This window comes from Canis lupus, chromosome 9 (genome assembly GCF_011100685.1).
Source record: "Canis lupus familiaris isolate Mischka breed German Shepherd chromosome 9, alternate assembly UU_Cfam_GSD_1.0, whole genome shotgun sequence".
NCBI lineage: Eukaryota > Metazoa > Chordata > Mammalia > Carnivora > Canidae > Canis > Canis lupus.
In genome coordinates this window covers 50664884-50725695 of record NC_049230.1, presented here as the reverse complement: position 1 = coordinate 50725695, position 60812 = coordinate 50664884, and the positions used below count along the sequence as shown (strand labels likewise).

General features: G+C 54.2%; 1 protein-coding gene and 1 long non-coding RNA gene across 2 annotated transcripts; both read right to left on the bottom strand.

Moving 5' to 3' along the window:
* Positions 1-17639: 17639 nt before the first annotated feature.
* On the bottom strand, positions 17640-57995 carry LOC119876595. Its single transcript, XM_038546056.1, has 10 exons — positions 57940-57995; positions 57049-57284; positions 55655-55759; positions 55154-55293; positions 42646-42860; positions 37751-38436; positions 36893-36983; positions 18592-18672; positions 18122-18173; positions 17640-17707 (listed from the first exon to the last, which is right to left on the bottom strand). The coding sequence occupies exons 4-10, from the start codon at positions 55200-55202 to the stop codon at positions 17640-17642; spliced, it is 1242 nt and encodes a 413-aa protein (XP_038401984.1). The 5' UTR covers positions 55203-55293; positions 55655-55759; positions 57049-57284; positions 57940-57995.
* Positions 57996-58493: 498 nt separating this feature from the next.
* LOC119876664 lies at positions 58494-59688 on the bottom strand. The gene is made up of 3 exons (XR_005364833.1): positions 59236-59688; positions 58850-58941; positions 58494-58602 (listed from the first exon to the last, which is right to left on the bottom strand). It is a non-coding gene; the product is annotated as an uncharacterized LOC119876664 (long non-coding RNA).
* Positions 59689-60812: the final 1124 nt, after the last annotated feature.

The following is a 60812-nucleotide window of genomic DNA, read 5'->3' as shown; positions in this document are numbered from 1 at the left end:
TCGACCTGAGAGATGCACCTCCTCCCAGGCTCAGAACCCAAATGAAGCGAGGCTTGAGGACTCTGATACTTAATGAGCTGCCACTGTTCGAGAGGAAAGAGGAATCATAGCAACACCACCAGCCACGACAGCCACCACACAGAGCGCCTAAGGACAGAATGACCCCCACAGCCCCCCGCAGCCCCTGGCTGCTCCTGCTCACAGCCAAGTCCCCCAAGGAAATCTAGTGGGCGTGGTCCTGACCCCAAAGCCATCACTTTTAACCCTGACTCTTTGCTACAGCTCTAATCCCCTAGAGCTTTATTACTTAAGATCAAACACCACAAAAACTGCAAATGCTCACGAATTCTGATTTTGCAAAGCTGGAGCCTTTCTGAACAAAGCTTTTCCTCACAGAGAATTCACATCCCCAGCACCGCCGCCAAGCAAGCCTTCAGAAAGTCTGAGAAAACACTGACATGCTCTCAAAACCTCTCCTGACTATTTATACAGAGGCAAAGAACAGATCCACCCTAGTTATTTGCCTGCTCCTTTCAAGTTCTCCAGGGGACAACTTCCAATGACTGGCACACACCCTCCCCAGGCAGACAGCAGACACTCCAAGCTATAAAACTGTGCTACGGTAGTTTTTTTCAGCCTTCTCCAAAATTCAGATTGGCCAGTCTCCTCGTTAATTCAAGTCGGAGATGGCTCATCCTTCTGCACCCGTCCACCTCTCTAGGCAGCCTCTCCGTGTACTGACCACAGTCCTAGGTGCCACGGGGGCCGAGGCCACAGCTCCGCGTCCACAGCAGTGAGAGCAGCCAAGGGGAACCTGGCCCACGATGGTGCTGCCCTGGCTCCTCTTGGGGGCAGCCTGCACCTGCTCACTGTGCTGATGGCACCAGATGAACAGATGAGACCACCCGAGAGCTGACATCGACCTGCCCGGAACTCATGCCCCCAGCTCAGAATGAGGAGTCAGGGAAAAGCTGGGGAGGCACAGGGACACTGCCGCCATGTGGCTCTGAGCTCAGTATCCACCTGTCCTTGGCTGACTCCCTGACCCTTCTCCCTGCCTCTCTGTGCTCACCTATGCACCCAGATGGGAGCCAATTAGCTTAGGGGTTGCTGGGTTCAGGAACCCTATCATTCAGTGAGATTTTTTTTTTTTCAAATCAGAAGGCACCTAAGGGTTGCCAGCTTTAGAACACATCAGATATCACTCCTATCTCATGACAGTGCCAAGGACATGAGCTCAGAATGAAGGACACTGCATGTGGCACATCCACAGTGCCATAGAATTAATGGAGCTTTCTGAGAACCTCGGCATGTGGTCCATCTGGTTAATGCCGTTGTGGATTCGTGGGAACGTCGTCCCGCATTTGGGACACATGGGCTGGTGGTTCTGAGGGCTAGACCGCTCCTGACTCTGGTCTCCAGAGATCCATGGCAGAACTGCTCTCGTGTCTGCCTCCCTGACCCACAGAAGCGCTCGGAGGAAGGAAACACCGCGGCCCGCGCTCTGAGCGCCTGTCCTCACTGCTGACATGGCTTGCTGCACGGATGTGCACAGGGGCAGCCCCTTGGGCAGCGCGGAGTGCCACCCGCCCCAACCCCAGGCCCCGCTGGCTGCAGGGTTTCCACAGGCGCTCACCTGTGGCTCCTCTTTTACAGCTTTTTCTCTTTTGCCAAATGCAGCTATGATGTCCAGCCAGAGAAGATGGGTATTTCACTTCGGGCAAGCGTGCTTCCCTTGGTCACCCACCTTTGAATCTAAAAACGCGAGGTCTCGGTCACTTGTGGTTTGTATTCCATGTGTGCCATTTATCCAAGTGATGACTTTATTCCTCAATCACCTTTGTTTTTCCTCATATATTGTCTCTTGAGTTAATAGTACCCTTTGGATGGTTTTTTATTTGGTATTGATTTTTGCCAAAATACCCTGAATTTCCCATATACTCATGTTTCAAAAGTAAACATTGTTTTAAGAGCCTACAATTCCTTGCTAAGCCTTCGAGCAGCCTGTGACATGTGTGTGCGTGTGAGAATCGGGCCTGGGCCCCACAGTGTCTCACAGTGAACTTGGTCTGGGGTCCTCACACAGGTCGGTGACAGCACTCGGGGACAGGATAGGAGCCGTGGGCACAGAGCGCCACGCCCGATTCTAGCACAAGCACATTTGCCTGCTTCCAAGTTCATTGCTGCTTCACACGCCCCCCGTGACTTCACAGTGAATGTTTAAAATATCAACAGAGTCAGCTTTGGTTTCTAAATTGGATCTTTATCAAATATTGGGATCACTGATTACAAATGACAATTTTGAAGTGTGTGTAGGTGTTTATATTTATTTACATTTCTATCAAACAGCCTAATCCCACATCTCGGTCTTAGGGTTGGCTGGGGTAACATCCTCAGGGCCACAGAGGCTCTAGGGCTCTAACAATGTTTATTAGAATATAATAAAATGCCTTGTTTTGGACATAGGCTTGCCAGGGCTACCAGGAACCTTCATACTTGTCCCACCCTCTTTCACTCCCTGACACAAAGTGGAGCTGGGCCAGTGCCCACTCACACTGACCCTGGGACAAGGGTCGTATGACCCAGTCGCCCCCCAAAATCTGGGGGTGGATAGAGGAGGAGCATATCTCAGGTACCAGGAAAGACAGCCTAGGACCACAGCCATGGCCCATGGGAACAGTGGGGGGCTGGTCCTGCAGGCCTCTGGCCAGGACCTCAGTGAACACGTGAGGAAGTGCCCAGGAGAAGGCACTTCTTAGGTCATATAGCAGTCCCTAGCAATCCCCTGACTGCCAGTCCAGAGCTCCCTCCTCTGCTCCACAGACGTCTGGCTCGGGGACAGTGGAAAACACTTGGGATGCTATGCATTCAGGGGCTCCCCTGCCAGGAAGGTGGGGGCATGGGCTAGAAATGGCAATAGAACTGCCACCGAGCCATCTGAACAGTGAGAAGAAAGTGTGCAGAGGGAAGGGCATGTCAGTGCAAACGCTGCTTGTGGACAGAAAAGGCAGGTACGAGACATACTGGAACCTTCTCAAATTCACACAAGTGGGGACCCAGCCAGGCGAGCCCGAAGCTGGCTGCAACACAGGGACTCCCACAAACACCATGGTTCCAACGTTTAGATCCAAATTGTCAGCTGTCTCGCCCACCTGGTGACTACTGCAAATCCTTGATCTTGAAGTCATACTAGTGTTTCCTCTGACAGTTTCTAGAACAGGGCAGCAGTAGGTTCTGGAAACCTGCTCCTTTAATGTGCTCAATTGTGGGAATGGAGGCCAGGAGTGTGACAGGGAATGGCATAGCTCCCCAGAAGCATCAGCAGAAGAAGGGACAGAGAGCCAGTCCATAATCCGTCTCGTGGGCCAGGGCCCTGGAGGTTCTGTGTGTCCAACAGGATGAGCAGATGGCCTCATCGAGGACGCCTACAAGAACACCTCCTTCCCCACAGACCCTCTCAAGTGTGAACTTGCCACCTACATCCCTCCCAGTGAATCTGGGTGCTCTCGAGACAGCTGCAGCCAACTGAGCGTAGAGAGGGTGACCCATGTGGCACCCAAGGCTGGAACCTCCCAGAGCCTCGAGCCCCCAGGTGACAAGGCTGACTCTCTGGAGGTGGCATCGTTGGGAGAGCTGCACGGAGAGGCCACGTGAAGGCGCCCTAGTCAAGTCCCAGCTGATGTTGTCTGCCAGCACTGACCACCAGTTTGGGAGTCAAGATGCCTCTAAATTACCCCAGACCCACTGTCGAGTCACCCAGCGAGGCCCCACGTGAGAAGCAGCAGGGACAGCCATGCCCACCGTGTCCCATCCGCTGACTCCACCGCAGGATTGGTTTGCTGCGCCAAGTTTTGGTTGGTGAGTTACATGCAGTAATCACGGAACACCTGGGATTAAGGTCTTTCTTTCTAAAGTCATCCAGAGTTTAAAAATTCAGAAGAAGGATTATTTCCACCAAGCAAATACACTCATCCCCATTCTACTAGCTGGGATCTCTCGGCGTCTGATCAGCCCTGATCAGATACCTTCATAATCCCATACAGCTTCCAAGTGAGAAGCTGCCAGAAATGCGCATGCTGTGTGGTGCAAAGCCTCACACAGGTGGTTTTGGGAGGAGTTGGACCTGGCCACGAGGTGGCCCCAGCCATGCCGTGTCCCTGTCTCCTCCACGCAGGCCAGGGGGGACACTCCCCACAAACCAGACCTGGGGCAGCCAACCATGGTCAGCTCCACGTGCCCACCTGTGTGTTGTCTGCAACTTGAAAGCTCAGTGCTGTGTTACTCATCCATGTGGCCCACTGAAAGGGCCACCACCTAAGAGCATTCCTCTGAGTGGGTATTTACTTATGCCATTTGCGGGTGATACACCTGGGGGCTGTTTAAAAAACAAAACCAAACAGGGACACTTGGTTGGCTCAGTGGTTAAATGTCTGCCTTTGGTTCAGGGAGAGATCCCGAGGTCCTAGGATTGAATCCTGCATCAGGGCTCCTGGCAGGGTGCCTGCTTCTCCCTCTGCCTATGTCTCTGTCTCTGTCTCTCTCTCTCTGTCTCTCTCTCGAATAAATAAATATTTAAAAAACAAATACAAACAAAATGAGATGTAACTCACACACCATACGAGTCGTTTGTTTAAAGCATCCAGTCCAGTGGGTTTAAGTGTATTCACAGACATGTGACTACCACCAGTGCTGGTTTGGGAATATTCTCATGATCTCAGAAAGAAGCTCCCCCAGTCCTTAGCTGTGACTGCCCCCTGCTCCCCACCCCTCAGCAACCACTAACCTGCCCTCTGCCTGTCTAGATTTCCCATCCTGGACTTCTGTAATAGTGGGATCACCCAGTACACGGCCTCCTGAGACTTAGCCCTCCAGGCTCATTCAAGTTACAGCACCCACTGGTGCTCCATTCCTTTTTACAGCTCAGGAATGTTGCATCATGTGGATGTGACACAAGCCCCTCCTCCATCAATCGGCTAATAGATATGTGGGTTGTGTCCAGCTCCCGGCTCCTATGGGCAATGCCGCCATGAGCACTCACAGACACGTGTGTGCAGGAAGGAACGTCCTCCTTTCAGGAGTGAAATGCAGCATCACATGGGGACTCCGTGCATGATCATCTGAGGAGCTACACGGCTGCTTCCCACATTCCACCTTCTCCCAGAAGGATCTGCGGTGGGTGTGAACTAGACACCCACCATCCTCACAGTGTGTGGCACGCAGCCCCCATGACAAGGCAGAGCATCAACACTTCTGCCGTGCCCCATTCTCAGCAGGTGGCAGCGTCTCGGGCTGTGCATCACGACTGCTGACCTGGACCTGACGCCTGCCTGGTTCCTGTGACAGGACCAAGGGGAGTGGCAACATTTGGTCCTGGAGACTAACTGGATTTGGCAATTTCACAGGGTTCAGACTCATATGAAGGTCGCACTTCTTTTCATGGATTTTTTTTAATTTCCTCTGCCACGACTTTCCTGTTCATACATGTTGCCCATTTCCTGCTTATTGGATGGAGGGTCATGTTGTTACTGACACATGGAAAGTACATGTGCATCCTGGGCACAAACCCACTATCATGTGCATGGGGAAGTACCTTCTGCTGCTCTGTGACCAGCCTTTTCATCCTGCCCCCAGGATTCCTTTACCAGAGGTTTCAAACTGTACATATCAGCTGATTTATGAACATTTTCCTGGCCTGTGCATCCTTTTCATATCTTGGGTAAGAAATCTTTTCCTACCCTTAGATCATAACGAATACTTCCTTTTTGTCTCTCCTGGAGATGCTAAGGTTGTGCTCATTGGGTCGGGTGTTCAACTGGTGGGGGCTCATCTCCGGCAAGTAAAGTGATGTCAGAAGCCAGTTTATCTCGTTTCCATGCCAACACCCAGATGCTTTAGCCAGGCTCTGTCCTCACCGTGTGCCTAGTCTCCTCGCGCAGCCAGCCACTCACCTGCTCCTCTGTCCTTGTTTCTGTCATAGCTTGTACCAAGCCAAAAAGATCCCTATATTGTTCTTCAAACATGCTTTGGTGACAGTCCTGCCCTGACCCTCGCTCAGCAAAACACATGGTAGAAGCAGCCTAGCATGTATCCCCACCCACGGCAAGACACAGCCTACCAGAAACAAATGCAGACCTTGAGGAGATTGTATTGGCATCCTATTGAATCAAAACATTAGGTAAGTCTCATGGTGTCTTTAGGATACTGAGTCTCCCCATTCATGAGCCTGGGGCACTGCCTCATTCTTTCTTCCCAGCTGTTCAGGATTTCGTTCTGGGGAGGCACCAGAAATTACTGATGCAGCTCCCTACTGATGGGCATGCAGCTGGAGTTGGGGGCTTTCAGTCATAAACGACACTGAAGTGAACACTTCCATGCATGGATCTTGGGTGGTGAGTGACAAGACATCCATAGCATGAGTACAATCCAGCACTCTGAGTTTGGGAAAATGTGTCAAATTTCCTTCGAAAAGGGTATGGTGTGCATGGTGCACTGTGCATGGTGAGGCAGCCAGCATTCGTGCATGAACGGTGGGCTCAAGGCTACGGGTGTTCATTCATCCTGACCCCACTTGAGGCTGGCAGAGGTGGAGGCATCGTGCTGTGAGTTCATACCCCATTGGTCTCTCTGCCCTTCACACTGACGGGGCTCCCAGGACAGTGGCTGGTCATGTGGCTCCTCACTGCCCTGGAAGGAGGCCCATCGCCCACCTGTGCCTACGGAGCTTATCTGAGCTCTTCCGCAAGGTGTAACCTGCAAGTGCAGGGACCGAGCCCCAGCCTGCATGCCGCACCCCCAGGGCGGCAGCAGCCCGCTGCAGAGCCTCTGCTCAGGAAACCTTTAGTGAACTAATTAGGTTAAGAACATGCCCGGCGGCTGTGGCATCTCTCAGGCTTCACACTTGGCAGAGATGTTCCTATTTCTATCAATACCTTCCCTGGGCTCCCAATGCACCCGAGGCGCAAGGCACCGTGTGAGCCGGGGAGCCACTTCCCGCGACCAGCCTCTGCAGCAGCCCCAGGGAGCCTCCAGCCTCACCCTCAGCAGGAACTCAGGAGTTCCTAGATATCACTTCTGCCAGGCGTTACTGGCCCACGTACTCACAGGCCATCCAGACTCGAGGGAAGCAGAATATACTCTTGACGGGGAGGTGACATCGATGTACAGGAAGGAAGGAACCGGTGGCGGCCATCCGTGGATCTAGGCCCCTCAGACAGTTGTCAAAATAGCAACATCAACGCTAATCCATGCCACTGTTAGGGTTTAGTCTGTGCCAGACACTGGGCAAGGTACAGTCCTTTTGATTATTTTTCTGGTACATATATTCGTTCCCATTTAAGAGGTCGGCAAACCGAGATCCAGAGAGGTTCAGGGTCTTGCCGGAGGCCCTAGTGATACAAAGCAGCAGCGCCAGCATTCAGACCCTCTTCCGTCTGCTCCGGAGACCTCACCCCTTCTACCCCTCGGGACGCATTCTGAAGAGAGGCACCAGGGTCTCTAATTATGTTCTAGGGCATTTGTTCAAGGGAACGCAAGCGGCCTCAGCCCTCCCATATCTTAACTTCTTAAATTACTTTAATTGTGAGACACAAGCTGCAAAAGAGCATCCATGTATCCCCACCCATGTCAAGACACAGACAAGCAGCAACGCCACAGACGCCTCCCCCACGCCCGCCGAGCAGCCGCGGCACCCTCGGCGGGTAACCACCGCCCTGACTCCTGTGGTTACTGCTTCCGTGTTTTCCTCTTAGGTTTACTATCTAATTATGTGGCCCTAACAATACAGTTTAGTTCTGTCTATGTTTTAATGTTATATAAATGGAATCACACAGTAAGTGTTCTTTTATGTCTGGGCCTTTTCCCCTCAAAATTAGGTTTTTAGGTTTATCTGTGCTGTTTCACGGAGTTCAGTTTATTCGCGTGCGCCTGCGTGTGGGTTTTGTGGGTCTTGTTTTGCTGTATGGCATTTCACTGCGTGAACCCACCACACTCTCCTGGTGGGAGCCTGGGCTCCAGCGAAGCTCAGGCACCAATCTCCCGGCATACGTGAGCATGAGTTCCCAGGACACGCTTCCGGGCGGGCTGTGCAGCGCATGGGGCAGGCACACCATCAGCTTCTCCGGATCGCAGCCCCCACCTTCCCATGTCTGCCCCCACCCAGGGAGGTTAAATGTTCCTGAAGCCTTGTGTTCTTGCCAACACTGCTTACTGACAGGCATTCTCATTTCCGGCCATCTAGTGGCTCCATCCGGATCCCTCAAGATCCCAATGCCCTACAGCACGGTAAGGCCAACTCTAAGGGCACCATTAATGAGAAAGCCGCACCAAGGACGATCCTCTCTGGCATCTAGAAGCCTGGTGGAGCTCCCGTACCCCTTCTCCTTATCGTTCTATTTTTATTCCCATTACTCTTAAGGATCACCAAAAAGCTCAGCAAGAGATGAAAACACCTGTCTTTCTTCTCTGATGAGGTGACAGAACTGGGGGAGCGTGTTTGACCACAACCCTCTGCCCCTGCCTCAAAGAGGTTCATACCCGAGGCAGGGTGACTGTGGCCACAGCACCACCGATCTGGGCAAGGACGAGAGCCGCCATCCACGTGCACCTGGCTGGCCCGCTCCCTAGAACTCTCCGCTTGATGGCCAGATCCTGTGGCAAGTGGTTCTGAGGAAGCAGAAATCCTATGCTGTCTGGTTACTCCTCCAACACACCTGTATCTTGTGCCAACCTCAAAATAAGGGCTGGCGCATCCTGGTGCCCTTGCCATACATGCCAGGTGCCATCCTCAGCATTTCTATCGTGTTAGCTCTTTTAACCTTTAGGTAGCACCTTGAGAGAGGTGCCATACTTGTCCCATTTGACAGACAGAAACACCAGGGCACAGAGAGGCCGAGTAACTTGCCCAAGGTCACAAAGCTAACCAGCAGGGCAGCTGGGAGTCAGACCCAGGTAATGTGTGTGCAGAGCCTGCACACAGAAGCGCAGGGCTGTGGCAGGCAGAGCATCATGTGCTCAGGGGACCCAGAGGCCATTCCAGGCCCTGCCCTCCTGAGACTCATCTGCTTGATTTCAGGATTCAGTACAGAGCCAGAGATCATGTGACGGCAAAAGGGGTAGACTTGAAGAATAATGGAGCGAGAGAGAAAGAGCGCCACACTGGTATGCCTGAGTACTTTACAAAGATGCACTTTAAGTTTTAAAATAGTCTTGAACTTCCAGAAAAGTTGCAGACAGTACAGAGTGTTTTGGTAGGCTCGGCTTCCAGGGTCCCCATTTGGGAACATCTTACACTCATTACCCCATCCATTGGTCAAAACTGCAACATGGGGTGCTATTAACGACACCCCACACTCTGTGCTCCGTTCAGCAGTGATTCTCTAATGTCCTTCTTCTGCCCCAGATCCCGCCCAGGTCACCGTATTACAGGTAGTGGTCATGCCTCCTTAACATCCTCCAGCTGGGGCGGCTTCTCAGCCTTCCCTTGCTTTTGATGAATGTGGCAGCTTCAGGGAGGACTGGTCAGGGATCTGAGAAAATCCCCTTCCACTGAGATTTGTCTTGGGTTTCTCTCACAGCTGGGTGAGTGGTGGGATCTGGGAGGGAGACACAGGCCAGGCACTGTCCTCATCACATCATTTCAGGGGTGCATGCCACCGCCATGGCTGTCACCGGTGCTGGTGGCCCTGCTCCTTCCACCGCTTCCCTTTCCAGACTATCCTCCCTCGATGCAGCCCACATTTCAGGCTGCAGCGGGTGGGGGTAGATAGAAGTTCTACTGAAATAATCTGCAATTCTCTGATGCAGGAGATGCGTCTCTCCTCCTCATTTATTTATTCAGCCATTTACATATATCAGTATGGAATCATTAATGTTTATTTCATAATTCAGGTTAGACTGCAATTCTACATTTTTTATTTCATGGCTCAAACTGTTCCAGGTTTGGCCATTGCCAGCTGTCTCAGGTTGGCTCCTGTGTCCCTTTGACACATACCCTCTCCCCACTTTTGCTTTGTGAGCATGTCTTTACCTTCTGTCCCTGCATGATGCTCCCAGCTCATCTCATGTCTCCTTGCCCCAGCCTGAGCCCTGGCTCCTCTCACTGCAGGCGGTGTGAGAGACCAGAGCTGGGCACTATCTTCTCAGCTGACAGTGCCAGGGAATGCACGCTTGCACACTCATGCGGGCACACATACACACATCCATCATTAGGTCTATGTCTGTCTGTGCCCGTGTACATTATGCTAACATAAATTTGTATCAATGGCCCCAACTTCAATCTAGCACCATGCACTTTACCCTGGCTTCTTCCCCTTGCTTGTCTGCAATTTCCTCCCTCAGGAGAAGCCCAGGCCCCATGCCCACTGTAGTCCCTGATTTGCTCACTCCCACTGTGTATATACAGCTCTCCAGGACCGTGTGCCCACACCCCATAACACACAGCCTCACCAGCTAGGGCAGTGTCTGCGCATGGCTCCTTGGTCCCTATAGTTTCTGATTTTCTAGTTACTTAGGTCAGAGCCTTTCCCCCCTTCCCTTCAGAGAGGCTCTATCATGCATCTGTAATATGGTTAGGATCCCCTCCATCCAGGGATCCCCTCACTTTTTGGTTGATTTTTTTTAAAACTTCACACATTAAGGTTCCCTCCTAGTGTGGTGAAGCTGTATGAGTTTTGACAGAAGCGGAGTGTGGCATCCACTACTCGGGGGCCATACGAGTTCACACCATCACCCCAATACACGCCATGCCTCTCCCGTGCAGTTGAGTGGCTCCCCCACTCCAGCCCCTGACAACCACCAATCTGTTTTCTATCTCTGTAGCTTGGCCTTTTCCAGAATGTCATGTAAGTGGAATCTGACAAAATGTAGCCTTTCTGGTCTGGCTTCTTTCACTTAGCAAAATGCACTTAGACTCATCTGTGATGTTGCATGAATTAATAGCACATTCCTTCTTGCTCGATGACATTCTGCTGTCGGGTTGCATTGTGGTTGGTGTAGCCCCCTACTGATGGACATCACAGTTGCTTCTGGGTTTGGGTGCTGATGAAGAAGGCCGCTGTGAACATTCACAGGCTGGTTTCTTGGTGAACATGAGCCTTCAACCCACTTTGCAACCAAATCAGAGTGTGAGTACTGGACCACGTGGGAAGAGCATAGTTTGTGTCTTCTACAGCAGCTGCACCACTGCTGTTCCCACCAGCAGCTGAGGGATGGCTCCTGCTGTTCCACATCCTCACCGGCACTTGTCAGCGTTTTGGATTTTAGCCTTTCAAATAGGTGTGTCATGGTGTCCCGTCATAGCCTGAACCAAGTCTCTGCTGACCAAGAATGTGCACAGCTCTCCATGAGTGAATTTGCTGGGCACCTCCTCCAGTGAAGTGTTTTTCCAGATCTCTCACCCAGTTTTTCTTTGGGTTGTTTCCTTGTTGTTGAGTTGTAGGAGTTTCTCAACATATTTTAGAGATGTCCCTTATCAGCTATAAGATTCACAAATACGGGATCCCTGGGTGGCGCAGCGGTTTGGCGCCTGCCTTTGGCCCAGGGCGCGATCCTGGAGACCCGGGATCGAATCCCACGTCGGGCTCCCGGTGCATGGAGCCTGCTTCTCCCTCTGCCTGTGTCTCTGCCTCTCTCTCTCTCTCTCTCTGTGACTATCATAAATAAATAAAAATTAAAAAAAAAGATTCACAAATACTTTTCTCAGTCTGTGGCTTCTTTCTTTCATCTCCCTATGGCGAGATCTTTGACACCTTTCACCTGTTTTGCACCTTTCCACATACAGATCCTGCACATATTTTGTTTGATTTATACTCAAGTAGTTCATTGCTCTCTAGTGCTACTCATCTGATTTTTGACCATGATGTACAGGCGATTCAGAGAAGTGTAGAACCTTTTCAGTAATTGGTGCTCTGAGAATCGGTCATTTATATGCAAAAGCAGATGAGCTTCAACTCATACTTCTAACAAAGCAAAACAGAAGTATCTGAAATCCCATATGAATCAGACCCCCCTGGCCTCCCCAGCCAGGGACACGGGAGCCAGATGGCCCAGGTTTGAACCCTGGCAGATGTGCAACTGGGCCAAGTGGCTTCCACAGCTCTGCATCTCAGCAACTCCAATGCAAAGTGAGGACAACACCACCACTTGCTGGTGGATTGGCACGAGGAGCATGTGAGAGGACACAAAATGCACTAGAACGGGGTCTGCCCCGGCTGCTTCTGAACAAAACTTTGCTATTATCAAGGTCACGGTGCTAACCCTCTTTTGCCAGCTCCTGCGCCCCTCAGCCCCCACAGGAGCCCCCCACCAGAATCCTGGGACTGCTATCTCCAAGGGTTCCATCATGTCCCCAGGTGGGATCCAACCCTGGATCGCACGGTCTGCCACCACCACTGAGGTCCCCCGTGGAAGAGCATAGAGTGTAACCCAAGGCTGCAGCCTTGGTTTCAGTCCCAACTGAGCCACGTCAGGCTCTGGACTTGGACGAGCATTACGCCACAACCATATGGGCGTGGGAGCCAAAGTCCAGAGGGCTTCTGGTTGCCCAGGGCCATGACCCTCTGAACAGTAGAGGTACACACCCAGGCCACCCACACCATCACTGGGACCTCACCCACTGTGCTGTCGCCCCACCCCCCCACCCCAGCATGGGCTTCATTCACTTGCCAACACCCAGGGGCCAGCTCTGTGTGGGAGGATCCCAGCCAGGAGGCCACACTAACCAGGGCAGAGAAGCCACCTTATGGTTGTAAAAGCTCTCTGACTTTTAGCCTTTCCTAACATGTTCTTTCAGGTCACACAAAGCCTCTGAAATCGCTGTCCTCACCCAGGAATGTGGCATAGAGAAGAAATCATCTCAGAAACATGCAAGGGGCCAGACTGCATATGGCGGCTAAAGACCAGCTTGCACTGTGTCAGCTCACGAGCGGTTTGCTTAGGGGACTAGAAGAGAAGAAGAATCTAGCCTTTGACAAACCCGCTGCCCCCAGCACAGGCCTCGTTCTGTCTTCTGCTCACATCTGCAAGCCAAGTGGCTGCGCAGAAGGCTGGCTGGGCTGGAGACCTCTTCATCACGGTGCGTGAGGAGCACAGCCCAGCTCCAGCTCACTTCCTGCCCATGAGAACATTGTACCCCCGGGGGGATTCCTGAGCCCCCAGCATTCGGGAGTAAATCTGTTTCATTGCAGGCCACAGCTCTCAGGCAGACACATAACATATAGAAACTGCCAGGCCATCTGGGCCAGAGTCTCTGCAAGCACAGGGCTGACATAGTTCCGTGCTAGAAGCAACGTTAGCCCCACACCCAACCGTAGGCCGTGCTCTCCCTCCATCTCACCATCCAGCCGCCATCGGTGAGAGACCCCCTCCCCACTTCCAGCCCTCCAGGGACCCCCAAATATTTGGCCCACTGGTAAAGCACCAGGGCATGCTGGGCTTACACAAACCTGGATTCAGAGGTGCTCTGCCCCTCACCAGCCGTGCAACTTTGGGTAAGTAGTCATGCCCCCAACATGGGCCTAGGTTTCCTTGCCTATAAAGTGGGGTGACAAAAGTCACCTAACCTATTGGGAGGACTCAGTGAGGCTGTGAGGGTGGTGAATGCACAGTAGCTGCCACTGGGCAGTGTTTCCTGGCCCCATGCCCTTTACCTCCTGCCATCCTAGACATCGGGGAAACTCCACCCGAACCCTACCCCTGCCCCTGCCCAGACAGTGTGAGGTCACTGACCCATTCAGGTGGGTGGGCAGGACCCCCAGAGAGTGTGGGCTCTGCTAGGCTTATTCCCAAGCTCCTGATAGGGGCCCAGCACACAGCAAGTCCTCCAAGAGAGACTCCCAAATGACCACCATTCTGCTTGCACAGGCTTCTGGTTTACCTTGTGAGACTGGAAGCTCATTAAGGGAAGAACCAAGGCACATGGCAGATTCATAATGGGGAGCGATGGCCCAGAGAGAGCAAGTGACCTGGCCAAGGCCACATAGCACAGTTGTGGTGAGTGGGATGGACACAGTGACTTTTCCCTCTGCCCACAACACACCTGAGAAGCCTTCCTGAGGTCCCAGAGTTCTTGTACTCAGAGCACCTAAGAAGGCAAGCACCGTGTGGGAGCCTCTGCAGCCACTGAATGCTCTCCCCATAGTTGGACTCACTGCCCGAGGGCCACTGGCCCTCTGGGCTCCTCTGGGTAATTCTAGCCCCACCCGTTCCCGTGGCCTCGTGGGGAGCTGCTGGCCCAGCGTGGGAATGAGCTCAACCTCTCGTCTGCTCTCCAGATGCCCGGATCCCAGACCTCCGCTCCCTGCTCAGGCGATGCTCTGATCCTGCCCCAGAGCACACATTCCACAGCTTGTCCTCGGAGACCAAGGTCACACATCATGCGTGCTGTGCTCACCAAGTAGCTGTACCAGCCGGGACTGTGGTGGATCCACGGCCTGGACAGCCAGTGGATGTCACCTCACTGGCCATCAGGGTGGCTCCACGGGCTGGCAGGAGAGGGAGCGTGGGCAGGGATGAGCCAGCATGGATTGGTGATGTCTGCCCTGGCCACAAAAGGAGGCCGCCCGGACTCCTGGGGCATCAGTCACCTCCAGTTTGTCTGCTGGCTCCGGGTGGGGCGGGGACTTGCTATGCCCCGCCTGGGTGATGCTCCTCCCCAAGGCAGACTCCGGTGGCCATCCTGATGGAAGCTGCTTCCAGTCTACACAGGCTGGACCCTGGAGCAGCTAAACGGTAGGCAGCCAAGGGGCAGAGCTGGAGGTGGCTGCCGTCGCAGATGAGAGCTAACCCCGGGAGCTGGGCTGCAGTCAAGGCTGGCTGGGACTCCAATCTCTGTCAGGACCCCACCTGCCTCCTTGGGGCTGGGCCTAGGCCACCTGTGGTTCTCACTGTGGCCATCATCCTCAGACCCTATCCAACCCTCTCCACCCTCACCTGAATCCCCTCACTCCCCCCTTCTCCACCTGTTCCCTGGGTCACCTGACGTGCACATCCCATCACCTGCACCTGGCCCTCTCCACCAGGCCTGCGAGCCTCCAGGCCTCCACTCCTGCCCCCCTGTCCCGAGTCCGGAGGAATACCCTTCCTTGCCAGGGCACTCTGCATTTTTGGGGAAGAAAAGGCCCTTCCTGACTCTTCTCTGCCCCCATGTGCCCCTCTCCCTGGAATGGCTTTCAGCAAGAACGCATATGGAAGACAGAGATTTCCACAGCAAATGAACGCATTGGAGTGAAGCTAGGAGAGCGTCTGTCACAACAAAACACCACTATCATCACCAAGTGCATTTGCCGTGTGCATGTTTTCCTATAAGGACGAGGGGTCTAGAACCTTCCAGAACTGCATCAGCCCAGAAAGTTCTGATCTGTCCCTGGATGAGCTGGGGGAGGGGGAGGTCCCACAGGAATGGGCTGCAGAAACCCGGCATCTTACAAAGAAGGACACACAGACTGTGCTGTGTGTCTGTCCAACAAGTCCCAGAGTCCCACCATCTTCATCATCATGGCCTGGCTACAAGGGGGCTCCCTAAATGTCTTAGAACATGCCAGGAGGGGTGCCAAGGAGGCAGGAGTCCAGGAGGAGCTGAGCAAAGTGCAGAAGGGAATCCACGGCTCTCCCTGCCCTGGCTCCATGTGGACACTGGGTCCACACTCTGCAGAGTGGCCGTCGGTAGGCACCCAAGAAGTATCTGTTGCACTCAGGGCTAGGATGAGAATCAGGGCCATGGCAACACTCTGCCCAAAGGTCAGTGGGGTGGTGCCAGGGGCAGGACCCCACATCTCCTTCTGCCCCAAATCAAAGGCAGGTACCTGTCTGCTCTGAAAGCAGGGAAGCCACTCTAGAACAGGATGAGGCTCTGGAAGGCTGTATGCCTCTGACCTCACAGCCATCCAGTCTGCATATGCCAGGGGGGCCCGCAGAGGTTGCTAGGCCCAGGGCTGAGCTGGGAGCCCAGGATGGCCATGGAGCCAGGCCATTGACTGCAGGCAAGGCGTGTCATCCTCTCTGCCAACTGCACCTACCACGCACTCCCAGTCCCTAGCCAGTCACTTCCACTGGCCCAAGAGGAAAATGGACAGAAGGACTCATCAAAATCAGAACCTAAAAGGCAGAGCTTACAAAGATCAGAGTCCGTCCCTCCGAATAGTCACTGAGCTCTCGAGGCATGGCCAGTAGGCCCTGACCAGCAGTACGGACCTGGTGAAGGCTCCAGCCCTGGCTTCCGGGAAGCCACAGTAGGGGCAGGGCATGTGCATGTGGGCAGGGTGGGGGCCCCCCTGTTTTCGCCTCTGCTAATGGGGCAGACAAAGCCAAGGCCCTTGGGAGGAGGTGGTGCTGGCCAAGCCAGGAGAGGCAGCCAGCAGCCCACCGACATGGAGGAGCACCCTAGTCACATTCACTTTGCCCTCCCCCTCCGGCTCTTGAAGGACCCTCCCCATCTCCAGGGTTCCCGTCCATGCCTGCCCAGCCCACTGATCCCAGGAGGCAGAAGACATGGGACTCCCCCCAGCCAAGCTCCGACCTTCAGGCCCCCAGGGTCAGCAGAGCAGGGCATGTGTGGCCGGGGCAGGAGGACCCAGAGCCCGGCTGGGCATGGGTCCCAGCTCCTCCCCCATGCCTCTTCTATTGAACTTGGCCGTCCAGGTTCCCCTTCTGCTTGTCATTTGAATCACTCAGGGCAATTTCCTTTCTCGTCTGAGCACTGATTCCTCTCCAGATGGCTTCCTCCCTCTGTCCCCCTCTACCCAGGGTCTCGGGCCAAACCCCACAGCTAACAGGCGGGGCAGAAACAGAAGAGGGTGGCGAGTGGGCAGGAAGGCACTGGGGCCCAGAGTGCTGGGAAAAGGCTGTCCTCTGCACAGAGTCGGGGCTCAGCAGGCTGGGGCCGGGCCCACCAAACCAGGCTCAGTGGCCACAACTATGCCATGAGCACATTTTTAGACTGTGAGTCAAACTGGTAATAGAGCGATCTGTTTAATCACCCCAGAAGGAAGGCTGACTTAGAGCTCTTCTCCGCAGCGTCAGGAGTGGGGCGGTCTGAAGGAGGCTTGGGGAGGGCAGGCGGCAGGGGCACCCAGAGCAGCCATTGGCTCCTGGGGGAACGGGTCCAAGGAAGAGCCACAGGCCTCCAGGTGCATCTCCATGAGGAGCCTGGGCTCCCTGAGATGAAAGGCAGGACAGACTCACTGACCTAGCAGCACTTAGGACACTTCAGTTTTCTACCAGCTGGACACCAGCTTGTGTCCCTGTCACCTCAGCTCCTACTTATAAGGGAAGATAAATCAACCACAGAAATGGTTTTCCTGTGTCCTGAGGCTATGCCAAGCCTTGTGGGTATTCATGGGATGAAGGAGATAAGCCCCTTATGCAGAAAAGGCAATGTGTACAAGATGGTTCCAGATCTAAATAAGGAGCATGCATCCTCTAGGAGCCTATGAAGCGGGGCCAGGTGGAGGAGAGAGGCTGGCGAGCTGCTAGGCCCTGCACACACTCACTGGCCGTGGGCTGGCGTGCTCTACCAGGGGCTCCTGTGGGGCGACTCCCAGGACCCCAGGGGTCTCCACTGAAAGCCCCGCCACCCACATTCACCCCCAGGCCCAACGACTGATCCTTCCACCGTGGGCTGAGAGCCCCAGGGCATGTGACTCCTCTCAGTCCCTCAGCTCTAACACGAAGGTCATCGTCATGCCATCCTCATCAAGGACACGAAGTGGGGGACCTGGGGATGCCAACAGAAAGCAGACAGGGGTCTTGCCCTCCCCAGGTGCCCCACAGACATGGCTGGTCCACCACAGCCCTCCCTCATGGAGAGGCCCCGGGGGCCACTGCTGTAATCGCCAGGATTGCCCTGAAAGCCATCCATCTGCCATCACTCTGCACCACAGGGCACAGAAGCTCCCATGGGTGAGAGGACCTGTGAAGCCCCTCAGCACTGAGAGAAGTGCAGACCCAGAGCTCCGGGTGCCCAGGACAGGAAGGTAGCAGTGGAAATGGAAAGTAGGTCTGGGGAGGCAGAGGCTGCAGGATGGAGGTGCCCGAATTGGAACCAGACGGGGCAGCTATGGAGCAGAATGCGCCTGGGTGGAGCACCTGGCCCTCACCTGGTCACTCGGCGGCCCCTCAGTGCTCATACCTGACCCGGTACAGCCCGAAAATGCCTCCCTGAAGGTCCGGGGCTCCAGGCCCTGGGAGGAAGGTCAGGTGAGCATGAAGAGGGCCTGGCCTGGGTCTGCTGCCGGCTTGACATGGCCTGGCCAGCTGCTGGCATCACCCAGGAAACAGAAGTGGCTTTGCTGGTCATGCAGGGTATCCATTCCCTCCACGCAAGAAGCAGAGATTGACAGTGCCAGGGACATAGGAGCTACAGCCATGCAAGGCAGAGCGAGGTTCTGTCGAGGGCGCAGGTATGCGCTGGTGGGCCCTGAGCTCCCTGCCTGGGGGACGGGCCACACGCAGTCCCGGGGTGCAAAGTGAACTTGTGTCACGAACAGTGGCGGAGACTGTGTTTTCTGAGGGGCCAGGGACGTGTCGACACCTGAGCCCTCTCCGTGGCCCCCATCCCCCCACCCCGGCACTGGCCTGGAGCCACCCCACGAGGCTTACTGAATGGAAGATCAACAGGTGCCGCTCACTGAGGGCCAGGTCCCGAGGGCCAGCAATGCGGGCAGGGGCTGCTATCAGAAGCTGAGGGGGTAAGGTCTCCCCTCAGGCCACCAGGATGCAGGGTCCTGAAACAAAGCAGGGATGAGAAGCAGTGGTTTACAGAGGATGTTATTTATTGTCATTCAACAGAAAATCTTTTTTGAGGGGTGCGTGGGCAACTCAGTCAGTTAAGCGCCCGACTGTTGGTTTTGGCTCAGGTCATGACCTCAGGGCCCTGAGAGCAAGCCTCACATTGGGCTCCTTTCTCTGTGCGGAGTCTGCTTCAGATTCTCTTCCCCTTTGGCCCTCTGGCTCATGTGTGCACACACGCTCACTCTCTCTCTCTCAAATGAATAAATCTTAAAAAAAAAAAAAAAAACGTAAAAAAAGGAAATCTTCTTTTGTAATGGTGGGAAAAGAATATAAACTTGGCCCAGGCACTTTGAATGTTTCCAAACATCCGATAAGCAGCAAGATGCAGAGGAAGAGAATCTTTCGGCCAGAGTCCCTGCAGAAACATTTCTGGGAAGGCCAGTTCAGGGAGGTCTCCCTCGAGGCCTCCTAGCAAGAGCCAGTGGGATCCACCAGCCCCAGTGCAGCCCCCACAGCCAGGCAGGGCCTTCAGAGGCCTCCCACCCGCCCAGGGCAAGCACCTGCTCACCTCTATCCCCCAGGATATGGTCAAAAGTAAAGCAAGTATGTGCACTAAAATAAGGAAAAAGGAGCCTAATAAAATATTTATTTTCTGGGGCCCCTGGGTGGCTCAGTGGATGAGCGTCTGCCTTCGGCTCAGATCGTGATCCCAGGGTCCTAGGATCGAGTCCCACATTCAGCAACCCTGCAGGGACCTTGCTTCTCCCTCTATGTCTCAGCCTATGTATGTCTCCCATGAATAAACAAATAAAATCTTTTAAAAATATATTTATTTTCTCCCAAATGACAACTTCAATGTTTTCCATGAAGTATTAAGAATCATGTTATATTTTAGGAATTCATTTTGGCATCCCTGGCTAGCCCCATGAACATACTACATCTGCCACTTTATTGCCACTTTATTTCAGCCCAACATGGGGCTGGGGGCCTGCCTTTCTCCCACAAACCACCCCCAAGGACTCTGGAGGCAAACAATCCTGCTGGAGCCTACCCCGCCCCCCATTCCTCCAAGGGACCAGTGTCCCCAGTCCCTCCATGCCGGCCCCACCCCAGCAGTACCCTCTGGCCAGTAGGACCCTGACCCAGAAATGCTCAGCAAGGTACAGGGCTGTGCCTCAAGGCTTCAGGACACATGGGAAGGCTGCCAGGAATCAGTGAGAACCCAAGAATTTCTGACATTCTGCAGTGCCCAGGGCACTCCCTCCAAGAAATGAAAGAGACTGTCCAGGCGAGGAGGGCTCAGAGCCACCAACTCTATCAACCTCCGTGGCTAGAGGTAGTGGTGCCAGCAGCGGGAGGGAAGCATAGCCATATACATGCAGGGGCAGGGAGGGGGAGAAGGCTCTGGATTCAGGTGCACCTGGTTCAAATCAGGCCCTCCACCTCAGCCTAAACAGGGCGATCTGGGAAATCCCTGACCTCTGCACGCCAACTTTGTGAAACATGCACATCCACGTACACATGCATGCCAGTGTGCACACTACTTAACACGGGAAGTGCAGGGTGGGCGCTGCTGTTTTGTGCTAGGGAGTATTTAACAACCAGTCGGGGACAGGGTGACAGGCCCATGTTACAGCATTTGCCAGTTTCCATGGTGTAAATACTCCCACCTTGTTGGATTTCATGCTCCTATGTGATGTCTCCAAATGCAGAGCCAGGCAGAGATGAGCACCCTGGCTGTGTAAACCACTGGGCGCACTGGCCAGTCACAGCCACGCTGCCCAAAGCTGTGGGCTGAGGGGGTGATAAGAGGGCCTTCAGGAGATGCCACGGAGGCCCCAGCTTGGAGAGGACACCTTGTGAGTGAGGAAGGGCCCCTCTCCTTGGGCACAGCACATACCCCAAATCAACGACCTGCTCTGAGGAGGTTCTTACACATGGGTCTAAGAACCAATGGGCCGAAGGAAGGCTGCCCCCACCCCCTGTGACTCCCTGTGATTTACCAGGGAGCTGGTCCAGGCCAGGTTCCCAGAGACACAGCAGGAGTGCCTCAACCTTTACCCATGACCACCTCAGGCTCCTCATGCCAAGAGACCAGCGGGGTCACGGGCCTGTCAGCCAGAGTCACTAGCCTACATGGAGGAAGACCCTCCACCAAGGGTGGAGGCTGCTGTGAAGTATTTCCAGAAAAGGGCTCAACCCAAACCCCAGTTGAGTTCTTTTCCCAGAAAGGATGTGACTTATGGAGCAAGTGGGTAAATAGCAGCACAAGGGGTGCCCTGGAGGGGATGCCAGAGTGCACCCCTAGATGCCCACTTCCAGCCCAAGGCGCTTGTTCTGCATGAGCAGACCCACCTGGAGTGTCACCACTCACACTCTGGACCAAAGGAGCTTCACTGTGTGAGGTCACACCCCGCCCTGGGCCAGCTCACATCTAATGACCAATCAAACAGGGATGTGAGACCCAGCCCCCTCCTCCCATGGTCATCCCCCTCCAGAGCCCCTCCTGGGGCTGGCGGGATGGGCCCCAACTCCCTTCGTGACTGCACCATGGCTCAAGTTCTCTCTCTGCCCTCTCAAAGGTGTTGGAACCAAAAGCACACCCCCCAAACCATCAGCACCTCTTCATTTGTAGCATCTTGACATATCTCAGTAGGAACAACCAAACCCAGCATGTACAGAGCCACAAGCAGGTGTTCCAGAGAGAAGACAAGCTACAGAAGATACAGGGCCCTGTCTGTGCCTGTACGGGGGTGGGGGGATAGTAGGGGGGGTTGGAGGGTGGGGAGACAAGGACGCAGGGCCCCACCTGTGCCCACAATGGCAGAAGTAGAACACGGGACCCCGTCCATGCCTTCACAGGGGTGAGGGGGGATGAGAACATGGGGCCCCAACTGTGCCCACAATGGGAGGAGGACCTGGAGGCTGGAGAGGCTCTGACACCCCCACTTGGACCCCTGGGGAGTTAGGTAAGTCCACTGTCTCTGAGGTGACTCCTCGGGAGAGGAGGGCTTGTCTACGTGGCATATTTCGATATATGGCAAGTACGCTTTTAATCAGTTGTACAAGAGAGTCATGGGGATTGCCTGTTCACTGGCTCCCTTTCAAGGGGGCGTTGGAAAAAAGAGCTGCACGTACAGCTTCTCAGAGCACGTATGGGATTCTGGACTGTGACTTGCAGTATGGGCCCAAGCCAGACTCTGCTGAAAAGCAGTGAAAAAATCGCTCCATGTACGCACTCCAGGTAGCCTTCATGCACAAGTGGACGCTGTGTGTGAAGTCAGGCCCACCTGGATGTGCATGGACCCGAGATGAGTTTACTAAAATGCAATTTAGAGTGAGAATCAGACCCTCTGGGGAGGGACCAGAGAGTTTGCTAGGGTCCCAACCGTGTGCTCTGGAGCCCTGAGGGGCTCACTGAAGGCCAGCCAGCCCCAGGCACACCTCAAGCATCCCCATCTCCGACCGCTTCACATCCTGGACTTCTACATATGACCTCAGGTGACACAAGGACACACGAAGGCAGGCTGTCACATAGGACAGCCACACTCCTGCACATTCCCAGTCAGAAAAAGAGGAGCAAGATGGCAGTGCCTACAGAGCCACGTGTCAGCCGGGCACCGGGTTGCTGGGTCCCACGTAGGCAGCACTCAGGACCACAGTGGTGGGGGAAGGGTAACCATGGCAACGCCCCCAGTCATCGCAAAGTAATTCCTCCACAATGTACAATTGCTCTGTTTATAGGAAGAATGCTGACCATATATTCTGGTTTTCCATGCACAATACTTCACTAGGAAAGAATGCAGAACCCACCAGAACGAGCACACGGTGCAGATTTCTCATTCAACCAAATCTCTCCCCAGTCCTTGGAGGAACTAATGGATGGGGCTCCAGGCCTCTCCCCAAAAGTGGAGGAGGTGGAGATTGCCTTGGCCGTGGGTTCACCGCCCTGGGAGGGTCTCCACAGAGCAACCTGTGGGCTCTCCCTCCCGGAAAGCTTCCTCAGGACAGAAGTGTGTGGACTGTGCCAGGCATGGTCTGCAGCCTGTAATCAGGCCAAACCACACAGCACGCTCATTCGTAAGAGTAAGACTCCCACCGGGGGCGAGGCCCAGAGGGAGAGCCTTGCTTCTGGCCCTCGAGGCCTCAGGCACTTCTTTGTGACTTCAGCTGAGCTTGGGTTCTCTGGGGGAAGGAGCACACTCACTCATTTCCTTGCAACATGAAGTTCAATTTTAGGAGGGAAAGATGAGTTTCAGATGCTAAAAATAAACTTTTGGGACTTTTCAAGGAAAAGAAACGGCCCTGCAGTTGCAGAGAGGTGTCCATTCTTGACTTCCGCGTTTGATGGATGCGGCGGTCATGTCATGGATGTTCCAAACGTGGCCTGTAATTTCCTGCAACCTAGAAATCCAGATGGTCCCCGGTTAAGGGTTTGCATCTTAGAAAAATGCATTGGAAAGTTTTACAACTTGTTGTTTTTTTTTTTTTTTATGGGACGTGCATTATGGAAACCTTCACAAATCCACAAAGTGTCCCCACTGAGAGATCACAAAGTATGCGGCCAGGACACCCAGGGCCAGAATCCGGACCCAGCTTCCCTGGAAGTGCCCCTGCCCCCGGCTCCCCACGGTGACCCCCACCTTCTGCCAGGTGGCTGCCCACCCCCTTGAGCACAGGCGATCGCCTCAGAGGTGAGCCTGCTGTCTCCCTTCTCTGGCCCAACACACGTGGGATTCCGATGTCACCTGTATGGCCTTCGTGCATTCTCAACCATTGCTGCATAATCACATGGGGGCTTTTTTAAAAAAGAAAGGAAAGAAAAGAAACAAGAAAATTGGCTTGCTGCTCTTTGAAAAGAAACCTGTTCGGGGCAAGAAGAGCAGCTCCCGGGGGGGCCTGCAGTGGGGGACAACAGCCCCCCGGCCCCCCTCCAGCCTGGCACCCACACGTGATTGGCACTACGGGTGTTTTCAAGTGGCCTCTGCTGCGCTGGCAGCAGGAATCTCAGCTACGAAAGCCGTGCTGAGTCCAAGCCCTCCCTGGGGCCAGAGCGGGAGCCACCACACTGCTCCTCCTCCCCCGGTCCTGTCTCTACAGTTGTAGCATGACGGGGGACCAGGCGGGTCTAGGACTCGGTGGACGGACAAGCAGTTCCCCCCCACCCCCTCTGCCCACACTCCCCTCCCACCCGGAGTGAGGAGTCCCCCGGGAGCTCAGGAATCCATGTGGCCCGGTCTGCTGCTTCCCCGCGAGTCACAGAGGCAGCGAGAGCGGGTGGTGGGGACAACAGAGCTCATCTGAAAACACCACAGAGCTCAAAACCGACCACGTGTATTTAATAAGAAATGCACAGGGTCGGTGTGGAGCAACGTGGAAACTTCGTCACACAGAATAAGACGGACACGGGGACAAGGAGGACACTCCTCGTGGATGGGAGACACTGTCAAAACGCCGCTGCCTCCTACGATTACATCCTAACTCTACCACATCCAACAGTATTCTCCGTGGAGGTGTTAGCAACGATTTCTGAGGGCAAATGAAATGCTTAATTCATGAAGCCAGACCAGAAACTGCTGCTGCGGGAATGAAGCGTAGGAAACCCTCTGACTTTAGGGCCAGCACGCTGGAAACAGCTCGGTGCCACAGCCTCAGCCCCTTGGCGAGGCCGTGAGGATCCAGAAAAAGCTCCAGAGGGACCAGCGTGGTGGCATCAGGGTGTTGAGACGGTGGTGGGAGATGACAGGATGTCCCACCCTGGGCGGTGGGGCAAAGGAGCTGTCATCTGGAGGAAACAGTTTCAGGAAGAACAGCATGCCTGCCTCTCCTTACACCAAACCAACTTCCACCAGGAGAGAAAGTTTTGTAAACACGAAAGTAACACCATAAAAACGTAAAGGAGAAACCACATGAGGATCCATAACAGGACCCCAGATAGGAAAGACCACTCTAGGGGGTGCCCAGAAAAGTGCTCAGAGACCACTGACCGGAACACGGGGAGGTTCTGCGTGGCACACGCACATACACACGTGTCTGTGTAACATGGACGCCACAGATACTGTGCACGTGTGCATGCACAAACACACATGTACGGGGTAAATATCTCACACACACATTCAAATACAAAGATACCCTGCCAAAAACAAAATCCGGCTGCCCGATAGACCAAGGCTCCAGTCCCTTCATCAACCAAGAGCGTACACACGTCAATAAGGCCACTGACGTGGATGAGGGAAGCAAAGCAGAGTCTACCGTTCTATCAAAAGACATGCAACCCAACTCAAGTTATCTTTGACCTGCTACACCGGCAAAACTCTTATTTTGTTTTATTAAAAATATTTTTATTGGAGTTCAATTTGCCAACATATAGCATAACACCCAGTGCTCATCCTGCCAAGTGCCCCCCTCAGTGCCCATCACCCAGTCACCCCCACCCCCCGCCCACCTCCCCTTCCACTACCCTTGTTCATTTCCCAGAGTTAGGAGTCTCTCATCAGCAAAACTCTTATTCCAACATGCAGTACGAGCACGGGTTGGGGAGAGGGGACAACCCTGATGCCCTGGTGGGGTGCCAAGTCGTATACTTGTTAGGCTGCCATTCTAGTCGTATCGATCCACATTTAAATGTAGTGTCAACCTCTCAATTAGGAACTCCCTGTGGTGGGTTTACTTATTTTCACAGCAGAAGGCCAAGACACACACAGCAGAGTGTTTATAGCCCCTTTACTTGTAAAGGCAGAAGTGCTGGGGGTGATGGTGACGTTGCCCAGCCCCGAGGGCTCTCTCCGTGGGTGCCACCGTAGGTGCTCTGGGGACACAGACACGCTCCCCACCCTCAAGATACAGACAGGGAAATGGAGGCACAGGGAGAGTGGCTCGCGGTCCAGGGTCACCAAGCAAGAAGCAGTGGAGCCTGGCATGGAGTCTGGCACGCGGAGGACGCCATCCTTATCGTGGGGTATATTTTTTGAAATGATTTATATGATCCTTCCACACAGTCTGAGGTTGATTCTGCTCAGCTAAGCATTCTGCCCCACACAAATTGCAGGGTGGACCCAACAAGGGCAAGCAGTGCTGCGCAGCAGCAGATCTGGTGGCCCTGCTGTGTCCCTACCAGACTGTCCTGGAGCCCACAGAAAGGACCCAGAGTGCAAAAAAGGAGCCCTGAAGCCCGGAGCTGCTGGGGGCTCTACAGATCCCGCCGCAGAGCCTCCAGCCAGGTTGGCCAAGCAGCCCACGGCCAACCGTGACCCTGCGCTGCATGGAACATTGCTCCCCAATGAGGCCACAGGGACTGCAAGCTGCACTCGACCATTTCCAGGAAGTTATTTGAAGCAAGTCATAAAAGTTGGGAGTATCCCCCCTTCCCTGGGTTCCGGCTTTGGAGCCGTTCCAAACGCGCTCCCCACACCCTTGGCGGAGGTTCAGGGGGATTTTTCCCTCTAGTTGAACCAGAGAATCAATAGAGTATTTGTCCCACAGATGAGGTGGTGGGTCCCTGGGTCACTGAACGCCCTGTGGAGGTCACCTGGGGGGTCAGGGCCTGGGGAAGTCATGGCCTCAGTCCCCCAGCAGCTAGAATAAGGCACTAACCAATGCCTCACACATCCATGGTCCTTAGGTCCTTCTGCCCAGGGGGGTTCCAGGACCCACCCCTAGAGCCTCCTCCAGACCATCCCCAGGGTCCCCAAGAGTGATAAGGGAAAGCCATCGGGGCCATGTCAAGGGCCCAGGTGGGAGTGGCTTGGCCCAAAGGCAGGGAGCACAGGGGCCCACTCTCCAGACAATTGGTCCACCCCACCTAACGCACAAGACTCCCTAGTTCAGGGGGAGGAGTACTCATTCATACAGCAGGGATCTCCCCACAGAATAGAGACCCACCATCCAGCTCTGGCAAGCCAGAGAGTGTGCATTCGGGGGGAAGGAGGGATGGACCGCCCAGCTGGGAAACGGGGAGCATGCTGGAATCCTCCACCCCACAGGTAAGGAAACAACTGCTGTAATTACCTCCAGTTTAGCCATGACCAGTTTGTGGACATCAACATCCCTTTAGAAAAACTAAAGTCAAGGACAGTGAGAGACAGTGGGCTGTGAAGCAGCAGTTTCAAGGCAGGGACCTGGACACAGCCCTTCCCTCCATGAGCCACCTGGGCAAGCTCCTTCCCACCCAGGGCTCCATTTCCCAGAGGAGGGCTTGGCTGCCTTGGGGCCACCGCACTTCCTTTTGACTGGCCCTTCCACACCCCCAGGCCGCGGGCATCTCCACGGGTGGCCGGGTACATGGGGGACGGAGGACAGCTGATCACAGTGGGGCCATCAAGGGCCTGGGAGGAGGCAGATGGGCCAGGAGGGAGGGGGAGGGGACACCCACGAACGGGCTTGGAGAGCGTCCAAGAACGGGGCTTCAGCAGCGCTCAGCGAAGGGAGAGGCTGCAAGCGGATGCGCCCCTGGGCGAGGCCCCGGGGAGGACAGGGCAGCCGGGGCCCAGTCCCCTCTCCTACAGCCACAGCTGGGCAGCAGCTGTGTGCCTCTGACCGTTCCCCACTCCCCCCACATCCTTTGCTTGGAGTGCTTGTTGGTCTAGTTGGAATTTCGTTCCAAATGGTAAATATTTTATTTCCACCCGCGAGGCTCCCATACAGATGACTTTAACACAATGTGGAAAATACCTTTCGCTCCTCAAGTCAGCATGGGAGTCGAGAAGATGAGTTCGCTGTGCGGTCAGAGGGCAAGCTTCTGGCAAAACACTCTGCCTTCAACTGGACCATGATAGACCAAGGCCCTGTGGCCCCCTCGCTCGCCCAGGGCCCACTCTGGGCCTGGAAGATGACATCATCAGGGCAAGGAAGCCGGGCGTCCACAGATGGGTTTGTTTCAATCCTGTCCAGCCCAGTGCTGGCGCGTGCACACACATGCGCGCGCGCGCGCGCACACACACACACACACACACACACACACACACACTGAGCCCCCTCCACCAAGGGGGGCGCTGTGCTTGCCAGTCGTGGCTCGGGAACTCCTTGCCTCGCTGGGTGACCTGGGGAAGGTTACTTCCCCTCTCTGGTCCTTGCTTTCCCTTTCTGTGAACTAGAGATAAGAATGGAATCCACTGTGCAGAATATCACAAGCACCATCAGGTGATGCTTGTGAAATGCTGCCCCCCTCCCCCTGCAAAGGCTGTCAGGACCTACAGGGCTATAAATCTGACATCTGGAAGACGCAGTGCACCCTGAGCTTACGAATGGGGACATGGTAACCAAGCACGCATTGAGCCCTTGGATTACTAATCACAAAGTAGTGCTGCCAGTACCCAGGGGCTGCCGACACGTCAGCGTGGTACGTGCTGGGTCCAGAGCAAGGCCTGCACACCCCTAGAGCGACAGGCCCCAAATCTATTAAAAGAACAGTGATCTCAGGGGGTGTCTGCATCCCAGTGAGAACACACCCAGCATGCATGTGCGGCTGCAGCTGCCTGAGCCTGGAGCGCACTCCCAGGGTTCGTGTACAAGGTAGAAGGTGTACAGGGGCAGAGGGCCCCTCCAGTTCACCCCTGGACCCACTAGTCTCCCAACAAAGTTCACACCCGAGAACAGCTGCCTCATAAACGCGGTTTTCATTAATTTCCTGGAAAAGGGAGTTCTCATTTCCACATGACAGGTCTTGGGAGACCCAGGGAAGAAGGCCTGAGCGGGATGCTGGCGCCTCCGCAGTACCTGGCGCCCGGGCTTTTGTTCGTCCCACCCCGTTTGATTAATCTCTCCAGCCTTCAGTCCCAGCACCTGGCAGGAGGGGAGCAAGCTGATGGGAAAGCCCCCAGTTGCTTTCTGGGGGTGGGAATCCAATGCAGGGCAGCTGGAGGGTATAGGAGGCCCTGAGGCTCCCCTGAAGGGCAGCAGGAGCCTTCTGGGGGGCAGAAGTCCCATCACTTCTCTAGAATGGGCTTTGAGCATTCCCCAGCGTCCATTCCAGGGAGCAGACTGCTGTGGTCCAGGAGGCCCGGGAGGAAGAAACCGTGCCATAAAAACACTGTGTTTGGACACTGAGCCAGCTGGTTCCCGGTGTCCAGAGTTTCTTATTTTCTGCAGGCTTCCACAAACCCTCTAATAAAGGATAGGATAGCAGGGGTCATTTCCAGTGTGAGGCCAGGGCGTGGGCGGGATGAAGTCATGCGCCTGTGCCGCTAAGACCTGCACACAGCGGCAGTGGCCATGTGCACACAGGCAGCCCTGCCGGCCCCGTAGAGGTGGAGGGTGATCACCGTGTCCCTCAGCCTCGGGTTGCTGCCTCTGGCTGTCGTGCAGATGGCTTCATGCAGCAGGGCCTGGGCCAGAGTCCCTCTTACCCCACGGCAGCTTAGAAATACTGAAGGGTGACAGGCGGTGCCGGACAGCAGTGACGCACACAGACTCTGAGCCAGACCCCCCACCAACTGACCGCGTGACCCCAGACGGGTCACAGACCCCGTCTGCCTCAGGTTCTCCTACTGTAAAGTGAGATTCTCTCATGGGGGTGCCATAGGTTCAATCAGCTAAAGTATGCAGCGTTTTAAAATGGTTGAGGCACATGGCAAGTTCTTTAGAAGTTTTGTTTAAGAAAATGCATGAGAAAGGAGAACAGACCTAGGAGGAGGCAGGCTCCCTAGCCCAGGAGGCCAGAGGGGCCACTCATTTCACAGATAGGGAGTGCAGAAACCCAGACCAGGGGCATGCGGGGCCTGCTGGCTGCCTAGCCCTGGGGCAGCCCCTCCATGAATGGGGCAGTAGCGCGCGCGCGCGCACGCACACACACACACACACACACACACACACCCGCCCCTACTCCTCAGCACCAGCTCTCTCCTGGGGAGAGGGAGAGGGCCTGGAAGCCCCTCCCCAGGCCACCACACTCAGCCACGGAGCTGCACTGACATCTGGGGAGCTTTACCAACAGCCTGGGGACTTCCTGGCCTGCATGTCCCCATCCAAGCTTTGGGCCCGGGAAGAGATTCCTGCTGCAGCAAGCAGGACACTAACACGGCACATGTCCCCATCCCAGGACGGCCCTGTCCCCAGACCCACTCAGCTCAGCAGGCCCGTTCCAGACCAAGAGACTGAGTCCAGGGGCTCCAAGTCAGCTCACCCCACACCAGTGCCACCAGCACCCACCTAGCCAGCTCTGTCCCCTGACTTCATCTGTTCCATTCTGGTCCCAAATACAGTTTGCTTCTGTTTTGTTTGTTGTTTTTTTTTGGGGGGGGGGACTTTTTAATGTTCTGTTTAAAAAGTGTAAAATAGGGCAGCCCTGGTGGCGCAGCGGTTTACGCTGCCTGCAACCCAGGGCATGATCCTGGAGACCCTGGATCGGGTCCATCAGGCTCTCTGCATGGAGCCTGCTTCTCCCTCTGCCTGTGTCTCTGCCTCTCTCTCTCTCTCTTTCTGTCTCTATGAATAAATAAAATCTTTAAAAAATAAAATAAAAAATAAAATAAAATAAGTGTAAAATATTTCAAACACACCAAAAAGCACAGAGCAGTACTGTACTCACAGCAGTACAGTACAGTACAGCAGTGAGGACTGGGATGTTGTATGCTTGCCCTGGCCAGTCCAGTGGCCAGGAGACAGATGTGCAGAAATGAGGACCCACACCCCAACCTGTTTGCCTCAATCCACGCACATATGGGTAGTCGCACGCAATGGGGCTGCCCTACCTGTGGGTCAGCACGGGTGTGGAGGAGGAACGCGTGCTTAACAAATCTCAACCTGCAAGACTTTGCTATGACGTCTGAGCTTCCAGAGTCGGGCCCTGGGACAGGAACACAGAGCGAGTTCTCTCTCCACTGGACAGAGGGAACGCCGGGGTGGGGGCCAGGCAGGGACCCAAGCAGTACCCCAACAGGTCCACGGCCACACACATTCCCAGGAGCCAAGGGGTGCAGAGCCCAGAGGCCTGTCGACTGGGGGACGGATGAACACACAGGGGGCTCTCCACACAGTGGCCACTGTTCCACCACACGAAGTAAAGTTTTGACACATGCCACAATGCCAGTGAACCTCAAACATGATGCTAAGCTGGATACAAAGGCTACACAGTGTGCACTTCTGTAGATAGATGTCCAGGGTGCACAAGTCCACTGAGACACAAGCACATTTGTGGCTCCCAGGAACTTTGGGGAGGGGAAATGGGGCTTGGGGGCTAACAAGTATGGGTTTTCTTTGGTTGTTTTTAAGATCTTATTTATTTACTCATGAGAGACATAGAGAGAGCCAGAGACATAGGCAGAGGGAGAAGCAGGCTCCCTGCAGGGAGACTCATGCAGGACTTGATCCCAGGACCCCAGGATCAAGAGCCAAAGGCAGACACTCAACCACTGAGCCACCCAAGCATCCCAGGTACGGGGTTTTATCTGGGATGATGGAATGTTCTGGAATGGGACAGAAGCAGAAGTTGCATGACTTTGTGAACATACCAAGTACCCCTGAATCCTCTGCAAAAGGGTTCAGTTCACATTGTAGGAGTTTTATCTGGAAAAGCAAAAGTATGTGAAGTTGGCTCCCCCAGAAGGTGACTGCAGAGGGAGTCCTGTGCAGCACACTGGGGACTGTCCAGAATCATTCCAGACACAGAGCAGCAACCGCTGGGGCCGTGTGGAGGAGGGCCCTGGGAGGGAGGGCAGGTGCGGGTGGGCACAGACCCAACTGCTCCCTCTTTAAAGTAACAGTAATGACACAGGAATGAGCACAGTCCAGCAGGCACCCTCTATGCATGTCCTGGATCTCATCCCCCTCCCCAGAGACCACCCACTCACCTGTGTGGTAGGGAGAGGAACAGCCCCAGGGACCATGTCCTAACCCCCCGAGCCTGCACGTGTGCCCCTGTACATGTGCCCCTATAGGCTTCCCTCTGCAGGCACAATCAAGTGAGGGGTTTAGGTGGGAGAAGACTGGACAACGGCTGGGCCCGGTGTCATCACAGGGTCTCTGTCAGAGGGAGGCCGGGGTCAGAGACGGAACATGCGAGCAGGAGAGGAAGCCGCTGGCTTGAGGCTGGAGGAGGCCCGAGCCAAGGACGCAGCACCACCAGGGATGGGAAGGGCAAGGGGGCGTCCTACCCAGTAGGAACCAGCCCTGCCGACACCACAATTCTAGTCCACAACACTGATTGTGGACTTCAGACTTCCGGGACCAGAAGAGACTAAACGTGTGGTTTGAAGCCCCTGGATCTGGGGTGGTTTGTTTCAGCAAGTCCAGCTATCAGGGAACAAGCTGGATGACTTGTCTCTCTCCCCCAGTTATATGTCCTATCCATCCACGCTGACACACGTAGCCATCACCTATCCATTCTCCTGCCGGGTCAGCCCTTGCCACGTGGACACACAGCGCATCTGTCTAGTCACCTGCAATGAGTGTGAGCTGTCTCCACGCTTCGGGACTGTAAACAAACCACTGTGATAAACATTCTCATCCGTCTTCCCTGTTCTGTAGGCGAGAGTTCTCTGGACTGATGCTCTGGGATTTATTTATTCAGCAAATACTTCTGGAGCATCTGTGCACTCTGCTAATTACTGGGAAGACAGCTTGTTCCAAACACAGCTGGGTCACTACCCACACCCCACGGGACACAGTCAGGATGCAGGAGTCCCTGGCGCCACTTCATCTGGCCTGCTGTGAGAAGCCCCCTCTTCATGCACACCCCCTGTGCCCTCAAGGAGCACTCCCCACCCACCCCTTCCAGGGGCAGCTGAGCCCTCTTCCACAGGCCCTGGGCAGGTGAAGCAGAAAGGGACCGACCCATGGTTTGGAACCTGGTCTTGCACCTGACCCCTTCCCCAATCCCAGGAGGAAGGCCATATTCAGCAGACTCATCAATACCCATCAGACCAGGAGCATCTCCAGGCCAGGCACTCAGTGCTGTAACGACACATCACATGGCTGTGAGGTGGCACCATCACAGGGGACAGACTGGGCGTCCCCTGCACAGGACAGGTAAGGAGCATCCCTCTTCCCAGCAGCATCCATGTCATCATCACAGAGAGGATAATATGTCCCCCTTTTACACATGAGGAGCCAGACTCAGAGAGGTGAAGTCATCTGTCCAGGTAAGCCCAAGGTGGGTGGAGCATCTACCTCCCTCTCCTCAGCCCACAGGCCTTCAGTTTCTGCCAGATGAACTTTCACCTCATCATGGGACTGTCCCCTGTCCTTGCAGGTCACTTTGATTTGTTTTATAGTGGGAAACCCCTAAGAGGGAAGCCAGTCTCTCTGTAGCCTGGACCCAGGCCATAGTCTCTGATGTGCTTAGAATAAATGAGCCTGATTTCAATGGTGAAATCATTCCTTCATGTCTCTAGAAACTAGCTCCTGAGCCCCACCAAGAGTGGATGCAGGGCTTGCTGCTGCTCCTTCAGTGAGTGACACCCCCAGAGCTCCTGTCTCAAACACACAGAGGGTCTGACTACCTACTTGCCCAGGTCAGAGCCCCTCAGAAAATAGGGGGCTCACTCAAGTCAAGGTATTTCAAGGAGGCCTTCTTTACAAAATGATCCCTTTACAGCGCGTGGGTGAAGCGGAGCCCCAGGCATAGTACAGTAACTGGGGACGATCATCCCAGGCCCCAGGGGAGGAGGGGAGGCTGAGCTTCAGGATCCCACATAGAGAGGAGCCGCTTGAGACAGCCTTAAGGGGGCTCATGGGGGGGCCTCTCATCCCCTTTTCTGACATCCACCCTTTGGCTGAGCCCAACCTGAGGTCAAAGCCAAGGTTGTCTACCCAGGGTCACTTCCCAGGGCCAAGAGAAGAGCCAAGAAACAGGAACAGTGGGTATGGAAGACAAGCTAAACCAATGAATGTGGAATGGCGCCCCCGCTGTCGGGAACAGCCGAGTGGTTCCTCATAAAGCCAAATATGGTTCCCCTAGGACCACATTCCACTCCTGGGTATACACCCCAAGGAACTGGAAACAGAGATCCAAACAGAAACTTGTGCACGCACGTTAACAGCAGCAGCATCTAAAGCAGCCAAAAGACTCCAATAACCCAAGTGTCCATCTACGGATGAATGGATAAGCAAAATGTGGCATATCCACACAATGGAGCAGCACTGGCCCATGCTACAACACAGCATGATAAACCTGCGAAACTGAGGGGAAGAGGCCTGACACAAAAGGGCAAGTGTGTGATGCCACTTGTACAAAATATCTAGAAAAGGCAAATTTCTAGAGGTGGAAAGAGGACGGGAGGCAGCCAGGGGAGGGTGAATGGGGAGTTAGTTACCAGTTCCAGAGTTTCTGTTGGGATGACCAAGTATCCTGAAAACAGGTGTGGGAATGGTTGCACAGTAGTCAGTGCGAATGACACTGAATCATACGTTAAAACAGGTGAACTGTTTGGTCTGTGAATTCTTCTCAATAAAACTGTTTTTAAAAAAAATGGACCCAACACATCCCCCCCCTCCGGACTCCCAATATCCGTTTAGTCTTGTGGGTGAAAAGTTCACATCCACCACAGAGGGTGCACCAAGCCCCACTTGCCGCCACATCCTCGTGGGTGGCACCTGTGATTGCAGGTCACACTCCAAGTCATACCGCCCACCTGCGGCAAGTGCACTCACGCAGAGTGGAGAGGGCAAGGTGGGGATGCACGTGGACAACGCAGGCAGGGCTGCCCCAGGCTGGGCTCCACATGGCCATCCGCCTGTGCCACAGGCTCTGCAGGTCCAGGGACCTCTGCAGGGAAGGATCTGGGTCCTTGGTGGCTCTGCCTTTTTCTCCTTCCATATGAAGATGTCCTAAGTGAACAGCACACCTCTGGGTCTCACATACGTTTCCAATCTGTGTCTTTTAACTGGTAGGTTTAGGCTCCTTACGTTTATTGTAATTGCTGGTGTATGTGAAATTATTCTGTTTCCCTCTGTGTTCATTTATCCTGACTCACCTGTGCTGTGCTCCCCACCTTGCCCGTCCTACCTTTCCTTGAAGTGAGGAGTCCTTCCCGGCTCCTCCACTGCTCCCCCAGCTTCCTGCTGTGTGTGTGTGGCTGTTGTCAGCAGTTCTGCTGTGACTGTATCCCCGGGCTGAACAGGGGTGTCTCCCCCTGCCTCTGAAACAATCAGAGACATCCAAAACTCCCCTAACTCCTATCACCCTCCCTGTTCTCTTGGGTATCCTTGGCTAGTACAGTTCTTTCTCTTCAACTCCTTGAATCAGACTTCATTCTACGGTTCTTACCAGCAATACAACAGTCAGGCCGGGCTTTTTACTTTCACTGGTTTTCCAGTAAGAGCACCGGAGTGTGTGTGTGTGCATATGTATACATACGTATGCGCACATGTGTACGTGTGTGTCTCTGTGGGTCTGTGTAAATGTGTGCACATGTGTGAATGTGTCCATGTGTGATGTGTGCACCTGTGTATGTGTCTCCATGTGCATGCCTGTATTATGTGTGCACACATGCTCGTGTGTATGTGTGCACGTCTATGTATGTGTGCGTGTGTATGCACGTGTATATGCGTGTATGCATGTCTGGGTGTATTTGTGCATGCATGTGTATATGTGCACCTGTGTGTGCACATATATATCTCTATGTGTATACATGTGTGCACACATGCTAGTGGTAGGGATAATGGAATGAGGTGGGAAAGCCCCTGCAGAGGCACCTGAGGGCACACCCTTGCCCTCCTTCACACCCCAGGTGTATGTGGTAAACACTGGAGTGGCTGTAAACCATGCATTTGCAGACCAGTCCTCCAGCCTCTCCTTCTCCCCTGGATCATCCTCTTTCCTCCCGAATCCTGTTATTTCTGAGTTGCTTCAGAGGACCCATGGGGATCCTCTCTCCCAGACTGTCTGAAGTTGAAATGAAATGCACTGTCATTTAAATGACATTGAACTGAACACGACAAAGGTAGCGGTTATTTGGAGCACTTTGGAGATGTCTTTTGCCTGTTTTGGCTTTCTGTTGTTGCTCTCTGGGGATCTGTTGTCAGCACAGTTATTCTCTGATGAGGAATGGGTCTTTCCTGTGGCCACTTGCAGGACCTTCTCTTTGCTCTCAGGACCAGGTCACTACCATATGTTTCAGCAGTGTGCTTTGATGACCCAGCTCACCTTCACTGAGTGTCCTCCATCAATCTCAGACACTTCTCAGCTGTGGCCTCACCCATAACTGCCTGTCTCCCATCCTCTCCATCCCCTCCTCCCTTAGTGGCTGGCCCCTGAGAGCCCCCGACCCCAAGTCAGGGCTGGCCTGAATGGCTTTCCCACTTGAGGACCCAAAGGTCATTGCAGCTTCCCCGTGCTCTCTGGGACACCTCACTGTGGGGAAGCTGGCCACCGTGCCACCTGCCGCTATAAGGACTCCCAAGCAGCCCCATGGAGAAGCCCACAGGAGGGGAACTGAGGCCCCCAAATACATCACCAACTTCCTTGCCACATGAGTAGATCCTGAGTGCAGACAGTGGTCACTCAGTACTGGGGAGGGGGGCAGTGGGAGTGCCTGTGAAGGGGGTGTCCTCTGTGGGGGACGAGCATGCTCTAACTCTGCGAGGTGGTGCTGGCTGTCCAGCCTCTGGGTGTGCTGAAGAATGGGTGAATCACATGGTGCCTGAGTTACAGCCCAAAGAACTATTCGGAAAAAAAAAAAAAAAAAAAAAAAGAACTATTTGGTATATGGGATGGTGCTTTCACAGAGGGTGTAACTGTCGGAGGTCTGGCCTCCTCCGTATGTCTGCAACCTCGCTGTCCACCTCCTGCTGCCAGGCCGTGCCCGTCCCAATGCCAGGGAGCGTCCCACACAATCCTGAGGGCTCATGAATCGGGCCCAGCTGTGTTTCCAAAGCATGTACTCCCCATCCCTGACTCCTGAAAGCATCAGATTTTATTTTCTCCTGTGTTCATTTATGCATTTGAAGGGGTATTTGCTGCACTTTACCCAGAACTTGTGTTTTGGAGAAGGGGATTCAAACGTCATATTGGTAAGAGCTGGGATCTTGGGCTGGCATCCTCCTCAGGGATTTCCCCAGAAGCACTCATCAAAGAGTGCTCAGAGACAGACACCCTGACAGCAGACAGACGCACTCCAATCCCAAGCTCTGCTGCTCAGCAGCTGTGAGGCTAAAGGCAAGCTGCTTAACATCTCTGAGCCTCGGCTTCCCCAGCTCCCCTGCACATAGACCTTCCTTCAAGCTCCTGCTTCACTCTCTCCACTCCAGGGAGTTTCTGGAAGGCCTTCAGCCCCTTGGCTCCTCCCCTGGGCATCTGGCCCTTCTTCACATTAGTGCACACCCCACTGTGGCCCAGACAGACATTTCACTCATGCGCTCTGATGGGTCCACAGATTACCACCATCTTTTCTCCTGTGTCCCTCGTGGTGCCCAGTTCTGGGCATGTGGGCCCGGTAGCAGCTCCCAGCACCCACACGAGACCATGGGAAGTTTCTTGGAGAGGCCACTGCCCAAGAGACTTCCTCCTGTGAACGCCTCAAGAGGGACAGCTGTATAACTAACCCCCAGGGCAGGAACCACACTGGTGTCCTCACTGTCAGCACTCCAGCCCCATGCAGGGCCTGACACACAGGACAGGCTCCATTTCTATCTGCAGGTTGAACAGGAAGCGCTCTCCCCGCCTCTGAGTGAGCAAGGTGCAAACCACAGCTCTGGCTCACCAGCTGGGACAGTCTTTGGCAAAGATCACCTTGCACTCCTCCCCACTCCAGCTACAACATCCCACCCACCCACCTACCCCTCGCCCTCACTTTTGTTTGAACCTCTTCTTATTGTGGTAAAATACACACAACATAAAACTCACTGTTTTAACCACTTTAAAATGTACGACTCAAAGGCATCTAATCAATTTGCGAAGTTGTGCAATAACCATCACCACTACCTCATTCCAGAACATTTGGCCCAGAGTTTTTTTTTCAGTATATTCACACTTGAGTATTCTACTCGTGTGTTTCCTGAGAGCTGCCTCGGATCCTCACGGGATGAGGCACGGCTTCCATTAGGAAAAGGCCCGCAGAGAAGGGGTGGAGCATGGGCCCTCTCAAAGCTGCACCAGCCGAGAGCACGGGGCGGGCGGGGGGGGGGGGGGGGGGGGGGGCAGCGGCTGAGGGCTTCTGGGGTGGCCCCCTCCAGCCACAGCCACATGGATCTCCCCAAGCTCTGGCAGCCGCAGGTCTCCTCCCATGGGCGCCCCAGGACCCACAGCTCCTGTGCGCAGGGCCTTCCATGGGCACCAGCGCTGCCGGGGCCACCACAGCCCGCGGGCTCTCCGTTTCCCTGGGTTACACACAAAAGTTTTGTCCCCTTGGCTCCACAGGCAGGCGCTGTGTCATACAAACTGACCAGAGCCAAGAAGAGGCCAGGAGCCTGCATCCTGGAGAGGCCTCGGGTCTGCTCCCAGCCGCCGATGCCCCCTGCCACGTGGGAGGGTGGGGGCTGCTCAGAGGAGACCCCCATCAAGGCCCACAGCAGATGCCTAAAGCTCTCCCTGCCAGCCACTGGAGGCTGTTGCCCTTTCTTTGCCATTGTCTGCCTTTGGGGCATCTTTGCCCAACCCTGAGTGGAAACATCTGAGCAAGTCTGGCTTTGTCTCAAGGCTGGGATTGGAACACGGTGATTTCGGTCTTGCGCACAGCTCAGCGTTGCCATCTGGTCAGCGTATCTGCAGCTTTGCGGTGAGATCTTAGGCGGTCCCAGCTTTGCCTTCTCTTGCAGCACATGGCAACCCAGGCTGGCTCCCTGGAGGAGGCAGAGGGAGAAGAGAGGCAACAGGAGAGTGGCGATGGAGCTGACTCCAGGCCCTCAGCCCTGGAAGCCTTATTTTGCCTGTGACTCAACCATTATAGCTGCACCCCTGTCCTATCAGGAGTGCCTGTGAGACCTCAGGAAGTATGAAAAGGAACCCCCAGCCCACCGTACCCTTTGCCCCCCACGCCCAGACCAGGCCCAGCCATTCTAGGCTAAAGGTCCAGTGGGCCAGAGCAGCTGAACAATGTCCATCCCACTACCTGAGGCACTCAGGGAAAGCAATGGGTCACGCTGCAGCCAGCTGGCCCATGGCGGTGACACTGGGCTGTATCACCGGGCTTTCCAGCAGAGCTTCCATCCCAGGGCATGAGGGAGCCACTCAGGCTCCTGTCTTGAGCCAAGTACCAGCAGTTCCTGTCTGGGCTCGGGTGAGGGGAGAATGCTCAGCATGTTGGTTCCCTCTCCAGGCCTGGCAGGCGAGGAGTCCTTGGGGGGGCATGGGGGGGTCACTCGGCCCCACGCAGCCTCACCCAGAAGCAAGGCCAGGGGGTGGGAGGGTGGCTTGGGGAAGGTGGGAGCCAGTCCACTCACTCCTGGCAGGGAGAAGCACACGCCAAGTGTCCCCTGAGGAGACCGGCCAGCTTTACACAAGGCCCGGTGCCCGTGGCACGATGAGGTCTAAAGCACGAGGGCTGACAGGAGGCACTCTTACCACAAACGTTCATATGGCCATGCGCCAGCCCTTGGCGCTGAAATACAGGGGACGGGGGAACCAGGAAGATGACATCCAAGGACATCCACCAGCTTACTCTCCAAAACCTCCATGAGTCAGTGTCGTGGGAAAACATGAAAGGGGTGGGGAGTGTTCTCCAGTAAAATAGATCAGAGACGAACAACAGGCCATGTGTAAGGACATTCTATGTCCCCACAGTTAACAAGTCATGAGGTACTTTTGAAGGAAACTGCCCTTTTTTTAAAAGAGAAGAACACCAAAGTGTACGGAGATAAAATGTCATGATGTCTGCAACTTTCTTTTAATTGGTTATTAGGCCAGAAAGGAGGAGAGAGGGAGAAGGGAGAGAAGGGATGGGAGGAGGGGAGGGGAGGGGAGGGAAGGGATAGGGGATAGGGGAGAAGGGGATGAGGGAGGAGAAGCAAGGGAGGGGCGGGGATCAATTGTGATTATTGGGATGATGCCAAGTGGAATTTGGGTTGGGGATTTTCCTTTTCCTTTCTTTTAATTTTTATTTTTTTCCTTATTTTCTTTATCATGTCTTTTTTTCTTTCTTTGATTCTTCTTTTTTCTTTTCGTTCTTTCTTTCTTCTTTTCTCCTGGTTTTCCTTAGAGGGGGAAATTTTTGTCTGAAATGTTGAATGTTTGAAAACTTTCATAACAAAACACAATTGGGGTTGGGGGAATGGAGGAAGCGGTCAGAAAGGAGCAAAGCAGGACCCTGGCCCCACACGGGTGCTTGGTAAAGTGGCTGTGGATGAGAGCAGAGCCTGCAGCCTTCTCTGGGGGGGCCTGGGCAAGGGGGGGCAGCCAGGGGCAAAGCAGGCCCATGCCCGACATTCTGCTACAATGGGTAAAATGTGAGCAGGGTTCTCAGGAAAACACATCTGGGGCAAAACCAAACTCTATCAGAGATGCTCACACTGATTTTACAGATTAGCAGTTTTCCTTCAGAATTACATGGGTGTGGGAGGGTTTAGGAGCTCGGCCCTGGAAGCAGAGAGCCCGGGAAACCAGCAAACCCTCAGATCTTCGCAGACATGGTCCCCAGAATGTTAGGGCCAGTGCCGCCACGTCACACAAACACAAGAAGGGCAGGCCACCCCAAGTCTGGCCTGGACCAGAGCTGGAGCTTAGAGCCCCCTGGAGCCTCCTCGGGTGGGCCCAGGGCCCTGAGGACTCCACCCCATACAGGCCCATACTACCCCAGCCCAGGGTGGGAGGCTCAGCCCCTCCACTCAGGTCTGTGTCTTGGTTGCTTAGCACCCAGAGCAGTGACCTCATCAGCACAGAGGCAGCCAGCCCTGGTTCTGCAGAAGCCAGAATGGAAAGAGAGGAAGGGATCAGGACCAGCCAGTGGAAGGCGCCTGGAGGTATCCTATAGGTAGGAGGAAGCAGAGGCTCAGAGAGCAGGAAGGGCCCTCATCACCCACCCCTGTACCACTGGTGAAACCTGCAGGCATCATAGGGGTCAGAGAGACCTGGGTTGGAACCCCAAGTCCCTCTTCCTGGCTGTGTGCCCTGGGAAGGTCACCCAGCATCTCTGAGCCCCACTGCTGCTCTGCAAAATGGGCTTGCCCATGGCACCCGCTTCAGAGGCCATGGGAGCAGCCCATGAGCATACATTTAGAGCTGTCCTTCCCACTTTGAGCTTATTCCCTTAGTGTGTCAATGTCCTGTGGCCGCTATAACAAATGACCACAAACCAGGGCCTTACAATAACTGAATTTTATTCTCTCCCAGTTCTGGAGACTCAAGGGCCAAGATCAAGGTGATGCAGGACCACACTCCCTCTAGAGGGTCCAGAAGAGGAGCTTTCCTGCCTCTCCCAGCTCCTGGGGGCCCAGTGTTCCCAGGCCTGTGGTCCCGGTCCCTATAGCCTCTGCCTGTCTGCACACAGCCTCTAATATGTCTCTCCTTTCCTTAGAGGACACCTGTCATTGGATGGAGGGCCCACCCTAAATCCAGGCTGATCTGGCCTCAAAATCCTTATTGACATTTGCAAAGATCTTAATCCCAAATAAAGCCACCTTGTTTTTCCCCTTAAGATTTTTATTTTAAGTAATCTTTATACTCAGTGTGGGGCTTGAACTTGCAAGACCAAGAGTTGCATGCTCTACCAACTAAGTCGGTTAGGAGTCCCAATAGAACCACTTTTTGTGGGGCAGCCCAGGTGGCTCAGTGGTTTAGTGGTTTAGTGCTGCCTTCAGGCAAGGGTGTGATCCTGGAGACCCGGGATCAAGTCCCACGTTAGGCTCCCTGTATGGAGCCTGCTTCTCCCTCTGCCTGTCTCTCCCTGTGTGTGTGTGTGTGTGTGTGTGTGTGTCTCTCTCTCTCTCTCTCTATATATATATATACATATATATATATATATCTTGTGAATAAATAAAATAAAATCTTTAAAAAAAAACACTTTTTGAGGTTCCAGATGGACATGAATTGGGGGGAGGGGGGCTGTTCAACCCACTACACTTAGAATTATGTGTGAGAGAAGCTATATCATCTCCAAATTTCATTTCTGGACAATAAAGGGTCTCTTAAAAATAACTGTTAGAAAAAGGGGTCTGAGGGATCCCTGGGTGGCGCAGCGGTTTGGCGCCTGCCTTTGGCCCAGGGCGCGATCCTGGAGACCCGGGATCGAATCCCATGTCGGGCTCCCGGTGCATGGAGCCTGCTTCTCCCTCTGCCTGTGTCTCTGCCTCTCTCTCTCTCTCTCTCTCTCTCTATCATTAATAAAAAAAAATCTTAAAAAAAAAAAAAAAAGAAAAAGGGGTCTGAGTGGGTCATGATCGGGTGGAAGTAAGGAGGGGGCAGAGCTGACCCAGATGGAGGTTTACTTCGGGGGCAGAGCTGACCCAGATGGAGGTTTACTTCGATCAAGAAACACGGGGACAGGGCAGCCCTGGTGGCTCAGCAGTTTAGCACCGCCTTCAGCCCAGGGCGTGGTCCTGGAGACCTGGGATCGGGATCGAGTCCCACGTCGGGCTCTCTGCATGGAGCCTGCTTCTCCCTCTGCCTCTCTCTCTCATTCTCTCTCTCTCTCATTCTCTCTCTCTCTCTGTGTCTCTCATGAATAAATAAATAAATTTTTTAAAAAAAAGAAAACACGGGGACATTGTAGCCCTTTTGTGGGGAAAAAAGGCAGAATTACTCTCCATTAATAGTTCAAACTCTAAAAAGCCACCTTCAACAAAGCCAGGCAAGTTAGAGTACAGGAGGCACATTCCCATGGGGAGTGGGGCAGCTCCACCGCCAAGCAACATTTGTGAGGCTGCACCAAGAGCAGACCCAGCTACAAAGGGTCCAGCCCCACGACACCTCGAGGACCACGGAGATGGAGGCTACTACCTTCTCAATCCATCCAAAGGAAAAAGTGATTTTTGAAAAATGGATGGGTAGGGTAGCTCTGTGAACAAAGATGTTCTTAGTGGTACTGTTGAGAATCACAAAAGATCCAAAATACCTACGTGCTCAGCAGTGGGAAATGATTCGTCTGCCAAATGCCTGCCTGGTGCCGTAGGCCACGGGCAGTTACAGCAATGCAGGGAAGCGGTGCCGGGGTCTGCTAAGGAATCAAGATACCTGAGGAACAGGTTGAGAGAGCTGGGTCCACAGTGGCCACCACGATGAGACACACATAGAAAAAGCCACCTGGAAGGAACAGCGTGAACCCAAATGGAAGCTGTTTTAGGGAACAAAAATATATGTAAATAAAATCTGCCCGGGGACACCTGAGCTCATGTGAGCATCTACCTTCGGCTCAGGGCATGACCCCATGTCCTGGGATCGAGTCCCGCCTCGGGCTCCCCGCAGGATGCCTGCTTCTCCCTCTGCCTCTCTGTCTCTCATGAATAAATAAAATCTTAAAAAAAAAAAAAAAAAAAAAAAAAGCCTGGAGAGAGGCCCTGTCAGCGAGGGAATGTGGCAGGGCAGGGTGGTAGTCAGCACCAAACACCCTGCAGAGGTGGCTCCTGCTAAAATCACACCTGTGGGAAGGCTCTCTTCCCAGAAAGCTCTGCAGAGACTCAAGCAGAAAGGCCACTTAGTTTAGTAGGAACACATGCAAATATGTGGCCAACCAGAGAAGTGTAGAAGGTAGGAGTGACACATCATTTCCCAGGGCAGGACCCTAGGCAGGCCTGGTGAGCCCAAGTGACAGGCTCCATCTTCCTTCCTGACCCAGGATCACCTTCCCTTCCAGCTCGGCCATGACAACAATACAGACACGCTCCCCAGACCCAGTCTCATCAGGGGACACTGACCAGCGGCTCACCATGCTACCCTCTCCTCTCCTAGCTCTTCAAGTGTGGTCCCTAAGACATCTGTCATCTATCTGACCCTCCCAAAAAGTCACCTTGTAAGGAGAGGGGACTGCGGCTCAGAGGACATCTGTCCCAAACATGGGGTGTGGACACGGCAGGGGCTGAGGACTTCGTGTCCAGGGCTCCTTACCCAAAGCTAATAAGAGCAAGGGGGTGGCGGCCAAGAGCAGGGCTTTGGGTTAATCCAGACATGAGTTTCAAGCCTCCACTCTGCGTGATGCTCTGGGCCTGTTTCCTCATCTGTGAAACAGGGACAGGGACATGGGGAGGATCATATGTGATGGCCGGCTTCCCTGGGCTGAGCTGGAGACAAGCATCTCAAGCCGCCTCTGGCTCAAAGGCTCTGCAGCTTGTGGGCTGTGGAGGAGGAGCAGCGCACGCAGTGGCCGCCTGAAGCCCATGGAGCTGTGTGCCCCTGGCTCCGCCCTGTCCTGTAGCCCTTTGCTGTATTCACAGGCAATAGGAAGACAAACCCCCAGCAGCAGTAGGCAAGTTGCTTCTCCCCCCAGCGCCCAGCTGACCTGCTATAGCACCATTAGCAACACAGAGCAGCGTGGGTGCCCACAGGCCAGACCAGGGCTCCTAAGCAGCAGGGCGCTGGGCCTATACCCTCCTGGGGCAGCTTCTTGGCCCCTCACTGTGCCCAGGAGAGCAGCCCCACCCTGCAGTCCGGCTGTACCCCACCATCCCCCACTCCGCACTTTGGGGCAAACCAGGATACCAAGACCAAGCTGCAGCCCCAGGATTAGAGGCAGCTGACCCACCAGGGCCTCATTCGAGGGGGCTCCCAGTCAAGCTGTCATGGTGGCTGGCCGCCAGCACCTGCCAGGCTGAGAGCTTCAATGACATCACCCTGGACCAGTAGGCTGCTAAGTGGAAACAGACAGTGGCTCATCCTGGCCAGGACCCCTCTCAGGAGGCACCTCTCCAACAGCCCACCACCAGGTAAGCCCAAGGTGACCGGAGGTGCCAGGAGAGCTGCCCTGTCATGGTCCCCACTCCCCGGAGCCATAACAGCCATCTGCTTCTGCCACAAGACCAGGTGGCACCACACACACTTTGCTCACTGGTGTCTCCCAGGCCCCACACCGTGCTGAGCACACAGCTGGCACTCAGGAAACACCATCGACCAGATCAATGAAAAGCCACCAGGCTGTTCCTGAGGAGTGGGTGGGAGTCAGTGGTCCCCTCCCCAGGGCCACCTTGTCTTCCTGGTAGTGTTTCTGCTATGTCCTGTGGACTCCCAGCAGAACCAGAGACCACGTATCAGATGATTCCAGTCTCATGGAGTGTTCAGAGGTGGCGAATCCACAGAGATAAAAATCAGATGAGGGGTTGTTCATGGCTGGGGGAGGGGGTCACAGCCAAGGGTAGGGGGCTTCTTTTGGGAGGGACATAGGTGGCTGTGTGAGGCTGTAACTGCACTAAAGCCATTGAATTGCATACTTTAAATGGGCAAAGTAAGTGTGAATGGTGCACAAATTATATCCCAATAAAGCTGTGTCAACCATAACAACAAAAGAGCCAGAAGCAGATAAGCCAGAGGCTAAGGGCAGCACCCGGGAACACAGCTCTGAGGACCAGCCATCTGCAGAAGCCAGCAGGTGGGGGGCCAGGGCTGTCTGCCTGATGCCCCCAACCCCACCCTAGTCTAAATGGGGCCTTCCCTGTTGTCAGCAGAGACCTACAGACACCAGGAGGGTGCTACCACTACCCTGACTGCAGCTGTCAGAGCAGCACCTGGCGGGATACCAGAGGTCCTTACCAGAACCTCAGACTAATGGCAGAGCAGGCGCACATGTAACAGGGGAGCCACGGCACAGAGGGGCTGGGCCAGCTCCCGGAGCACACACAGCCAACAGGCGGCCAGGCCACCTACGGCACTGCCAAAGGCTACAGGTTTGCTCGGTGTTCTCTGAGGCTGTCAGAGCATCATTTTTAGGAAATTAAAAGCATGGCTGTGATACAAATGTAAAATGAATACTTAGCAACAACCTATTAGTTCATTAACACAGCTACCAATAACAGAGTAAATAAAGCCTATTCACAGAGCAGTCGGAGAATCTGAAATTCACCTGCTGGGTCATATGTGAAACAGGTCAATGTCCCACAGGCAACAGAACCATAACCTTTGGGGTTACCTTTTCTGCCAGATACAAATCTTCAAATTAGCATCACCTCACAAATCTGAATCCTTAATTGATAATAAACAGCGAAGTCAAACACCACTTCTCTGGAGAAGTAAATTCCTTACGTGGGTCTGCTACACAGTGCCCCAGGATGACTTAGGAAAGATCTTGTTTTCCCGGATTTTCAAGCTCTAAAAAGTTTCTCTTGACATCAATGACAGAAATCAAAGACGACACAAACACATGGAAAGACGTTCCATACTCCACATTGGAAGAACTAATATTGTTAAAATGTCCATACTACCCAAAGCAAACTATAGATCCAATGTAATCCTTATCAAAATTCCAATGGCATTTTTCACAGAGATACAACATACAATCCTAAAATTTGTATGGAACCACCAAAAGACCACAAAGAGCCAAAGCAATCTCGAGGCATCACACTCCCTGACATCACACTACGTTTCAAAACTACCGTAATCAAAATTGGCATCAAAACAAACACAGAGATGGATGGAACAGAACAGAGAGCCCAGAAATAACCCACGCATACAGTCAATTACTCTATGACAAAGGAGCCAAGAAAAGGGAATCTTTTCAATAAATGGTTGTGGGAAAACTGGTCAGCCACGTGCAAAAGGATGGAACTGGATGCCTGTCTTACACAATACACAAAAATTAACTCAAAGGGGATTGAAGACCTGAGTCCATAACATTCCCAGAAGAAAATACAGAGGGTCAGCTCCTTGGCATCGGTCTTGGCAATGATTTACCAGATCTGACAGCAAAAGCAAAGGCAACAAAAGCAAAATAAGCAAGTGGGACCACATCAAACTAAGAAGCTTCTGCACACCAAAGGAGATCTCAACAAAGGCAACGTGCTGAAGGCGAGATACGTGCAAACCATGTATCTGATAAGGGGCTAACACCCCAAACAGATGATGAGCTTAGTCAGTGCTACAGAAAAATAGTCCAATTAAAAATGGGCAAAAGACATGAACAGACATTTTTCCAAAGAGGATATCCAGATGACCCAGACACATGAAAAGATGCTCCACATCGTCCCATCATCGGGGAAACGCAGATCAAAACCATGATGAGATACCACCCCATACCTGTCAGAACGGCCAAAATCAACAGCACAAGAAACAAAAGGTGTTGGCAAGGACATGGAGAAGGCGGAACCCTCTTGCACTGTTGGTGGGGATGCAAACTGGTGCAGCCACTCTGGAAAACAGTGTGGAGGTTCCTCAAAAAATTTAAAATGGATCTACAATTACTGTGATACAGAAATTCCACTTCTGGGTATTTAGCCAAAGGAAATGAAATAATCACTATCTTAAAAAGATATGTGCACTCCTGTAATTACAATGCAATCTTATTTACAGTATTTATATAGTTTATAATCATTTATAAGACAAACACAACCTAAGTGTCCATCAAAAGACAGGTAGATATAGAAAATGTACCACATACATACAATGAAATATTAATTCAGCCATAAGAAAAGGAAATCCTACCATTTATGACAACACAGGTAGAACTTAAGGGCATTATATTCTAAGTGAAATAAGTCAGACAGAAAAAGACAAATACCGTCTGATCTCACACGTGAAATGTAAAAAAAAAAAAAAAGAAAAGAAAAAGAAAACCACAAAACACAAACTCATAGATACAGAAAAGAGAATGCATAGTTGCCAGAGGCAGGGGGTGGGAACGGGTGAAAGGTGGGGGCAAAGGTGGCCAAAAGGTACAAACTTAAGAAATCAACAATGATATTCTTTCTTAATGAGAAAAACAGTACGAATGAAGCTACAAACACCCGAGTCCAGAAATGTGCCCCATCCCCAGCCTCCAGCTCCCTGCCAGCAGAGGCCACTGAGCTCTGCTCCTCTCACCTCTGAGCAGCACGTGCCCACACAGTAAGAGCTGACTGGGTGCTGAGCTGCCACCCAGCTGAGGCTCTGGAAGGGGAGATGTGGCCACAGGAAGGCAGGGGGTGCAATACTCCAACTGTCAGGGTGATCAGTGGCGTTAAAAGGAAGGCCAAGGTGGAAGATACAGGTGCTGATAGAGGACAGCAGCCCTTCTGGACAGATTGCCTCAGAAAGGCTTCTCTGAGGAGGTGAGGTTTGAGAAGGCAAAGATAGAAGCTGCTGGGGGCCTGAGGGGGGGCAGTGAGCTTGGCACAGGGGTGGGATGGCAAGGAGGCTAAAGCCCCCAGAGCCCAGAGCATTACACAGGTGAGAGGGGGCCCGAGGGATGGCCAAAGGCCAGACACGTAAGACATCCTAGGCATGGTCAGCAGCTGAGCTTTATCCTGAGCACAGTGGTGACTGTGTGGAGCTCTCAGCAGCAAAAGGCATGACCTCGTTGGTGCTTTTCAAAGGTCTCTGACTGCCGGGGGCCAGTGGGGGGCAACAGTGGCCCCAGGGAGCTGGCGAGGGCAGACAGGCTCGGATGCAGGCTGCCAGGTGCCAAGAGAGCAGCTAACAGCATGTTTTCAAGTAGAGCTGGGTGGGCTCCTGCCAGTGCATGCAGGAGGCGAAGGAGAGAGGAACAGAGCACTTCCCTTCACTTGCTTTCTGGGAAGAGGGCAGGCCAAACTCTCACTGAGGAACACAGTGCAGGAAAAATACTTTTTAAAGTAAAGATATTAATTGGATGGTAAGAAATAAGGAGGCTGCAGTCGGGGGGGGGGGGGGGGGGAGGACAACCCACAGAGGTGTGAGCTACATCTGAAAGCTCCTAACTGGAAGTTTGTGGTAAAGCCATGTGGACCTGAGGTTCACTGGCCTAATGCAAGGCTGAGACCCCAGCCCAGGCCCCCTCATCGAGGGCTGGTGGGTGGTGCTCCTCTGCACACAGCAGGGCTGGGGTGGAGGTATGGCTGTCACTGGAAACAGGGACCACAGCCAGTTCTGCAGCCTCATGCACAAACTCAGGTCAACGTGGGCCTGGGTCTGCAGGGGCCAGGGCTCAGAAGGACCAAATGCAAACCTGCCCTGCTGGATGCACCTGCCTCCCGGACCTCAAACTGCCTCCACAATTATGTATCAATGGTAAGCAGGTCTCAGTACAAGTGCAAAAGGGAACAAAACCCGATGAGTGAGACATAGGAGAGGAAACAGAATGGAGGACATGTATGTCCATCCATCTGTCCTTCCATCCTGGAGGCGAAACAAGAGGGCATGTCTGTGGAGATGGTGCCTAAGAACTTCAGAGCTGATGGAACCACCAGGAAATTTTCCAGAAAAGCCCAAGGGGCCCCAAGTAGGAATAATAAAAACGAGTGCACACCTGGCCACGCCTTAGTGAAATTGAGGGAAGCTCTGGGCAGCAGCCAGAGAGACAGGCTGCCTTCCTGGGAGGAGTGCTGTCAGCCGGCTCCTGGAGCAGGGGAGGGAAAACAGAAGCCATGACAGGCCATCTTCAACGCCCCGAAAGGAAATACCCAGCTAAAACGCTTTCCAAGAATGAGAACAAAATAAAGACATTTCAGAGCAATAAAAACTGAGAAAGTTCCACACCATCAGCCCTATCTCTCCAGGAAATCCTAAGAGTAAATCCCAGGCAGATTCCTGTGTGTATCCAGATACAAGCGCCTAGAGGGAGAAGGTGGGCACAGAAAGTGGGTTAAAAAAAAAAAAAGTGCACAAACCTATACATTGGGTGTGTGACAATAAGAAAGTCTGGTACGTTAATGCAAGCAGGCAGTGTTAGCAGACTTGTAACCCACGGAGCTGAAGAGACCTGTGCCGCTGGCACTGACTGACTCTGCATCTTCGTGAGTATGCTGAGTAGCATCCTCTCAAAATTCATGTCCACCCAAGGACCCGAGAATGTGACCTTACTGGGACATCAGGTCTTTGCACATGTAATTAAACATCAAGATGAGATGACCCTGGGTGAAGGTGGGCTCTGCACCCAGTGACTAGTGTCCTCATGAGACAAGGAGACACAGAGACATGGGCCCATGGTGGCAGAGACAGAGGTGGGGCCTCCGGCCACCAGGTGGGAAAGCAGCAGCAGAGGGAGACAGAGAGGGAGAGGGCAGGTGGCAGGTGTGCCGGGGTTCCTGGGTAGCAGCTTGAGCCAGGGAGGCGAGGGTGTGTGGCTGCCCTAGACCACTCAGGAGAAGCTCTGAAGCACTAGGCCCTCTAACACCCTCATCAGGTCCAAACATCACTTGGTCCCCCAACTTGGATCAGGTGGAAACCCTGCCAGGTGTTGGGAGCAGAAGGCTCTGGAAGCTGCCCACAGATGTCTGCAGAGGCACACCATGCTGTGCCTTGCCATAGGGGCTGACCTGAAGGCTCTTGGGACAACAGGGGGCCCTACACTGGGAAACTCCAGGCCTCAGCAATTTCAGGGCCTCAGGCCTGTAACTTCATTTCTGGAATCTCGGTTTCTCCCTCCCAGGCCACCGTATCAGGAGGGACAGGGAATGTTCTCCAGCTGTGCAGCCCCAGCAAGGGGGGCCAATGGCCATGTGCCCAGGACTCTCCTGGCTTTAGCACGGAAGGGCTCACGTCCCCAGACACTCCCCAGGCCTGGGCACTGCAGCTGGACTTAGGGATGGCCATGCCCAGGCACTGCATCAGCCTGCAGCCTGAGACAGCCTCTCCCGGGGAGGTCGCCAGGCCAGAATGCCTGCTTCAAGGAGACCTCCCCTTCCTTCCCCCTCCCGGCCCCAGTTTGCAATAACACAGGGATATCCCCAAGGCTCTGCGAACAGCTGGGCCCATTCTGCTCAGCTATCAGCTTCTGATGAGTCAGCCCTGCCGGGCCTCCCACAGACGCCACGTCCCCACCTCCCGCCCTCTACCAGGCAGCTCTGCACCTCCTGAGGGCCCCCCGACCCTGAGGCAGCTGCCCCGGCTCAGGCCCTGACGTCTGCAGGAGACTGGGAGAGCTCCAGAGTCTGAAAGGCAGGAAAGCAGGCTGGGTCCAGGCCCGCAGCCACACCCGCTGCCCACACAGCTCGTCCATCCCCTCTGGGCTGTCCAGGGCTCTTCCTGGGAGTAAAGTCTTCTGCAAGCACCACCATATGAGACAGGCTGAGCTGGGCCTCTTCCCATGTCCCCTTCCCACCCCTGAGGCCCCTCCAGGAAACCCTCTGGGCCAAAGCCAGCCCAAGCTCAGCGGAAGTCACCAGAAACTCAGAGCAGGTCACGCAGCTGGCTGGAGCAACCAGCTCTCTGTTTCCCACAGCCTAAGGCTCACCCACCACCTTCTCCCACATCTGGGCACAGAGGAAGGAGAGGACAGGGTCATGCCAGACCCCAGAAAAGGAGAGGCCCAGCGGCGACCTCCTTGGGTGTGTGGGCCTGCCCTCACAGGACCCCACAGCGACTCTGCAGAGTCAAGGCGGCCCCTCGCGGGGTGAGGCCGACAGTGCACAGAGGGGGCACCGGGAAGAAAGAAGGAAGGGGGACATAAAGGGTGCTCTTCTCTCCCTCACCCCTAGCAGGGGTGACCCCACATTCATTGCCAGCAGAGGATGTCCCTAAAGTGACAGGGTGCAAACAGCAGAGTCACAGAGGCTCTCCAGGCATGTTTTGCCTACAAGCTGGTTGTGCCATCATGGAGGCTCTGTAGAGTAGCTCTCTCCAAGAGAACGTGCTTTCCAAACACATGAAAACCTGCGGGTGTGCAACACAGAGAGATGACAGAGCACATTCAAGTTTATTGTTCTGTGTCCGCCACCCTAAGGCTCGCTCCTACAGGCTGCTAGGATTTATTTCAATATCATCTATTACACGACCCTGCTGCCAAATCATTCAAATTTACATTTGAATCTTTCGAGGGGCCTGACAGCCCTTTCTCCGCAGACCGCAGTGTTTCTAGTTCAGACAGCACACTCTTGACATACACCGGGAGCCCCCAAGGACTCAGGACAGTTTCTGCTCCAAGGAGGGGATTTACAGTCCTGGGCTCACTTGTTTGGAGTTTGTTGTTCGTGTTTGTTCTGCTTAAATGTGTAAATGTCCCAGCGCAAATATTCCCTGGGATGCCATCCTCAGGCTCCATGTCTCTTTCCTGTGACAAACAGGCTCCAGGTAAAATTCAAATATGCTGTCCCTGCACACAAGCCTTCTCAATGGCTATCTCAATCTTATTTCATTTAGTTTCAAAATATAAATTTACCCAGTTAACCTAAAAGCACCATCCAAACATTCTTCCCACAAGTACAATTTTCCAAAGCACAATTACACAATTTGAAAATTAGATCTTGCATGACCTCTGAGCCCCTAGAGTTAAATCTGGTCTATCTCCTCCTAGCCTCCCTGGGGACATGCAGCAGTGTGTTCAACTCTTTTCTTTCAATCGTGACAATTCCTGAAAGCTCCGAAAGAGCAAGTGCTTGGTGCTCCCGTTGTCAAATAGCATGATTTAAAAATCTCCAACTTATATAAAATGCAGCCAAAATTTAGACTCATTTCCAGAAAAGTTCTATATCATTACAGGGTGTTCTCTGATGGCCAAACGTTTCTGAACTTGGAGACCTGATGGCACATGGTGCACACTGCGCGCTCAAACACTTTTCCTACAATTATGCAAGCACCTCTGAAACGAATGGTCACTCAGCTATTCTAACTGAAATTGTCGCTCAGCCTTTCTATGTGAAAACATTTGTACATTTTGAAAACCATACCTGCTAGTCTACTGAAAGCTGGTTTCAATACAATTAGAGGAGTTCTGTGTGAGCCACAAAGTCCCTAGGAATGATGATGGATTCCTTAACTTGGTCAAAATATTGTATTTTTAATCACAGGGCTGTGATCCTCCAATACTGGTCTTCTTGTAATCAATCACTCATCTTCAAAAGCAACAAATTTTCAATGCAGGTAGGTTTTTTTCCCCCTGAATTTATGGGTCTATTGGCAGTGTTTCATGTTTGACAGAATAAACTTCTAGCTGCTTTAGCTAGACTCCATCAGCTGGGTGAAAAACATCAACAGTTTTAAAATTACTTTAACTGATTTCCTACTTGAAACTCCTAGGATGCTCACCTAAACACTCGACGGCTCACAGAGCTCTTCTGACTATCCTAGCATAAGAAAGCCTGGAGTGAGACGCGGGCACAGTTAGCTAATTTAGAAGAATGCGTGGTCCATCTGCATGAAGGACAGGCCCCACAGAGTCCTGGGGAAGGGCACCCCTGTAGCCGCCCCCATGCCAGTGACTCTGGGGTATGGCTGGCCTTGCCCCTGGTCCCCACATCCTCGGTGCTGTCACTGCTGCTCCATATTGGACATCAACGTCAATGCCTGTTTTATACAAATAAACGTTCACCATCCACTCTCTTGACAGAAAGAAAACCCAATACTTTCATTAAGCATGACTCTCAGCTTTCTCTGCTTGTTGCCGCTTAAAGGGTTTCTTGCAAAATTTTTCAAGCATTACCAAACAATAAAAAAATAGTTGTGGGTTTGCACCATTCAACAAATGACACAAGCACAGTAGTAGCTGAGCCTCTCCTACATCTACTCCACGGCCGGACCACTTGCCTTCGTTCTCCACATACAGCTCGTGTTTTCTGAGCCTGTGGTTTCCCGCTGAGCCTGCCAGCGGCTGCCTGGGTCTGGTGACATCCGGAGCAACAGCAGCCACCAGGCATCAGCCCGGCTCACTTGGGTGTGGCCCGGAAAGGTAGAGCTATGTATTCTGCCTTGGGCAGAATACATCAACTTCACAGGGAGGCAGAAGTGGCAGGGGGCTGGGGTACACAGTGACTCGAGGGCAGGGGCCAATGGCCTAGAAGTGCAGGGCTAGGTCAGAGAGCAGAAGGTCTTGGAGAACTGTTGTTTACAGACCCCCAGCCCCACGAGTGACAGCCTGTGGGCACACTGGTGTGAATACAGTGTGAGGGTCAGCTAGCCTCTCTGCTCACCACTGTGCTCAGACAAGGCGCACACAAACAGAGCAGCATGGCAGTGGGACTGGAGGCTCTACATCAGCCCAATGGCCTTGGGTCTCCCTCACCAAGGCCACATAGCTTCTGCTTCTGCTGAGTGTACAACCATCAGCAACAGAGACCGAACAGGAGGCCTGGATGAGGTGCCCTCTTCCAGCAACCTTATGATGAGATGAGTATATAAGAACCCATCAGACCGTCCTTCCTTTTAAAAAAAAAAAAAAAGATTTATTTACTCATGAGAGACAGAGAGAGAGAGAGAGAGAGAGAGAGAGGCAGAGACACAGGCAGAGGGAGAAGCAGGCTCCATACAGGGAGCCTGACGCAGGACTCGATCCTGGGTCTCCAGGGTCATGCCCTGGGCCAAAGGCAGGTGCCAAACTGCTGAGCCACCCGGGGATTCCCCAGATCTTCCTTCCTAAAGGCGATTTGCCTTCCCATAATGATCAGTGTTCCAGCATGGCTTTGCCTTCCCTGTCCACACGGCCTTTGCCAACCATGCTTGCCAAGGGCTCACAGAGTATCTCATCTGCCAACACAAGATCCCAAGTGATGCTACCTCAGGCCGAAGGATCCCCATTACAGTGAAGGTGACAAAGGGACTGTCCCTTTTCCACCGGTCCCATCTTGCACCTTGCCACCCAAAACCTACCAGCCTGATAGAATAGGAAAAGGCTCCTCAATGGCTTAGCTAATAACTTGGTTTGACAATGACCTCTTTGGAGTTAGGATGCTGTCCTTTGAGATGCAGTGCACCACAGCCCAAAAGTGGAAACAGCCCAAACATCTAGCGGATAAACAGATGTGGTCCATCCAATGGAGTCGGATTCATCCTTACAAAGTCATGAAGTGCTGATACACACTGCAATGTGGATGGACCTCAAGGACGTTATACTCAGTGAAAGAAGCCAGCACAAAAGACCACACTTTGTGTGCCTGTGCACAGACAACTCCAGCATGGGATGGGCGTAGCCACTGAGTAGATGGCCAGTCAGAGCTAGAAGCAGTGGTTGCACAGCATGTGAACATGCTTAAATGCCACTCCATGCTCACCTAAAAATGTCTTTGTGTTATGTGGACTTCATTTGATTAAAAACATACATTAGATACAAGAGAAAAGGAAAACATTCTGTAGGTTTTGAACCACTGTCCTTCAAGATACAATATATATCTTGTAGCAATGCCCCTCAGTAAACACTCTAACCCATAAGTGGAGCCACAGGCCCAGGAACAAAGTGTGGAAGTCAGAGTGATCCAGGGCCACCCAGAGGATTCATGACGAGCCCATAACTTCACATTCCATAGGACCAGAGGTCCCAGTCCCCAGGGATGGAAGTTAATGAGGGCCTCACTGAACCCAGTGCTACAACCCAATACCTGGTCTCTCAGGCTCCCAGCAGACCAGTACTCAGAGAAAGGCCTCATCTCTCCTCTCTCCAGAAGAGCCAGGGAGGTGTAGCCATGGGCCCCAGGGACCCAGGTAAAAGACAATCAAAGCAGCCAGGGCCCAACAAGGGCAGACTCAGCAGAAATGCTGAGCCCAGAGAACGGAGTCTGTAGTCCCTCTACCCCAACCCCAGCAGCTCCCTCCACGGCAACCCACCCAGCGGCAGCACTGACACAAGTGGGCAGCCAGGTGGCAAGGTGCACATGGAGGTATCTGCTGCCAAGGGGCTGCAGCTGGGCCCACCAGCTTTCCAGAATTAGGAGGAGTGTTGGTATTTGTTGTGGGAAGCCATCATGCTGAAGAGAAGACAAGACAGGATAGACTTAATGAGGGGCTTCAGGGGCTCTGTAGGGCATGAGGGGTGCAGTGCACAGCCAGGCTGGAGCCCTATCCACATGCCTGTGGCCGAGCACTCACAGTCCCATAAAAGACCCCTGCTTCCTGCGTGTCTTAGCCCTGGGATCTCTCTGGTGTGGGGGTTGCTCTGTCCACAGTGCAGAGAATGGAAAGCCCCCCAAATGACCCTAAAATGGGAAAGGATGAGCATAGCTACATACCCCAGTGCTTTGAGCACCCTTAGTGGGACAATGCAGAGAGTGCCCAGCAGGCTGATCTTCACCCACTTCCTGTTCCCACCCCACTGCACAAATGACTCACATCCAAATCTTCGTCTCGGAGTCTGCTGTGTTGGGGAGCCTATCTATGACAAGCTAAGGATCCCGCAGGCTGACCTGTCCACACGGCCTTTGCCAACCATGGAAGCTGTCAGATGTATATAAAAGGAGAAGGAAAAGCTTGAATGGTTTGCCCTGCTCATTTCCCAGAATTAAGCACTTGAAGAGGTGGCGATCCCAACCACAGCACATTTGCCTCAGGTGCTGAGAAAAGAGGCTTTACCGTGGACCCTCCCAGCAAACCCAGAGCCACATACATCATCAAGCACAGACCCCACTCCTTGGAAAGGGCTGAACCATTGCCCTCGGTGCTGCGGCCACTCTGCCCACCCAGGGCCAGGTCTCCGGCACCTTCTCTTACCCAGAGCCTTGCAGAAACCTCACACCTGGTGGTATGTCCTCTGCACACCCTCCACACCCCTGCAGTCTGCCAGAGCTACGTCCTGGTGCTCTAATCCCATCTAAATTTCTTCAGTGCTTGCCAGGGGGACACCAGGCCACAGCACAAGCACTGAAACACACTGCCTCACCCACCTGTGAATGCTGATGGTGGCTTTCTATAGTTCCCCTTCTCCTTCCCAAAACAGAAAGCACGCAGAGCCTAAGCTGTTAACCCCAGGCCCTCACTCCAGCCTAGCCCTCCACCCACCTTTGTCAACCTGTGCTATGCGTGCACCTGCCCCTGTCCTCCCCGGAGGCCCTGCTCCCTGCACCTGCCTGGCTCACCCCCTCTGAGCCCTGGCACTGGCCATACTCCGTCCTACCATGGCCACAAACTGCCTCATCTGCCTGGGAGGCTGTGTGACCCTGGCTCTTCACCTCACTAACTTCTACTCACCTGTCAGAATCTGACTCAAACTCTACTTCCTCCAGGAAGCCCCCTCGGGCCCCCAAGCCAAGTTCTGGCCCCGTTACTTTTTCCTACGGTACTGGGCACCTGCCATTTGGCACCTGTCACCTGGGTGACTATACTCAGGTTACTTGGCTAAACCTCTCTTCTCCTCTACACGTGTGGCCAGCTTCTCTAGGGTGAGGACAGGCTGGGATTTGAGTTCCCAGCACCGAGCAAGGTGCAGCCCAGCACATGAACCCAGCGGCCATGTGCTCAGGGAATGAGCGGATGGAATGCCAACCTGGCCGGGCTCTGGGCCCCTCTGCCAGCGCCCCCACCCGGTCGTAGCATGCAGCACACACGAGAAGTGAGGGCTTCCTTGTGACTCGGGACTCTCAGGAATGCTTTGGCAGCACAAAGAATTCTGCTCAAAACCCCAACTGGACTTCTTATCTGAAAGAATTGCACAAAACCCTGGAACTCTTCTTAATCCTGTCCACTAACACGCAAACCAGTAAAGCTGGGGGCCTCAGGGGTGAACTCACTGATCCCTAATCTGTAGCAGATGCTGGGCAGGGCGTGAGCAGGCTCTCCTGAAACACATGGACTGTTGACGCTCGTGGTGAAATTCTTCAGGAGCATATCTGGGCTCCCTGACCCTTCAGGCCATAGCCAGAGGGCTGGAGACAGCCATCTCTTCTCTGACTGGTCAGGAGCCTTGGCTGGGGCCCATGTATCCTCTTGATTCTCAGCCTTGAGAGTCTGGACTCCAGGAGCATCGCTGACACAGCCAGGCAGAGACACCTGCATCAGCCTTTTGAGAAAATCCACCTTCTCCAGCACCTTTCACCCATTTTCCCAGCACCCATTTTCCCAACTCTGAGGGTTTGTATAGAATTGTATGTACACAAGTTAGCAATGACCTGTCCTCCAGCTCGATCATCGGGAGTGGACTGACCGCCATAGAGGAAGTCAGGGCATCTGAGCGGCTAAGCGGGTTCAGATCACAGCTCCCCACTCTGCCCCTCTATGGCCCACAGTCGCTATATCGCGGACTCCCCAACTCCTTGAACTCTTATTTCATGGACTCAACATTTATACTAGGCACTCAGTATTTGTGAATGACTTTGCTGTGTACCTGCTGTGTGCCAGGCTCTGGAGTCCCTGATCAGGGGGCCATGTTTCTGGCCACAGAAGGAGCTTGTGTTTAGCTCAGGTTATAATGAAGCCCCTTCTTCATCCATGGAGGGAACACAGACCCAGGAAACAAGTACGCAAACAAGGAAAGAGATGAGAAGCATCATGGAGCCATCTGCAGGGAGCAAAGCCACTCCCCAACAACAGGCCAAAGAGGCAACCACTAGTTCTGCAGAGCTTGTCAGAGGAGGCAATGAGACACAAATGCTCTCCTGGAAGATTCTTCCAACAAGTCTCACCTGCGATGGAGCCAAAGAGCCCAGCCTTCTGATACACACAGGACAGGCAGTGTGCTGCATGCAGAAACACAGTAATGAGACAGACATCCTCGTGCTTCAGGTTGTGATCCTGGGTATGCTTGCTGAATGCCCCCCTGCAACTGCCCCAGCCAGATCCTGGACTAGGTGCTCTTAACCTATTCTCTCAGGGGATTCCTGCCAACAACCCAACAGGGTAGGCACCACCATTGCCCCAATTTTATAAAGGGGAGGGTGAATAACTCATCCAGGATCCCAGGTAGTGGAGTCCGAATGTGGATGCAGGCCGACTGATCCTAGAACTACTCTCTCAGGACCACTCCCATGGGAGAGAAGAACCCAGACCAGAGCAGAGCCCCATCCTCCGCAACACCAGCTAATGGAGCCCAAAACTCCTTGGGGAAGAGCTGACATTTATTCTCAGGTCCCTGCTGGCTGTCTCCTCTAAATGGTAACTGTCACCACGTCTAAGCTGACTTCATAGTGTCCTCCCCATGTTTTCACGCTAAAGTTCAGACTCAGCCATATGCAATTTTCCTTGCCTCCTCGACATCATGAGGGAGAGAACCACTCCTTCCCAGTGGTTTCAGGCATCGGTATCTACGAGGAGCAGACCCCAGCCGTCACAGCTGAGATGCTGGAGCCCTGCGGAGGAAACCCAGTCATCCACAGTGAGGAACTGATTCCCGCCTCTACCATGCACCACAGCCTTCGTATCCCTCATCTCCAATAACCGCCCCTCCCCCCGGAACTGTGCAAGGAGGGGGCATCACCCGCTTCCATCGGGGACGCAGGCTCCAAGAGTGGATGTGACCTTAGACAGCAGAGTTTGGATATGAACCCAGGTTGGTGAAAGAGAGGCTGCGGCGTTGTCACCGTACTGCCTCCTCACCTCTTCACCACGGGATGTTCTCTTCGCAGCTTATTTCCCTCAGAGAGGGCCACACTGGGATCGAGTGGGCTCCCGGCGGGCAGAGTTCAGACCTGTTTTTACAGCAGGACTCTCGTGTGTGTCTTTACCTCCCCCCCGCCCCCACACCGTGTGTACCACCCCCGAGCCCAGGACACCAGCGCCCCCCAATCACACTGGTAGAGTCCTACTGCTGTGTCTAGCAGCAACCCAGAAACCAAACGACGCCTGCAACAACAGGCCCGGGATGGACTTGACTAATACCTGGCAGCTAATCTTCGTCCTCACTTCCAGCTTAGGACCCACCAGACAAGATCGAGCATGCGCCCCCAGCCCATCGCACGGGATGAGGCCTCCCGTGAGCCCACCTGCAGCCCCCGCGGGGCACGTCGGGGCCTTCCCTTCTTTCCACCATCCACGTGTTTTCCCGATCCTCTGCCCGCCTGAGTCTCTGCCAAAAAATACAAGCAAGGCCACGCGGGCTCTTGCTGCAGCCACGCACGGAGAAGTAGGCTTCGCCTTTCTCACGTGGCCGGCCGCTCCGCCTTCTCACCCAGGCCGCGGGCGGTGGGGTCTGACGCTCCTTCTGGCTCGGCGGCCACGGGCCCGCGCACGGCGGCAGGGGGACTCCCGGCCGGGAGATGACGCTGGACGCTCCCCAGGCGGCCTCAAGTCCTGCTCATTTGACCACAAAATCGGCACAAAATGCAGGTGCGGAGGCCGGAGCCTGGGCGGGGACGGGCGGCGGGCCACGCGGGCCTCCAGGGCCCCCCCCCCCACCTCACCCGGCCGCGTCCGCGGGGACTTTCCCCGCCTCCCTTGCAGCGGCGTGCCACCACGTGACCCGGCCCCGCCAATAGGAGGTCAAGGCAGGCGCCAGGGAGCACTTCCGGGTCGAGGGGTTGACGGCCCGGGCGCCGCCATGCTGTCCCCGCGCGGCCGGGGTTGGGGGCGGGGGGCGCCCTGGGGTGCGACGCGTGGCTAAGCCGGGCGGGCCGCGCGGGGCAGGCCTCGGCGCATCCAGGTGACGAAGGAGGGCGAGAGATCGGGGGAGCTGCTGTGTGCGCTGCTGGCGGGGCCGAGCCGGGGTGGCCTTCCCGGAGGTCAGCGTGTCCGCGCGTCAGACCTCGCAGAGGCCTCGCCCGCAGGAAGGCGTCCGCCCGCGTCCTTGGAGACGAGGGTCGGCCGTGCCGGTGGCCACAGCACGTGCACGGCCCCTGGAGGGCGCTGGCGGCCCGGAGCGGAGGCCTAGGCCTGGGCTCCACGCAGCGGCCACGTGCGCGGCGCCCTGGTGCACGTGCCCGGTCTGGCCTTCAGGAGGAGGCGGCTCCGAGGTCCCGCCAGGGCCGGGGCGTGGCAGCTCCCAGCGCCCCCAGGGATGGCCTAGAGCGTGGGGAGGCCCTGGATGGGGTGCCTGGGGCGTGCTCGTTGGCAGTGGCTCCCCGTGGGGAGTGAGCCTCAACCCGGCCGGGGAGTCGCTTTGGGACTGGCACGCCCTCCCCTTCCCCCTCCTTCCCCCCTCCCCCTAACCCCTCCTCCTCTCCTCCCCCCCCCTCCTCCCCCCCTCCCCCCCTGTGCACCGCGAGATGGAGCAGGGGGCTCTCTGTGGCCCCTCCCGGCCCCGGAGCCTTATGACGTCATGAGCCCGTGGCTATCATCCCGCATAAACTCTCCAGCCCACAGGACCATGAACTGAGAAGTCAGTTCCAGAACCGAGTGTGTGGGAATGTGTCGCTCACACCCACCATATACCAGCCCAGCTTTGGTGCGAAGCTGAAGTCACCCCAGCCCCAGCCTTCCGTGGAAAATCCACATCTGAAGGCCTCTCCTGAGCATCTGGTTCTCATTAGGCCCTGGGCCCTGGGACTGAGTAGACTTTAATAAAGTCTCAGGCCAGGGAGTGTATTCCTGAAGCAGTGATATGTCTGAGCTTTGAAGGAGCGGA

Bases quoted from the DNA above. Each gene is read 5' to 3' on its own strand.
- LOC119876595 (XM_038546056.1), bottom strand. From the start codon at position 55,202: ATGTGCACCTTGCCACCTGGCTGCCCACTTGTGTCAGTGCTGCCGCTG. The intron at 18,673-36,892 runs GTGAAGCAGGAG...TTACCCCCTCAG, and splicing joins AACTCCCTGGAGTGGAGAGA to CTTCTGATAGCAGCCCCTGC. The intron at 18,174-18,591 runs GTAAGCCTCGTG...CCTTCCTCCCAG, and splicing joins ACCTGTTGATCTTCCATTCA to GGCCTGGAGCCCCGGACCTT.